The sequence below is a fragment of the Lactuca serriola genome, chromosome 1 (assembly GCF_051521515.1).
Source record: "Lactuca serriola cultivar US96UC23 chromosome 1, Lser_US96UC23_V15, whole genome shotgun sequence".
In the NCBI taxonomy this organism is placed as follows: Eukaryota; Viridiplantae; Streptophyta; class Magnoliopsida; order Asterales; family Asteraceae; genus Lactuca; species Lactuca serriola.
Genome location: NC_136408.1, coordinates 53,097,191 through 53,169,279, shown reverse-complemented (window position 1 = coordinate 53,169,279; position 72,089 = coordinate 53,097,191). Strand labels below are relative to the sequence as shown.

The 72,089-nt window shown below is 35.7% G+C and overlaps 2 protein-coding genes across 8 annotated transcripts in view; both read right to left on the bottom strand.

The window, feature by feature from the left end:
• The window catches only part of LOC145088590 (F-box protein At2g02240-like), a 4,008-nt gene extending 1,412 nt beyond the window's left edge, over positions 1-2,596 (bottom strand). For 2 of the 7 annotated variants that reach the window (XR_013701185.1, XR_013701181.1), the window contains exons 1-2: positions 1,407-2,596; positions 1-1,307 (exon numbers count right to left, since the gene is read on the bottom strand). The exon at positions 1-1,307 is cut by the window's left edge and continues 122 nt beyond it. Coding sequence is in view for 3 of the 7 variants with exons in the window: in XM_079026993.1 (XP_078883119.1) it covers positions 1-331 (331 nt within the window). In the remaining 4 variants the exon portion in view is untranslated. The other 5 variants (XR_013701182.1, XR_013701183.1, XM_079026986.1 and 2 more) reach the window with 5 other exon arrangements.
• Positions 2,597-23,356: 20,760 nt separating this feature from the next.
• LOC145088580 (uncharacterized) lies at positions 23,357-57,354 on the bottom strand. Its single transcript, XM_079026953.1, has 11 exons — positions 56,361-57,354; positions 56,226-56,273; positions 31,128-32,132; positions 28,389-29,387; positions 27,306-28,199; positions 26,822-26,971; positions 26,036-26,142; positions 24,984-25,356; positions 24,608-24,859; positions 24,408-24,517; positions 23,357-23,939 (listed from the first exon to the last, which is right to left on the bottom strand). The coding sequence occupies exons 1-11, from the start codon at positions 57,189-57,191 to the stop codon at positions 23,531-23,533; spliced, it is 5,178 nt and encodes a 1,725-aa protein (XP_078883079.1). The 5' UTR covers positions 57,192-57,354; the 3' UTR covers positions 23,357-23,530.
• Positions 57,355-72,089: the final 14,735 nt, after the last annotated feature.

Sequence of the window (72,089 nt, the reverse complement as noted above, 5' to 3'; positions counted from 1 at the left end):
ACAACTCAGTCATCATCCATCCATCTTCTCTCCATGTTGCAAAATATGCATGTAAGCTTTCGCTCCCCTTTTTGTACTTGAGGTTCACATACATCCGTTTATCTACAGATTTTCTTGGACCATAAAATCTAAACACAAGACGAACTCCATAATTGACACCCAGAGACAAAAACTGAGCTTTTATCTTTATTTGGATATTTAGATTCGAAATATCTAACAACTCCGCCACTTTATGAAACCTGCATATATTATAAGATATTGAAATATTGATTAGTGGTCTTAATGGGTTCATGCAAGAGTTAAGACCACTTTCATGAAAGTAGAATATCATTTTTTGAGTTTGGACTTGTTTGGGGCATGCAAAGTCACCAAGTCAGTGCCTTTATGGATTAAGATGTTGAAAAGGACTTGGATCTGTGATTGTAGCTTCTATATCTGAGTATTAAACACTTAATGGGAAAATGAATTAACAGGGGAGTACGTTGAGCGTAGGGATGAGAAATTGGGCCGAAAACCCGAACCGAACCGAGAACCGAACCGAATTAGACCCGAATAAGCAATTCGATTCGGTTTTCGGGTATCTATATAAGGCTTATTCGGTTTTCGGGTATCTATATAAGGCTTATTCGGTTTTCGGGTTATTCGGTCCGGGTTACCCGAATAAGGGGTTATTCAGTCCAAAAAACCGAACCGAATATGAAGAGTCTTTTTTTTCCCTTGCGGCCTTGCGTGAGTCGATTTAGTGTTTAACAAAACTCGGAAGGAAAATTAGGAGTGATGAAAGAAAACTCTCGTTCCTGAGTTTAGAAAAATAAAAGAAGAGAAAAGAAAGTATGAGAAAAAAGAAGAGAAAGAGAAAGTAAAGAAAAATAAATTTGTCTTTCGTGTTTTTTAGTCAGAGAGAAGTGAAAGAAAAGTTAAACATTTTGTTCTTTTTCTCCAAATTCATCCAAATCGAAAGGAAAATTAGGAGAGAAAGTGATCATTCCACTTCCTTCCACTTCATTTCTTTAACAAAACTCGGAACACTAATTTCTTTTATTTTCCTTTCACTTCCATCAATATCCATTTCTTACGGGATTATCATAATTCCTTTGAAGATCCAACGCTTTCTTAAGTCGTATCAAAAGTTGATGTATATCTGGACGTTGTGATCGTTGCTCCTTAATTCAAGCAGTAATATGCTGTTTCTGAAAAGACTTTGAATGATTGTGGGCCCATTTGTTTCCATAGGTCTGGATCGATCATGTCATCTAGTTTTCCTTGTTCATAACCGCATATGGCCAACGGAGCTAATAACTCTAGGTCTGCAATATGCAAGTGCCTAGGTCAGAATCTGATGGCTAACGGAGCTAAAGTAAACATGAACTTTTCTTCTGTATCGATGTTAGTAATGTATTCCATACCGGATCCTGGTGCCTCTCCATCTCCTGGTTCTGAAAACATGTAGGTGTTAGAATGGACTTGATCTCTGAAGTCGCTTATTGATGGTGCTTCCATTAGTTCTGGTAAGTTGCTGACTAATGACCACTGAAGTGGAGAGACGGAAAGTTCATATGTCGATCTCTCTGTGGAAACTTGATTGGCCAGTTGAGGTAAAAACCACTCATCCAAATTTTCCACCACATCCAGCAATCCCATTGTGGGATTAGCCGGGGTTGGTGAACTCCCGTCATCCATTTTTTTGACGAGATCAAATAATCCCTGATGCAATGTTTTTCCCACCATATCCATTGATTCCTCTTCTAAACCATGTTTGGCCAATTGAGCTGAAAACCCCTTAGGATTAATGAATGCCGTCCTCCCACACATGACTTCAAATAATACAACCCCTAACGAGTAAACATCCGATTTGTGCGTTACGCCTCCCGTCTTTTCATATATTGGGTCTATATACCCTCTAGTGCCACAAAGACCACCAAGGAGTAGTCGGTGTCTTCGAGTTGCTGTAGTTTTCATAGAAAGCTCAAAACCAGATAACTTGGGTTTCCAGTTATCATCTAGTAAAATCTTTGAGCTCTTGATATTACGATGCACAACGCTAAAATTGCGTCGCTTATCGTAATGGATGTAACTCAATGCACGTGCCATGCCAACGCATATCTCTAATCTTCTCGTCCATGTGAGCGTTGCCGGATCTCTTAGATATTGGTCGAGACTTCCGTTGGCGTCATGCTTGTTTATAACGATTTTCTCTTCATTCTCGTCACAAAACCCAATGATGGAGACAAGATTTTCATGCTTGAGTGTTGAAAGCATCAAAACCTCCATCCAGAACTCTTTGTTTCCATGCCCACACTGACGATCTAATCTTCGTGCAACAAGATTGATCAATTGCCCAGACAACAAGAGCTGACCTTTGTACTCCTCTCCAAATCCACCTCGTCTGATGAGGTTTACAGAAGAAAAGTCGTTGGTGGCATCTGCTATCTGTTTAAGTGGGATTCGAAAGCGCTCTAGCTGGTTGTTAGAAGATGAAGAAGACATGATGTTTGTTTAATTTATCAAGTCAAAACGAGAGCAAAAAAGGGAAGGCAGCAAATTAACTATGTGAAGGTGAAGAGAATGTTGAATGACACACACACATTAGATGGATAAGTAATGATACGTGTATAAATGCCAGCCAACCTCCACTTCCATCTCTACCTAACTTTTTTAATCCAAATAGTAGATCGATCCATAAGGTCCACTAGATAAAATAATCTTGCATGTTGACCAAAACAACTTTTATATTTTATTATATTCACTAATATAACACACAATTCGATAAATTTTTATTTTAATATTCTTAAAAATATGACTCGTCATTTTGTTATATTACAAATTGATTCTCCCTTAATAAGAGATGGATTAATGCAGTGGCTTGGGTGTAGAAATGTAAGAAATTGACATATCCACAGAAGATATTATCCTTAATCATTAATGGAGAGGGAGTCGGGTCATACCTGCAGCTTGAGGAGTAGAATGTCACGTTAGTAACTAGGTGTGAGACCCATGTATTACATGGGTTTATTTAAAAAAAATTAAATATAAAATTTTAACAATTTGAAAACTTTAAATTTATAAGAAAAATAAGAAATTTATTGAATTATTAAAATTAATGAGACTTTAATGCATTAGATACATTACATATATAAACCATTTTCTAATAAATACCTTACATATATATTACCTTATATATTAAATGTGGATTTTAATTTAATAAAATAAAAAATACAATAAAATGACAAGTGGAAAATAGAAAAATTTAAAATTTCTAGAAAATGATATGTGTCCAAATAAATGAGAAGAGGACATGTGGCAAAGTCATTTTTATTTATTAGGGTAGATTATTGCCCAAGCTAAAACTAAAGAAAAAATGGTTGCCAAAAATCAAAATCTACAATTTTGTCAGGTAGAAAAGAAACGAAAACAGATATGGGTTTATTCTCATTCACAGTGGGCTACCAAAAATAATCGAAGGGGGCCTAGCCCATGATTGAGCCTTGACCTTTGGTTTCCGGCTTCTAGTTCTTCTTAATGACCAATGAGCAGTACGAGTGCCCATTGCCCAACAATCTAAACTGCCATTTTCACACCTTGATTTAAGTTTAATACGTCAAGAATTTTCAAAAGTTTGCGTAACAGCCCCTGAACTTCCATAATTGTCAGTTTCTGCTGATTTTGAATTGTTAGGGTGATGTTTTGTACGCTGGGAGGAACAAAAAGCATTAATCATTCTGGTAAAAAATGTTATGTGTTTCTGTTTTACTAATTCGAAAGGAAGGAGATATTAGTGATGCCATTCTTTCAAAACATGTGTTTTTTTTTTTTTTTTTTTTTTTTTTTTTTTTTTTTTTATATTTTTCGAAGTACCCTGTTTTTCTTACATTCCTTTCTCCAAAGAATAGAATTACCCATTTTATACTATATCGATTACATAAACCTGCTTGAATCAATCCAAATTGCAACTAAATGATCTATTTAAAATAGATTGATAATCATATTAGTATATGTGGATAGATTTCAATTATAGATGTGCATAACAGATCTGAACAGGATACCAACCATCAGGTAAGTATTGCTTTCTTTCCCACATTCGTTGTCTATATGCTTCCAACACTCTATTTAAGTTGCTTTCTTATTTTTCTTGGACAATCTATATTTTCTAATGCATATTAAGTGTTTGATGAAATGACCGAGTGAAATATATTCGTGAATGGTATGCCACATTTTTTTTGTACGGTGTACTTTGATTCTACTTTTTATTTGTGGTGTAGTAATTGCCTAAAGTATCCTCAACTTTACTTTGATCCTACTGTTATTGGGTGTATATAGAACATGTATAGTATTATACTCAACTAATAAGGCCATTTAGTGCATGCAACATAACTGAGCCTTACAGTGACAATGATGAACATATGTTTTGAAGGATTATGAGAAAGTAGAGTTATCTAAGGAAAAATCTTTGCCCATGAAACAATTTAATTGACATCAACGGATATGTGATCTTGATTTGAGATTTGTTGTGCATAATTGGCGATTGTTGTTAATGGTTCTCTTTGGACACACCATTCTTAACTCTGCCATGAAAGCCATGATATGACTAATCGCTAGCTAGTGGCAACATTTCTAACATAGAGATTTTAGGATGCCAGATACTACTACTTCCATGGCTTTGATATATAGACAATAATAATGGCTACAATCTCGGCCATTCTTGTGATTTTTTATGAAGGATGAGATGGCTAGTTAATGTGGTGGTATTACATAATGTCATACTCCTAAAACAAGTATAGAATCATTTTAAGGCTAAAACAATTGTATAATGTTCACTATGTTTTCCTATATCTGCTCACAAGTCAAAATCATTATCTCATATATCTGCTTACATCGGCCGAAACTCTAGGCTGCTTACAATAAGGCCAGACATAGTTCCTTCATAACTTATCAGTTTCAAATTTATAGAAACCCAATCATCTCGAATTTTATTGCTTGAGTTGAATTGCCACACCTTGACCTCCATCCATTCATCTTCTCTCTCTTCTGGAACCCAATCAGTATCATTGACATTACATGGGTTCGGGAATCTAAAATCAATAATTCCCTTCTCTTTGTTTTTTGGCTATTGGAGGAAATCACATACTATCACCGGAAAATGCAACCCATGACATTTTTCTGAAAGCTTGAACACAAGGTAACATGCGTATTCTATATTGTATCTGGTGACAACCTTTGACTTTCAATCTTGCACTTTATACGAAACACTTGTTCACGTAGGAGCTCAAGCACTTCTTGGAATCTGGATATATGACATGTGGTTACAAACTTCTTGAAGACGAAATAAATATATATTCTGGGGGCCTATAAAACTATATCAATATCAAACAATAGTACAATACACAAGAATATGATTTAAAATCATGAAATCTGGTTTGTAAATGAGTTGGTTCCAACTATTTAAGTATGAAAAGGTTGAGGATAGAGTAAACTTGTTTCACAGCTGGGTTAGATATATAGTCTACACAAGGAAAAAGAAAAAGTAAACCTGGATTGGGTTGAGGGTACCACATTGAAAAGCTTCACATCAGTAGATTCATAAAGAGCCTCCTTTGCTGAAAGCATATAATGTTTCTTTTTGTTCACTACTTTTAGTGAGAACAAACGTCATGAAGGTTGATATGATTTATTACCAAAATACCATGAGATATTTATAAATCTACTACAAATGTATAAAATATGATAGATTTAGAAAGGACCTTTTCATCCTCGTCATGATTTTCATATCTCTCAACTTCTTTTTCAAAATTAGTTGAAAATTGTTGCACACGTTCCATGTTCAAGTCGGATTTGATCAAGAGTTGTTGGACCTCGTTTAATTTCTTGGTTTCTAATTCATGTTAGACCTGCATAAAAATGTAAGGCAATGTGTTATTGAAGTGTAATATAGAATACGAAGATGTGGTCAATATGCACATCCTTCTTTAGTCATACATATAATAAAAAATTAGAATAGGAACTAAATAATTATTCTCAAACTTGCATCATCAATGGCTCGCAACTCGATGCCTTCAATATAGATGTCCTGGCATTCACATTAGCATCGTGAAAAGCTCTCAAGTAGAAACTCAAAGTCATTATCTTCCTCATGATTTAAGAATCAATGTAATTTAATCATCACCCACCCATCTTCTCTCTATATTGCGAAATATGTATGTACGGTTTCCTTCCCCAGTGTGTACTTGAGGTTCACATATGATAAAAATAGTGACAATATTAGCCTTGGTCCAGTAAGAGCCTAACACAATCCAGTACGAAAACATGCCCAGTTTGGAGAGTATACATGAGGAGCAATCAAAAGAATATCACGTGATTGGCTAAGAGGGAACAAGGCAGTTATGACTGAAGAGAGAGAATGTTGCAATAATAATATTTAGTAGAGGAGATCTTCAATTATCTTTTCCAATGTTCATTTTTTACATTTTGTTAGCTTGGACAGGAAGCATTCCATCTTGGGAATTGTTTCTATGAAATCATTTGAGTTATTACAATCATTTGAGTAAATTTCTTATGTTCAATATTCATTTGGTAACCATTGTTTGTTATTTGACTTCATAGTTCATACCTATCAAATTGGTTCCATTGTCACGCTTGCACATTGATGACATGTAGCTTCCTAAGGTGGTTGTTGGTGCTCTAATGATCTCCTCTAATAGGGCCAATATACGAAGTTACACTACAAAATAGATAGAAACTAGATCAAACACTAGGTTAGGAAACACACTACAGGGATAAGAGCTCGATATTGTTCTCCGATGCCTATGTTAAATATTAGACGTGAGTGTTGCTTACTTATTACTATATGTAAAGAGACTGTATCCCCCTCCCCCTACCAATATGTATCAAAGTATTAATACATGGATGGTAGATGTTGGGTTATCCTTATTATCCGGGTGATGATGTTGCCTTGGGGTTACAAGGGTAGTACCCTTTAATATAATAGTGAAGCTTTTTCCATATTTCTCGGGATATTGGATGTTGTATCGGGTGCGTAGTTGGCCCTGACTTTTGGAGATAACTGGCTTGGTTAATATTTTCTTATTGTGCCGGTTAAGCCTTTAAGATATTACCGCACAACCCCTTATATATGTGCTTACCTCATACACCATTAACCCCCCCCCAATTGTTAAAGGTTGGTTGTTATCGGGCTTTAATAAATGGACTTTAGATGGTATTTAGTTTTTTGCGAAGCGAACAGTTCATTATACGTTATACACATATGTACTTGCATGACCGGTCGAACGATTATTAGTATGTTAGGAATATACATTCCCACCCTTGTGACCCTATTAATATCCGTCACATCGGTTATTGCCTATTTTGTCTCACATTTGCTTCATTTTTCTGTTGTTGCTCTACTTTTTAGAAAGATTTGTTGATATTCTATGCCCGTTTTTCATTATTCTATTTCCCGTGATTGGTTAGCCAAAGTCTCTGAGAAGTATCATCTTATTGAAGAAGATTGTGCTCAAATTCCTGGTTCATGTGCCACTATCGATTTTCCTCCTCCGGGTAAGATAGGGTTCTATATCTATTAATTTGAAGCAGGTTTGTGGTTGCCCCTTTCACCTTAGATTTGTTTATTGAGACTTACAAGATTCATATGTGCCAACTGAAACCAAACTTTATCTCCAAACTGATATGCTTTCGGTTATTATGTCATGCCACCCTTGGTGTCCGCCAATAGATTTGTTTTGATATCTCTTTTATATTTGTAGTAGCGGTTCTTGGTTTTACTTTCACTCTCGAGGAAAGAGTTTTATAGAAGGTCTTCCAAAATCTATAAAAAAAAAGCGGGAAGAATGAATTCATTTGGCTTAACGCTTTGTGATTTGCTTTTCCCAACGTCTTTTATACATCAGTTACCATTGAGGACCAGATACCTAATAGGACGGCCAATCTCGGTTAGGATATTTCCAAAATTTCCTTGCTAAGTGTGTCAACGAAAAAATTTCCTAAGGTAGTTTTAGGGCAAGTCGACATGAATCCTCATTGGTATGTATGTGAATTGTGTTAGAAACAAAGGGATCAGAATAATAATTAAATTAGACTTGGATAGATTCAAGGATCGTGTTTATCAAACACTTTCTGAAATCTATAATTCGTCCCTTTTGTCTGGGGTACACGAATTCGGAAGTGGGATAATCCAAGAATGAACCAATCTGAATTATAGACCTAATTCAGATTGAGAAACACAGAGTACCTCTTATTTGTGTTCTTGAGAGATACATAATTATGATACAATTTCGAGTATATCAATGTCCAACCCTTTTTTTGAAAGTAGAGAAGAGTTCTTATACTTGCGGGAAAAGTGATTAAACCAAAAATGACGCCAAAACATTGTAGTTGGAACTAGGGGTGCAAATGAGCCGAGCCGAGCCCGAGCTTGACCAAGCTCGAGCTCGGTTTGCTTAAAATTTGTATGGCTCGATCTCGAGCTCGGCTCGTTTTGAGCCCTAAATACAGAGCTTGAGATCGGCTCATGAAGTAATACATAAGGTCGAGCTCGACTTGTTTTGTCTAACTGATCCTAAATGAACTTAATCTTAGCTCGAGCTCGTTTACAAATGAATTCCAGAAAAAAAAAGCATGAATTTACTTGATTTTTAGCAAGGTGCAACCTACTTAAATTCCAACCCAAATGCAAAAATAAAATCTTCAAATTACATAAGTTTTAAACTCTAAAATACAAACCTAAAATGTAATTTAATCATCCAAAAGAAAGTCTTCCTATCATGGAAGTTCAAATTACAAAAGTACTATAAAAATGATTAAAGACAATCTTCCTCGAAGCAGTTTCAATCTAGCAAAATCTGCAAATTAAAACATTTTATGAGATGTACAATATAATATAAGTAAACCAACAAGATTACAAATAGATTAAAATGGCTTAACCTTTAACTATTACTTGTCCATGTAGGTAGTAAAACTTCAATGGGCATTTCCTCCTTTTGTAAAAAGAACCAAACACAATCAAATATTAATAAATTTAAATAATCAATTGTTAGTTCATGTGTTTTAAGTTTATCAAATGTACCATCAATTTTTTTCTTGATTCCATAACGATGTCTAATCCAATCTACTCAACAAATCAACTTTTGAACACTGTCCGGTGCCAATGAAGATTGGTATGGATCAATTACTCTACCCCCAACACTAAATGTTGCCTAAGATGCAACATTAAAAATCAGGATCACAAACACATCCATAGCCATCTTCGATAAAACACAATACTTCAGTTTGTGAAGATTCCACCACTTCAAAGCCTCATGAATTCGATCCTTTTTGTCCCTGGTCCCTCTAAACACCTTCTCCAAATACATATCTAATTCTGACTTTTCTGGTCTCTCCAAATCTATATTTTTTATAAACTCCCCAAAAGCCTCCCATCCTGACCCGAGTGATGTTGTTTTTGAAATAGCATGTCCTCCATATCCATTTGCAGGCGTTGTAGCTTCTCAGACTGATGCATCATGGATTTCCAAATACTCGTCGTACATTTCATAAAGTGCTTTCTTCACTTCTTCAATGTTCTTTCCAGCATTAGAGTATATGGCTGGGAAACTAAATTCTACTAACATCATTTTGAATCTTGGATCTAACACTGAAGTCATAGCCATAACAAGATGACACCCCCCCCCCCCCCCCCAATATTTGTCAAACTTCTCCTTCATCTTAGTCACCATAGTCCTAATGAAATCATTTTTTGATAGAGCACCTTTATCCAAAGTTTCTTTTACTCTAAACACCTCAATTAAATACAGATTGCATGTTAGATAATCACTTCCAAAAATGACATTTGTGCATGCCTGAAAATAAGCTGTTTTAGTATTGGGCATGATATAATATTTAAAAGAACACTTAAATAAAGGTAATATGCACCTTGAAAACCTTCAAGATTTCACATACATTCTGAACTCACATCGCCATCCATAATATTTGCAACATGGTTTATGAAAGAAAATTTGTCAAAATATGTACATTTAATAAGCATACTCAATTGTGTAACACCTCATTCCTGGTACGTTGCTTCCGTGGCATTTATTTAGAGGTTTTTGAGAGGGACTCGATGAGTCTATGGCCCGACTCGTCGAGTAGGGACGAGATTTCGAGCACGTGTTAGTCGGCGACTCGGCGAGTCCATATTCGGGACTCGGCGAGTCTGCCTGCCAGGTAGAAACCCTAAATCCCCGGGTTTGCACCCTATTTAAACCACCTTATGAGCCCCCAAACTCGTCCCCTTCACCCTCAGAGCATCATTTAGCAAACCCTAATCGTTTTCTTGATTATTTGTGCATTTCTTGTGTGAATCTTGAAGTTTTGAAGAGAAGAAGGAGGCTAGATCCAAAGGAGAAGAAGAAGATCCAAGGTCTTGCTCCCATTCCAGAGTTCATTGAGGTATTAGCCGAATTCCTGCTGTTTCTATGAATGATTTCTCTTTAACAAGCATATTTAGCCTCTTTTAGCCATTTCTTAGCTTGTTCTTAGTAGAGAGATCACATTAGATTGATTAGCCTTCGGATCTAGCCATGTTTCAGTTCCAAAATCGTAGATCTATCACCTTTATGGAGCCATTTTGCATGATAACCCTAGATCTACTCTTCTAAGTGCCTTTTTAGCCTTTATCTCCTTTTTCATGTGTTGTACACGTAAAGTTGGAAACTTTACGTGGTAAATCAGCCTTAGAAACTCAGATCTATAAATTGTATGCGGTGGTTTTGATCAGAATCAAGTTTTTAGGATCTGCATGCATGTGACTCGGCGAGTCGTTCTTCGAACTCGGCGAGTCCGGTCGCGAGTCCCCGATCTTTACCCTTTGAGTGATTCTGAGTGGAGGCTAGTGAGCAGTAGGATAGACTCAGTGAGTCGAAGGGTAGACTCAGTAATGGTGGGACTCGACAAGTTGTTCATACAACTCGGCGAGTCCAAGACAATCTTCTTAGATCGAAGAACAACTCGTCGAGTTGTTCATATGACTCGGCGAGTCGGATGCAGATTGTCTGAGTTTTTGAATCGAGAGGGTACTCGTCGAGTCGATGCCATGCTCGACGAGTAGCCATGAGTAGGGTTGAGATGTGAGACTAGGGACTCGGCGAGTTGGCGGCCCAACTCGGCGAGTCAGGTCAACTGTAGGTTGACTTTGACCGGGAGAGTTGACTTTGACCGGGAGAGTTGACTTTGACCAGGGGTAAAAGAGTCATTTTACCCAATGCAATGATTAGCATCTGATTGAGTGTGTTATGGAATTGTAGCCGGGGAGATACCGGAGCAACAACAGTTAGTTTCCAGAGCCATACACACATCAGCCAGTTCACGAGGTGAGTTTCCTTCCAGTAGGAACGGGTCTAAGGCCTCAATGCCGACCCGTTCAGTTAGCCGTAGTTTCTGGACTTTGGTCCAATGCAGTAGTTAGTATGTTTGATGCCTCCGTGGCTCAGACAGGATTTGTGTTTATGCTAATTGATATGTTATGCTATGCTGTGTTCAGTCAGTCAGCTTCGGACTTCGGTCCGATGTAGGGGACAAGGTCCCAGTCAGTCAGCTTCGAACTTCGGTTCGATGGAGGGGGCAAGGCCCCAGTTAACCCGGACTTCGGTCCGATGCAGTGGGCAGGGCCCGTTATGTGCTTTATATGTTATTGCATGGTATGTGGTAGTTTGGGGGAGCTCACTAAGCTTCGTGCTTACAGATTGTCTGAGTTTTTGAATCGAGAGGGTACTCGTCGAGTCGATGCCATGCTCGACGAGTAGTTCATACAACTCGACGAGTTGTTTATACAACTCGGCGAGTCCAAGACAATCTTCTTAGATCGAAGAACAGCTCGTCGAGTTGTTCATATGGCTCGGCGAGTCGGATGCAGATTGTCTGAGTTTTTGAATCGAGAGGGTACTCGTCGAGTCGATGCCATGCTCGACGAGTAGCCACGAGTAGGGTTGAGAAGTGAGACTAGGGACTCGGCAAGTTGGCGGCCCAACTCGGCGAGTCAGGTCAAATGTAGGTTGACTTTGACCGGGAGAGTTGACTTTGACCAGGGGTAAAAGAGTCATTTTACCCAATGCAGTGATTAGCATCTGATTGAGTGTGTTATGGAATTGTAGCCGGGGAGATACCGGAGCAGCAGCAGTTAGTTTCCAGAGCCATACACACAACAGCCAGTTCACGAGGTGAGTTTCCTTCCAGTAGGAACGGGTCTAAGGCCACAATACCGGCCCGTTCAGTTAGCCGTAGTTTCTGGACTTCGGTCCAATGCAGTAGTTAGTATGTTTGACGCCTCCGTGGCTCAGACAGGATTTATGTGTTTATGCTAATTGATATGTTATGTTATTCTGTGTTCATTCAGTCAGCTTCGGACTTCGGTCCGATGTAGGGGACAAGGTCCCAGTCAGTCAGCTTCGGACTTCGGTCCGATGTAGGGGACAAGGTCCCAGTCAGTGAGCTTCGGACTTCGGTTCGATGGAGGGGGCAAGGCCCTAGTTAGCCCGGACTTCGGTCCGATGCAGTGGGCAGGGCCCAATATGTGCTTTATATGTTCTTGCATGGTATGTGGTAGTTTGGGGGAGCTCACTAAGCTTCGTGCTTACTGTTTCAGTTTTGGTTTCAGGTACTTCCGCAAGCAAAGGGAAGAGCTCGGGATGATGGCATTGCACACACCACAGCTTTAGTTTTGTCCTGGGAGTTGATTCAGTTTATTGATATGTTTGGATACAGTTGTGATACATTTTTCTCATAGTATTTTATTATGGATTTTGAAACATGCAGCATATGGTTTGTATTATGTGATACTCAGTTTCGTGGTTTTGTTATAATAAAAGTCGAAAATTTTGGTAGTATTTTTGGGTCGTTTCAAGTTGGTATCAGAGCCTTGGTTTGAGGGATTCGGATATACCTTCGGGTGTATCTGAACTCAAACTAAGGAAAAGATAAAAAGATTTTCAGAAAGGAAAAACGTTTTCAAATGGAATTTTGAAAAGCACTTAGAAAGAAAAGAATTTTTAAAACAAGATAAGGGTCTGGTGCATGCGATCAGCCGAGCTCAAGTAAGTACTCCCAAATTACCCATACAAGTTTTATTATTATGATTAATTGTTCCAGTTTCAGTAGAACAGCATGCTAGTATAGGACTAAGGATCTAGGAGGATGCCTTATGTGCCTGCTATATGTGTTTCAGCTTTATGAGAATTGCATGCTAGTATCGAGTAGACAACAGTAAGATAGCCTGTTTAGGTTATGCCTGGTAGCGCAAGCTTAGCATTGTATGCTAGTTCAGTTTCTCGTTATGAGAGTAGATTTGCTTGAGTAGTTTCCGGTGTTCGAATGCTGCTTGCTTCGTGCTTTGTAGAACTCTTGGTGATGAGAGTTAGCCGTTAGATGAATACGCCACGTCACATGTGATCAGGGTTGAATAATCTCAGAGTATTGGATTTGGCCCTATTGCGCAGCTCTTGTTTGATTCTAACCGTTGTAGGGACGAGCCTTTTACTCAAAGGATTATCCGAGCCTCATCACATGTGATGGCTAATTAGCATTACAAGGAGGTCTTCAGCAGCTGAGGACTGGTTTGAGTGGAGTCAGAGATTTCCCTAGGGCAAGCCTAAGATGAGAGTAGCAGAGATCAGTAGTAGTAGAAGTGACTTGGTGGAGTCAAGGCAGTTCTTGAGGAAAGTACGGATAGATGTGGAAGGTAGTATGGGCCCGTACTACTGAAAGCAGAGGATCCGTACTCGAATCAAGGAAGGCCGAGACAAGACCAGGAAGCTAGTAGTAGTATCAATGATCCCTTGAGATATTTCAGTTTTCTGATGTTGCTATGATGTGTTTCAGAATGGTGGTTTTGCGTTCGAGGCTAGCAGCCGGCAGTGGAGGTGCCGGGGAGGGATCAGGATCAGGCTCGGGGAACGAGCGCATGGATGAGCAGACCAGAGAGTTTCTTTCTTCAGAGATTACTCGTATCATTTTAGAGCAGACTCCTGTGATCTTCGGTTCGATCAAGGAGGGTATCCTAGAGCTGATGGATGAGAGGTTGGGCACCTTTCGTGCCGAGGTGGCGGCCATGATGGGGTCGCGCACACTTACGTTCAGGGAGTTCAGGGCATGTGGAGCTCCAGACTATCATGGGGCGCGGGACCCCATAGCGAGTACTAGATGGTTGGTAGATGTGGCCAACGCGTTCCGCACGAGCAAGTGTCCCGAGGGGGACAAGGTTAGATTGGCGTCCTGTCTCCTGAAGGACAGGGCACGGGATTGGTGGGAGGAGGTCGGACATACCATTGGAGATGATGCGGCGTTGGATGCCATGACCTGGACTGATTTCTCTACCAGGTTCAGGGCGGAGTTTGCACTAGTTATTGAGGTGCAGCAGTTAGCTAGAGAGTTTCAGGACCTCACCCAGACTACAGAGACCGTGGCGGAGATCACCGCCAAGTTCAGGGAGAGGGCTCTTCTTGTTCCTCAGTATGCAGCCGATGAGGAGATGAAGAAGGCCCGTTATCATGAGATGTTGCGGAGCGATATCCGCCAGTTTGTGAGCCGGTCCAGCTGTAAAATGCTGGATGACATGATTGCTAGAGCTCGAGAGAGGGAGATTGATCTAGAGATGGAGAAGAAGAGGAAACCGGAGGCGGTTTCGGGTTCAGGAGGTTCGGGCAAAAAGCCCAAGGTTTCAGATCACAGATCCAGGATTCAGCCGAGCCACGGTCGATGTGGCAGGTGTGGGAAGATGCACGATGGGGTGTGCAAGGCAGGGAGTTCCAGCTGCTTCAAGTGCGGTCGGACTAGGCATTTGAGCAGGGATTGTACGGCTCCTGCTACTGCCGTTGCAACATCAGATCTGATTTGCTTTCAGTGCAATCAGAGGGGACATAAAAAGTCCCAGTGTCCGAGTTTAGCTGCAGTAGGGAAGGTGGCTGCACCTGCCCCTGCTACTTTGAGGATTACAGATGGCCGGCAGGGCCGAGCCGAGGCGCCAGTGGCGAAGAGTAGGGTGTTTCAGATGACAGCAGAGGAGGCGCGAGCGACTCCTGGCGTGGTGACGGGTATGTATCTTCCCTTCATCTCCGTATTATTATTATTATTGTTTGATTATTGCTTATGATTACATGTTTTATATAGGGTCGCTCTCTGTGAACGACATTCCTGCTATGGTATTATTCGATTCGGGGGCTACCCGATCATTTGTATCGCTTGCGCTTAGCAAGAGATTTAGTAGAGCTCCAGGGGAGCTGGATTGTCCTCTAGAGGTTGAGATAGCGGATGACAGGACCGTGAGGGTCGGCAGAGTGCATAGAGGGTGTTCTCTTCAGTTGTTCGACGAGTAGTTTTCGGTGGACCTGGTTCCTATTCCCCTGCGAGGGAATAAGGTTATAGTAGGCATGGATTGGCTGAGCCCCAATGGGGGCGGTGATTGATTGTGAGCAGCAGTTAGTGAGGGTTCGCACTCCCAGTGGGGGAGAGTTAGTGATTCAGGGCGAGAGGCCATAGCGCGGACCAACCTTTTGTTCCTCCGCGAGAGCGAGACGTTATTTCCAGCAGGGTTGCGCGGGTTATGTAGCATATGTCTTGGATGCCCGGGAGAAGGGCAAAACAACAGTTGATGATGTTCCGATAGTGCGAGACTTCCCGGATGTATTTCCGAAGATTTACCGGGAATACCTCCTGAGAGGCAGGTTGAGTTTAGGATTGACCTGATTCCTGGTGCGGCTCAGATAGCCAAGGCACCGTATCATCTAGCTCCCCCTGAGATGCAGGAGTTGTCTACGCAGCTGCAGGAGCTGCTAGACAATGGTTTTATTCGGCCGAGCAGTTCGCCTTGGGGAGCGCCGATCCTGTTTGTGAGGAAGAAGGATGGGTCGCATCGTATGTGTATAGATTATCGGGAGTTGAATAAGGTAACGGTGAAGAACCGTTACCCACTTACGAGGATAGATGATTTGTTTGATCAGCTTTAGGGAGCGTCTAGGTTCTCCAAGATCGATCTACGCTCCGGTTATCATCAGATGCGGGTTAGAGATGAGGATGTGCAGAAGACTGCTTTCAGGACCAGGTGTGGTCATTATGAGTTTGTGGTGATGCCATTTGGGCTCACCAATGCTCCAGCCGCATTCATGGATCTCATGAATCGTGTGTGCAGGCCGATGCTGGATCGGTCAGTGATAGTATTCGTAGATGATATCTTGGTGTATTCCAAGACGCAGGAGCAGTACGAGGAGCACCTGAGGGAGGTGCTGGAAGTTTTGAGGAGGGATAGACTTTTCGCAAAGTTCTCCAAGTGTGAGTTCTGGTTGCGCGAGGTGCAGTTCCTTGGTCACCTCGTCAACCAGAAGGGTATTTTGGTGGATCCGGCCAAGATAGAGGCCGTGATGCAGTGGGAGGTCCCGAAGTCTCCATCCGAGATTCGGAGCTTCCTAGGGTTGGCAGGGTATTATCGGAGGTTCATTCAGGATTTCTCCAAGATAGCAGTGCCGCTCACCCAACTGACCAAGAAGTCGGTGGTATTTCATTGGGGGCCTGAGCAGCAGGCAGCGTTCGAGACCCTCAGACAGAGATTGTGCGAGGCTCCGATCCTTACCTTGCCAGAGGGAGTAGAGGACTTCGTAGTTTACTGTGATGCCTCAATCACAGGTATGGGAGCAGTGTTGATGCAGCGAGGCCATGTGATAGCTTACGCCTCGAGGCAGTTGAAGCCTCTCGAGGCTAACTATCCTACCCATGATTTAGAGCTGGGGGCGGTTGTGTTTGCCCTCAAGATTTGGAGACATTATCTTTATGGGGTTCGTTGTACTATCTACACGGATCACAAGAGTTTGAGGTACCTTATGGATCAGCCGAGTCTGAATATGAGGCAGAGGAGATGGTTGGATGTGCTGAAGGATTATAACTGTGAGATCCGTTACCATCCAGGGAAGGCCAACATGGTGGCCGATGCCCTAAGCCGCAAAGTGTCGGCAGCCCCTATCAGGGATTTGTGTTTGAGGATGACAGTGATTACTCCATTGTTGGAGTGGATCAAGGAGGCTCAGGTTGAGGGCCTCAAGGAGGAGAGGCAAAAGTGTGAGAGGATAGTGGGCCGAGTAGCTTCGTTTGATTATGACAGTCGGGGATTGCTGACGCTTCATGGGAGGGTGTGGGTACCGTACTGGGGTGGAGTACGGCAGGTGTTGATGGACGAGGCTCATAAGTCTCGATTTTCTATCCACCCAGGGGCGACGAAGATGTATAGAGATCTTCGACCCGATTATTGGTGGCCCTGCATAAAGCGGGATGTCGCTTGGTATGTTGAGAGATGCCTGACCTGCAGGAAGGTCAAGGCGGAGCACCAGAGGCCTCACGGCAAGATGCAACCGTTAGACATTCCCGTGTGGCAATGGGAGGACATCACCATGGATTTTATCGCCAAGCTTCCCAGGACCGCACGAGGAGTAGATTCGATATGGGTAGTAGTGGATCGGTTGACGAAGAGTGCTCATTTTATCCCGATCCAGGAGAGTATATCGGCAGAAAAGTTAGCCGATATTTATGTGCGTGAGATCGTGGCACGTCATGGAGTGCCGGTATCGGTGGTGTCAGACCGAGATGTCCGTTTTACATCCAGATTCTGGAAGTGGTTTCACGACGAGATGGGTACTCGTCTTCATTTCAACACCGCTTTCCACCCTCAGACGGACGGGTAGAGTGAGAGGATGCTTCAGACTCTCGAGGACATGCTCTGGGCATGTGTTTTAGACTTCGGTGGCAGTTGGGATACGTATCTTCCGTTAGCGGAATTTTCGTATAACAACAGTTATCATGCGAGCATTGATCGACCTCCCTTTGAGATGCTTTATGGAAGGAAGTGTAGGACCCCGATTTGTTGGGGCGAGGTCGGTTAGCGAGTCGTTGGGAGCACGGAGGTGGTGCTCAAGACTGCAGACTGCGCAGAGTCGGCAGAAGAGCTACGCCGACAGGAGGCGTTCAGACTTAGAGTTCTGTGTGGGCGATATGGTCCTTCTGAAGGTCTCACCTTGGAAGGGTGTCATCAGGTTTCGGAAGAGGGGAAAGCTGGGCCCTAGGTTCATTGGTCCTTTCAGGGTTTTGCCCCAGGTGGGTCGGGTTGCTTATCGGTTGGATCTTCCGGTAGAGCTTAGCCAGATCCACAACACTTTCCATGTGTCTCAGTTGAGGAAGTGTTTGGTGGATGAGTCAGCAGTTGTTCCCCTAGAGGATATTCAGGTTGATAGCAGCCTGAATTATATTGAGAGGCCGGTCGCGATTCTGGACTGGAAGACAAAGACCTTAAGGAACAAGGCAATTCAGTTAGTGAAGGTGTAGTGGCAGCACCGGAAGGGGTCTGAGTGGACGTGGGAGGCTGAGGAGGAAATGAGAGAGCACTACCCGGAGTTATTTGCAGATTCAGCCGTAGCAGACTTCGAGGACGAAGTCTGAGACAAGTGGGGGAGAATTGTAACACCCCATTCCTGGTACGTTGCTTCCGTGGCATTTATTTAGAGGTTTTTGAGAGGGACTCGACGAGTCTATGGCCCGACTCGTCGAGTAGGGACGAGATTTCGAGCACATGTTAGTCGGCGACTCGGCGAGTCCATATTCGGGACTCGGCGAGTCTGCCTGCCAGGTAGAAACCCTAAATCCCCGGGTTTGCACCCTATTTAAACCACCTTATGAGCCCCCAAACTCGTCCCCTTCACCCTCAGAGCATCATTTAGCAAACCCTAATCGTTTCCTTGATTATTTGTGCATTTCTTGTGTGAATCTTGAAGTTTTGAAGAGAAGAAGGAGGCTAGATCCAAAGGAGAAGAAGAAGATCCAAGGTCTTGCTCCTATTCCAGAGTTCGTTGAGGTATTAGCCGAATTCCTGTTGTTTCTATGAATGATTTCTCTTTAATAAGCATATTTAGCCCCTTTTAGCCATTTCTTAGCTTGTTCTTAGTAGAGAGATCACATTAGATTGATTAGCCTTCGGATCTAGCCATGTTTCAGTTCCAAAATCGTAGATCTATCACCTTTATGGAGCCATTTTGCATGATAACCCTAGATCTACTCTTCTAAGTTCCTTTTTAGCCTTTATGTCCTTTTTCATGTGTTGTACACGTAAAGTTGGAAACTTTACGTGGTAAATCAGCCTTAGAAACTCAGATCTATAAATTGTATGCGGTGGTTTTGATCAGAAACGAGTTTTTAGGATCTGCATGCATGTGAATCGGCGAGTCGTTCTTCGGACTCGGCGAGTCCGGTCGTGAGTCCCCGATCTTTACCCTTTGAGTGATTCCGAGTGGAGGCCAGTGAGCAGTAGGATAGACTCAGTGAGTCGAAGGGTAGACTCAGTAATGGTGGGACTCGACGAGTTGTTCATACAACTCGGCGAGTCCAAGACAATCTTCTTAGATCGAAGAACAACTCGTCGAGTTGTTCATATGGCTCAGCGAGTCGGATGCAGATTGTTTGAATTTTTGAATCGAGAGGGTACTCGTCGAGTCGATGCCATGCTCGACGAGTAGCCACGAGTAGGGTTGAGAAGTGAGACTAGGGACTCGGCGAGTTGGCGGCCCAACTCGGCGAGTCAGGTCAACTGTAGGTTGACTTTGACCGGGAGAGTTGACTTTGATCAGGGGTAAAAGAGTCATTTTACCCAATGCAGTGATTAGCATCTGATTGAGTGTGTTATGGAATTGTAGCCGGGGAGATACCGGAGCAGCAGCAGTTAGTTTCCAGAGCCATACACACATCAGCCAGTTCACGAGGTGAGTTTCCTTCCAGTAGGAACGGGTCTAAGGCCACAATGCCGGCCCGTTCAGTTAGCCGTAGTTTCTGGACTTCGGTCCAATGCAGTAGTTAGTATGTTTGACGCCTCCGTGGCTCAGACAGGATTTATGTGTTTATGCTAATTGATATGTTATGCTATGTTGTGTTCATTCAGTCAGCTTCGGACTTCGGTCCGATGTAGGGGACAAGGTCCCAGTCAGTCAGCTTCGGACTTCGGTCCAATGTAGGGGACAGGGTCCCAGTCAGTCAGCTTCGGACTTCGGTTCGATGGAGGGGGCAAGGCCCTAGTTAGCCCGGACTTCGGTCCGATGCAGTGGGCAGGGCCCAATATGTGCTTTATATGTTCTTGCATGGTATGTGGTAGTTTGGGGGAGCTCACTAAGCTTCGTGCTTACTGTTTCAGTTTTGGTTTCAGGTACTTCCGCAAGCAAAGGGAAGAGCTCGGGATGATGGCATTGCACACACCACAACTTTAGTTTTGTCCTGGGAGTTGATTCAGTTTATTGATATGTTTGGATACAGTTGTGATACATTTTTCTCACACTATTTTATTATGGATTTTGAAACACGCAGCATATGGTTTTTATTATGTGATACTCAGTTTCGTGGTTTTGTTATAATAAAAGTCGAAATTTTTGGTAGTATTTTTGGTTCGTTTCAAATTGATCAACATTCAACAATAATTTTTCCTGATAAGGATCTTTAATTAATAAACAGTAAATAATATGAGTTATCTTCAGCAAAACAATAAATATGCAAACTTAAAACTAGAATTCATAATTCCAACAAGTAGAAAGATATGAACCCACAATAGAATCTCCTAAGAATCTAGACTTAACAATTACAAGTAGTATTTCAGTTAAACCGGTCAATATATCCCAGGAGACAAACAATGAAAAAAATAGAAAAATAGAGATTAACAACAATCCCACATCAAAAACGATAGAGGTAAATATGTGAAACAGATGAGTGATAAACGATGGAAGCTATCTTCCACTCAGCAGAAAAAACAAACACGAACAAATGTGATAACGAAAAACGAAATAGATGTGAGCTAGCAAAATGAAAGTGATCGGCAAATAAGACTCAACAGAAAAAAAATAGATGAGTGAACAATGGAAGTAACTTACATCCGAAGATGATGGAGGTGATTGGAGCCAAGGATGACAGTGAAGATGAGTCGTCGGTGGTCGGACTGATGGACCGATGGTGCTCAATGTAGGATGACAGGGCTCGAATGGAGGGCAGACGTCGATGGGATATTGTCGTGTGATGGTCTTCGTGGTGCGTAGTCGCCGGCTCGCCGCCAATAGGAATCGCCGAATAGAATTGAATCACAACATAATCGAGGAGGGACGTGAGGAATGGCGGCTCATTTTCTTTTGATTTGAAACTATGAATGAAACTCCCTCATACAGTCATACCCAAAACCTAATTCAATAATTTATTAATTTTCCAAATATCTATTTGAATATATAAAATATAAAAATAAAATTTATACTATATTTATATATAGGCTCGTTTAGGCTCGCGAGCATAATCGATCTTTGTTACACAGGCTCGAGCTTGAGCTCGTTTAATAAACGAGCTTAAAATTAGGCTCGGGCTCGATAAAAATTGATCTCGAGTAAAGCTTTTACCGAGTCGATCATGAATAGCTCGTGAGTAGCTTAGCTCATTTGCACCCTAGTTGGAACCGATACTTACACCACCATAAGGTCATTAGTGAGTTTTTGGCGGGAATTTGTATGGTCTGAGTCATCAGTGGAACCACCGCCATGGGCTATGCCCCTTAGACACCGCTAGGGGCGCTGCCCCTAGACCCTGCCAAGGGGCTGCAACCCCTTGGAACCCTGCATCCAGGAGCGCTACCCCTGGACTCCCTTATACCCGAGTTCACATTTATCACACCGAGTATGCACCCCGCACCTTCAAACTCGATAAGTAATGGTACACAACTTATCTCATTCTTAATAATAATTACGCCAAAATATGTTGATAACACTAAAATCACCAACAAATTGTTCATGCTTTATTTTTTGAGAAAAAGGTTTCTGTGGTATATCTTCTCATTCTCTCTGCTTGGCATGGCTACATGTTTTTTTTAGAGAGGTTGTTTTTAAGAATTTCTTGACCTCTAATTACTTTGTACAAATGATGCTCGATCTCCGTTTTGCCTGAGTTTTGTTGAGGGAAAGATATCCGCCAGGGATATTAGTTATGATAATTTCGAGTTACAAATTATGGATATCAGTAATGATAATGGTGAAGGAGAAGAGGGATATAACGACGATGGAAACGGTGGCAGTGACGACAATGACGAGTCTCAATCTTACATTCATGTGCATCACTCCTATGATTCTGATGTAGACGACAAGGGTGGTTTTTCAACTGGTGGTGTATTGTGAACGGACATTGAAATTGATAAGCAACATGACATCGTTAACTACCCGAAAAAGGAGAGGGGCAAGAACTTATGTTGCTTTTGATGCGACGATGTCTGGTGGTGAAGGAACTAGTTCTGGTCGTGTCCTGAAAAGGTCCCATTCCTTAGATCCTTCTAGATTTCAATCATTCACTAGCAGAGGTAGGTAGGCCTCTTTCCTATGCGGATCGCTTGAACAATTATAGTTTAAACTTAGATTTGTTAGAAGGGTATAATAGTTAACTGATAAAAATAATGATTTAAAATGATTATAGATGTTAAAAATAAGGATTTGGGAAAATATGGTATTGTGAAAAATTATTAAGGGTAAATATGATATTTAAAAATTAGATTGGAAAAATATGATATTTTGATGTATAAAAATGACATATATAAAATTTCCATTTTTTTATTGCATTTAGGAGCATTGACGGCCTAGGGCGGAGCCCGAATTTTACAATAAAGGGGGCTTGCATCATAATAAGGTTAACCAATATTTTATTACCAGATAACGTAATATAGTCTATAATTTAAAGGAAAATTTGAGATAAAAATTAATACATACTTTGAATAACTAAAAAAATTAATATATGCATACCGACCGTGTCCAAATCAAAAATTTTAATGATAAAAAGCAATAGAAAAATTAAAAGTAAACCTAAAAGAATTAATTAACTATTTTATTAATAATAAAAATTAAAATTAACAAAAAAGTTATAAAAAAATGATCATCCTAACAAAGTCAATAAAATAAATAAATCACAACTTATCATCCGATAAATATTACTTACATAACAAGAAAACACATATATATATATATATATATATATATATATATATATATATATATATATATATATTAAATAAATGGTTTATAAAATATGATTTTATAAGACTTAATATCATCACCTTCTTATTATTTGTTATCAATGTGTTAACAAAACAGTAAAAATGATATAGGAAATGTTAGCTGTCAAAAAGCAATTATTTCAATGGTAAATCTTTTATTTTTAGATAAATCTAGTCTATATTGATAAAGAATATGCAACATTCAACCCTTGTTATTATGAAAATCAAAATAATATTATGAATTTAGTCAAGGGAGTAATGTATATAAATTGAAAAAGTTGAAGGGAGTAATGTATATAAATTAGAAATGTTAAGGGGCGAAAAGCACCTGCTTGCCCTGTACTCCCCCGCCATTGTTGACGGCATGAAATAGATCCATGAACTTATGGCTATAGGATTTCAAACACACAAGTAATTCATGAAAATTAATATTAGTTACGAACATAGTATATGACCGAAATTTTTTTATGATATCGGCCGGAACTCAAGGCCACCTATAATAAGACCGGAAACAGTTCCTTCATAACTAATTAACTTCAAATCTACACTTAAATAATAGTTTTTGAGTACTTCATTTAAGTTGAATTTCCAGATCCTAACTTCCATCCATCCATCTGCCCTTGGTATTGGAGCTTGATTACTATCATGTAAATTCCTTGGGCTTGGTGATCTAAAATAAATAATTTCATCATCTTTGTTTTCGAAATGGGGTAGATCTCTTACTTTCACTGGACAATGCAGCCCACGACATGTGTCCGAAAGCTTGAACACAAGGCAGCATACATAGTTCGTATCTCGTGATAACATGCGACTTATAATCGTGCATTTGATACCAAATACTTGTTGTGGTAGAAGCTCAATCACCTCTGGAAATCTGCATATACATATATTATATCATGTGATTGCATGCTTCCCTTGACATGGAAAACCACTTAAAAAAACAAAACTGTTGTCGATCTTCTAGTGATACATCATTGGTATCTTATTCAAATACACAATAATAGCATTTGAAACCATCAAAAGTTGGTGTATCATGAGATATTGAACAGATATTTGGGTATCCATAGCTAAACACATTAATTTCTATTAGAGCATCTCCAACTATACTTTATTTTTACGCTCTTATTTTAGAGTGTAAAATAGAGTTGAGTTTGAGCTTTTTTTAGAGTGTAAAATAGAGTTGAGTTTGACCTTAACTCTGTTTTACATTCTATAAATAGAGTGTAATGACAAAAATAGTGTGATATTGGTGTAGGCATATATGAATTGGAAATGTAAAAAGGAAAAGTTTCTAGGCCAGAATGAGAAGACTTAATTAAGTTAGCCAGATCAAAAAGCAAACCTGTATTGATCTGTTTGTTGTGTTTTAAAACATTCCACTTCCGAATAGTTGTGTAGAGCCGCCTTTGCTGAAACCAGATGATGTTTCCTTCCATTCACATTGATCGATATCTGTAGGTCAAAGGTTTTCACAAAATTTATCACAAAAGCAAAAGGAAAATTTTCATCTTACAGATAACTTTTGTTAATAAAAAAAAGGACCTGTTCACCAGCATCATCGTTTCTGGAAAAAAAATTTGTAATCGAAGTTGCCTGGCTAGTTCCCAGGCTACGTACACTTGATAGACTAGTTCGCAGGCCATAAATACTTGGCAGGCGAGTTGGCAGGCTATAGATACTTTGCAAGCGAGTTGGCAGGCCAAATGGTAGGAGAGTTCGGATCCAATCCACATATGAGTTTGATGTTAAGACTTCTTGAACATCCATTAGTCCCTCCAAATTTTCATGTTCCGCCTGCATAAAAATTGCAAGGCAATTAATTATAACATGTAAACTAGAATCTCCATACGTCTTTGTCTGCTCCAAAAACATAAATAAAGAATCTAGATTAGGAACCAGAGAGTATTTTCAAACTTGCATTGTCAATGGCTCGAAATTCAATGCCTTGAACATATATGTTACTATCTCCACAGTAATATCGTGAGAAGCTCTCCAGTAAAAACTTAAAAATGATGTGTCCCCTGTTATTCAAGAATCGGCACAACTCAATCATCATCCACTCATTGTCTCTCCATGTTGCAAAATATGCATGTGAGGTTTCGACGGTTTCGCCCCCATTTTTGTACTTTAGGTTCACATAAACAGGTTTAGTTGAAACTGTTCTTGGATCACAAAATTTGAAGACTAAATACACCCCATAAACCACATCGGGAGATAAACGATTGGGAGCTTTTGTCTTGATTTTGACATTTAGATTCATAATATCCAACATCTCTGCTACCACTCTAAACCTGCACATGTTGTAAAATATTAGCCATGACCCCATTCCCCTGTGTACCAGTTCTACTTTAAATTTAATATCTTCTTGCAAAAATTGTTCAAATATATGGTGTTTATGTAACGATATCTATGATTTGTTGAACTACGTGGAATCTAATGAATTCACACATCATCATCATATTCTTAGACAACTATACTATTTTTTTTTTCATACAATGCACTTAAATTTATAAAAGTTTGATTGAATATATTATTTTTTTAAATTAAAAAAAGTATATATTTTCAATTGAAAATTTTAATGATCATTAACGCCAAAATGGCATCCCACTATGATGGAGTCTAACCCATTAAATGTTAATTAATCATTTCATCATATTCAACCACTCCATTAAACTATACTGTGCCGATGATGTATTATATATGGGAAGTGATTCGTAGGCAACAGTTTTTTGTCATACACAACAATTCATGCATTATATAGTTGTATAATACAGCATTTTAAAGCACCAATTGTTGTGTATGGAGAAAAATTATTGTGTACGGATTAGCTCCCATTATATATTTCTTCTATTTCTTTAATGATGGAAGTTACAAATAGACTACGTCTAGACTATAGGTGAGGGTTCATTTAAGATGCTCCATGTTTATATGCTTGTATAAACAAACATGCATAGAGAAAGAGGGTAGAACCTTGATTCTGGAACTGATCGCCATCTATATCGACAATGGTTAATGTATGAAAATGTTTTTGCTGATATCATTTCATTTCTGTCTCCATTGCGGTCTTGTGCAAACAACTGTTATACAAAAGAAAACAAATAAGCCCAAATTCTGTTACATGTAAATGTATGTATGATTTGCACTATCTCTCACAATAATTGATTATATCCAAGATACTTTGTAAGAAAAGATTCGTTATTTAGTTACGCAAGCAGCACTGAACAATCAGGAGCAAGGGTAGTTGAGTTCTAAAGTTAGAGGACATTTTGGTAATTCCAGATATGTTCAAGTGAAAAGGCTGAGTGAAATTAAACAAACCAACAAATTGAGAACACTACCGTTTTTATAAATTACAAATTTAGAGACTCCCCCGCCCCCTAAAATACCCCCTTTTTTTTTTCTTCCTCCCACCAGTGTAATCCTAGTTAAATTACCTTGTTTGTCCCGAAATCCTTCTTTTAAATCCCCATTAATCATTACATATGACACTAATAATCCCAAGTTTAGGGATACTCCATATTTTGTATTTCTATTTTACAAATTAAAAATAATTAAATTTAAAGCATTTATTTTGAGGTCCAAGGAGTATTTGGGATGGCTGCCTGAAGGGTGGAAATCATATCCAAAAGACAAAATGAACCACCACTAAAACTCATAGACTAAATTTATAATTTATCCTAAATTTAAAATAGAAAAACCTGCAAAGGAATTAATGTAGATAACATATAGAAGTACTTAAATATGAGAGCAAGTTACCACTTTGTCTTCTTCAAGAAGGACTCCGTTGCACAGCATGTTATAGAGGTCCTTTTCTCTCTGATTAGAGATATCTAGAGAGTTTGACATCTGCAGGAATATTTTTTTATAGTTCTTGGGCAATCTGGGCTTCCATATTTCATAATCCTCCTGTATGTATATCAGTTAAACAATAAAAAACTATGTACCACACGCTTATTTGCACTTTCTGAACGCAACAATTTGATTTAGATAGATTCTGTTTATTCCTTACTAATTTCAAAAGAAAATTTAAACTATCCAAAAAAAATGGTTTTAAAAATATTATCATCCTTATTTATTAAAAAGATTATCTCTTTGTTTACTATTCAGGAGAAGCAGTACGTAGTTTAATACTTGACCAAGATTGTGCAATTAAACTTTTCATTAATTTAGTTTTACCTTTCATAATATCGGGTATTTTAGATGAACATTATTATTCTAGGAAATTACATTGAAATCTTACTTGGAATTCCAATGCTTTCTTAAGTTGTTGTAGCACCTCATATGTTGTGGGTCGTTCCTCTCTCTTGCGATGTAAGCATTTAAGGGCTATGCTTTGAAATGCAGTCAATGACTTTGGAGCAATTTGGTCCTTTATGCCTTCAAACACTAACTCATCAAGTTTTCCCTCATTATGGTTGTGCTCAACCAATTGAGATAGACAGGAGTCCTTCTGAGCATCATACCCCAATCTCCCACACAATATCTCAAATAAAACAATGCCAAGTGAATATACATCAGATTCTTTAGTTAAGCAAAGTGATACCTCGTATAGTGGGTCAACATAGCCGTGCGTGCCATAAGCCTTATCAATGACAGAGTCTATATCCTCATTTATTGGGATAATTAAGGAAATCCTAAAATCACTGATCTTTGCTTTCCAATCATCAGTTAGCAGAACGTTGGAGCTATTGATATCTCTATGAATCACTAACTTATGTGTTGCCTCGCCCCCATGAAGAAAATCCAACCCACTTGAGATATCAATGCATATCTCCAGCCTTTTCATCCACGTAAGACCACTGTCACCCAGGTGCTTGTCAAGACTTTGTCTGGACGCATACTCATAAACAAGGATTTTTTCATTCATTTTCTTGCAATAGCCTACAAGACCAATGATGTTCTCGTGTTTATTGTTCATAAGAACTTTAAGCTCATTAGAAAATTGTGGTTCTCCATGACCATGCTTCATATCCAACCGCTTTGCAGCAATAGCATTACGTCCATTAGCATGTGTAACTTCTCCTTTATAGAGGTTCCCAAATTTTCCTCTTCCAATGAGGTTGCTGTCACTGAAGTTATGTGTGGCCAATTCTATGTCCTTAAGTAGGAATTTTTTGTAGTCTGAGGGGTTTTCCTGTAAATCATCAAATATTCGGTCAAATGAAAGGTCATGGGTTCAAGTCTCACTAGGAGACATAGGTGGTGTTTAGGATTAGATTAGGAGTAGGATAGTTTGCCGTTTCAAAATAATAATAATAATAATAATAATAATAATAATAATAATAAACATTGATTATATATAGTTTTAATATATACTACTTACTTGCAAAGATAATGCTTCCTCAAGTTTCTTGACAATTTCTTCTGCTGATGGACGTCGGGCTTGAGTTTCTGCCACACATTTATATGCAATTTCTGAAAATACATCCAAGGAATCTAGATAGGGTCTTTTATTTAGAGTGGAAATGTTTTCATCAGTTTCTTCCATTAACCTAGGATCTACCATTTCCTCTATTGTTTCGTTATGGAATCGTTGTTGTGCAACTGTTGCAATCCCTTTTGTATTTTTCTTGGTGTAAATTGAATCATAGGCAAGCCTCCCGGAAAGGATTTCAAATAAAATGACCCCAAAAGAATAAATATCTGATTGTTTATTCGAAGGGTGATATTCTGGATCCATGTACACCTGTGTGTGTACAATATTACCTTTCTTATCCATAGTGCTTGGTTTTTGATTCTTGTGGCAGAACTTGGAGAGCCCCAAATCAGCAATTTTCGCCTGCCAATTCTCAGTAAAAAAAATGCTACCGCTTGTTATGTGACCGTGTATTATACTTGGTTTGTCCTCCACTGGTCTATGAAGGTATATCAACCCACGAGCAATATCAATGCAGATCTTCAAACGTTGCACCCAAGTAAGATTACCCAAGTAACCAATGTTTCCCAAATAATCACGGAGGCTTCCTTTAGAAGCATGCTCATAGATAAGTATTATACTAGTACCTTCCTCACAAAAGCCAAGAAGAGAGACAACGTTGGGATGCTTATAAGTAGTAAGCATTCGAATGTCTGCAAGGAACCCTTGTTGTTTGTCCTTTCTAACCAATATGCGTCTTATAACTACAGTGCTACAACTTTTCATGTGGAGTTCATCTCTTGTCTTTTCTTGTATTGTAAAAAAACAATTGCTATCGAAATGGTCAAGTGCTGCTGTGTACACCTTACCATATGCATCTGACCCAGTGAGGTATGTTTTAGAAAAATCCTGGGTGGCCGACTGTATATCAATGAATGAGATCGGCAAGCGTTTCAAATTTGTCTCCTGCAACAATAACGCACTTATATTAATAAGAGAGTTACAACATATATATGTTAGTAAGGATGAGAATAAAGGTAAACAAGTTCAAGTTATCAAGTCATTCGTAATTTTTGTGTTCATGTAAAAGATAAATATCCAAAATATACAAGACATAAAAGAATCATCATTAATTTTTTTTTTTTCGATTGAGTTAACCGTCTTAATATGGGACTTCCAAATTAGAAACTGAAAGTAAGGGCTTTGGTAAATAACGGTGAACTAATTAATTAAATGGTTCCTACCTCTTACTCTTAAAGGTTAAAACTTAAAAGAAGGTAAGATTGTTTAAGCATCAGTTCCAAGGCCATGATTAATTCAGAAGTTGTACCAAACGCATAGGATGTTTACTGATTTAGATGTAACAACGGAATACTTTCATTCAAATGTTACCAAAGAGTTGAAAATGTATTCCAAAAACAAATTAGGGACATTAGAACATTAATTGTAGCAAATACCTTATTAAAGTTGAAAGTGAATGTATAAACACACTTTAATTTTAAGTAATTTTTATCACTTGAACATTATATTTTTCTCAAAATAATCCATGTCGACCTAATTCATGATTTTAGGTTCTACCGGCCAACAAATTCAACCGCTTAACTAGCAACCAGTCACTTAGCTCTTAAAAACCGGTTGTACACATAGCCAATGAAAACTAAGTGAAAACTAACCGGTTAAACTTCATAATTGGGCGAGATGATGATAGCAGGCCAGTTGGTTGATGGTTTGAAACATAGAGTCCTTGAGTAATACTCGAATATGGCTTACCTCACGTTTTGGCTTTTATAAACTAAACAAACTTGGATAGTTTCTTACAAGAAGCAATATTGTGGGAGCGGAGGGACTAATATTTCATTTTTTTACTCATTTAAAAAACAGATCGCATATCTTTCGATCCCTTTCACCCACTTATCAAATATGAGATTTCTTAATTAATGACTACACCTTTGCTTTTCTTAAACCCAGTTATTAATAAGAAAACACCATAGCAACTTTGCTTTTCGTAAACCCAATCACAATTAAAAGCTATATAACACAATATTGTTGGAACTAGGAAGTTGAAAGTTATAGCTTTTATTTGTATAGAAACGTTTGGAAAAATAGCTGAAAGCTTTTAAAAATATAAAATTACATGATGTCTATGTTTGAAACTTTACGATATATGTAGAAGTACAAAAGTTTCTTAATCTTTTAAGTCCAAGAATAAGTAATTAAAACAAATTAGTGTTTCGAAGTTTCAATAGAGAAAAAAAGTGGAAGGTTCATTTCCCTCCCTAATTTCCTTCCAAATATTTGGAAGTTTTTGAAGGGAAAAAAGCAAAATGTTTGATTTTCTTTTTATTTCTCCCTAACCCGGTAACACAAAATACAAATTTCTTTTTCCTTTCCTTTATCTTCTTTTCATTCTTTCCCATTCTTTTTATTTATTTATTTATTTTTGCTAAAACTCAGGAATTAGGTGTTAAGGTCATGTGATGGATATTATCCAAAATGTCTAAAACTAGTAGATGTATTTTATTATAACTTTTCTATAGTTTGATAAATCAATAAAATTAATATTTAAATATATTAGTAATACAAATCTGTATAAAGTTCAAGTCTATTGGTTGTGTATTTAAATTTCAAATTAACATCATAAATACCACAGTTACCTTAAAATGAAAACGAAGCAACATCAAGTTATTTTTGTGGATATTTACTTACTTGCAAACATAATACGTCTTGAAGTTTCTTGATGATGTGTTTCGCTGTTGGACGTTTAGCTTGTGTATCTTCCAGGCACCGATATGCAACTTTAAAAAATGCATGTAAGGAACATTGATTGGGTCGTGTAGATATAGTGGAACTATTTTCATGGGTAGTTTCCCATAATCTATGATCTACCATATCATTCATTGTTCCTTCTTTTAAGCGTCGACGTGCCACGTGTGCAATCCCTCTTGGATGCTCCTTGGTGTAAACTGGATCGTAGGCAAGTGTGCCAGACAAGATCTCAAATAAAACAACTCCGAAAGAATAAATATCTGTTGCAGTTGTTAGCTTACTCTTTTTCTCATATTCTGGATCCAAATACACTTCTGTACCAGCAATATGGACTGTATGGAGACTTTTCTCTTTCGTATTCTCGGTGCCATATTTGGAGAGCCCAAAATCAGCAATCTTTGCCTCCCAATTCTCAGTTAACAAAATGTTACCGCTTTTTATGTCACGGTGTATTATCCTTGCTTTTCTCCCTGCCTTGGTGTGAAGATATTTCAGTCCGTGTGCAATATCAATGCACATCTTTACACGTTGCAACCAATTAAGATTAAGAAAGTTATCGGTGCTTCCCAAATACCTATCAAGGCTTCCTCTGGAAACGTACTCATACACGAGTATAATATGAGGGTCTTTACAAAAGCCAAGAAGAGAGACTATGTTCTGATGATCACAACAAGTAAGCATTTTAATCTCTGCATCGAACCCTTCTTCTCCTTGCTTATCTTTTCTAATTTTTATACGTTTTATAGCTACAGTGCTGCGTTTCTTTGGAGGTACTCCACCTTTCTTCTTCTTCTCTAATGAGAAGAATACTTTTCTATCAAAATGATCAAGTTCTGCTCTGTATACATCACCATATGTGCCTTCGCCAATGACTGTCTGAGTGAACTTCTTAGTAGCCAATTTAATATCTTTAAATGGGATCTCTAGGTGTTTCAATTCGTTTCCCTGCAAAATTGTGCTCAAGTTAAAAGAGTTTTGTAGCCAATGTATTCTAGTAGGATATATAAGAAATAACTACAATGGAAAAAATTTACTCGAAAACAGTAGGTAGGGTTTTTTTTTTTATTAGAATTTGTTTTTTTTATTAGAATTAAGTATCATTAATGGGACTTCCATATTAGGGTATCAAGAGTACTCCATGCCACCATATAAAAGTGATTTCACCACTTCACATCATCAAAAAAATAAAAAATAAGTTTTAGTTATCAAATAAATTAAACAATAAATGAAGCATTTAAAAAGTACTAAATTTAATAAAAAAAATAGGTTACATTAACTTTTATAAAAGAAAAACTACATAAAATTAACATAACTCTGGAGAAAACAATCACATCTCCTTACATTTTTTGTCGATTCGTCTTTTCCGTGGTGGAGTATTTGGATTTTGTTCCATTGGGGGAGAGTATAGAAAACACTATTAGAAGGTAATTTAGTGTGTGTAATAAAGAAAGAAATTAATGATGTGTATAACTATAGGTGCACTTATATGTATTTATAGGTAAATTTTATAATGATTTGATTTTTTTTTTGTTCTTAGCTGTTGAACAGTCGAAAAGCCAAACAACCCCTCTTTAACATGCGTTGCTAGCTCGTTGTTTCAATTTGCATGGGACCACACAACGTCCTACCATACAACCACCAAGATGGTGTATACGTCTTGTGGGTCCGATTAGAAACTCTATTTCCCTATCATATATAGTCTCTAGGATTTGTGATCAATGTTTTAAAATCTAGGTCAACCCGGCCGGTTCAACCGGTTGGACCGTGACCCAGGGTAGAAGGTGGATCAATTGAGAGCAGTTTTTTTTTGTAAAAATACGGATCAGATTGAACCGGCCGTGTTTCCCCTAAACCGCGGTTCGACCGCTTATGTCGAACCGATTAAAACCGGATTGACACGTTTTAATAGAGTTTGGATAGTTGGATACAAGTAGCGAACGCCAAAACAACGAGCCGTTCAGTGGCGGAGCCAAGATCAAGGTAAAGGGGTATCCCAATTTTTTTTAGGGTAACCTAATTTTTTTCCCGGGGTACTTGGGTTTCCCCGGTTCGGTTTCGGTTTTAAACCCAAATCTTAATCGAATCCTTAGCTAACCTCAAGTCTTGTTATATAAACATGAAGTTGAAGTATATTTTGATATTTGAATTGATGTCGGACTCAAAGTAGATATTAAATAAAACTTGAGCGTAACAGGTTTATATAATAGAAAAAAATGGTTGAGTTTAGATGTGTTTAGCGATGTGGGATAGAATAGTTGGGAAAATAAAACAAAAGTAAACAAAGAATATGTAAGAAACAACAATTGATCTAAGACCTTTGCTTGAATAAGCCAACGCCTTAACCAACAGACTAACTATTTGTCTGTGTTTATAAGTGGAGGGATGCGTATATATACACTATACCGAATTTTTTTTAGGGATACGTAAACAAAAATTACACTACCGAAAAAAAATTTGAGGGGTATCCCGGGCTACCCCGGGATCCCCTTGGATCCGCCCCTGGAGCCGTTTGCAGTTTCTTCAATGTTTTTCAATGTTTAAACTTTGTGGACAATAAATTATTGGTTTTATATGTTTATACAGTATGCAGGAAAGTAAAAATATATAAAAATAAAAAAAGACCATAAACCAGGTTGACCCGTGAATCGGTCATCATACCGGGTCAACTAAAAACCCAGGTTTTAAAACATTGTTTGTGATTCAATTTTTTTTATCACCATTATTGTCGGCCACTCAGTTTCCTCTATCACTTGAGAAACATGTATTTTTCTTCACCTTACTCTAGCTATCCCAATACACCATCACCTCTTCCATCTCTCTGTACCCAAGAATGGAGCGACCATATCCAATATTCTTTCTCGTATTAATTTTTACTAACGCTTCAAAATACCCTCACTATCGGTCTATGTTAACAGCACGACCTCCTTCCACAAAAAAAAAATCTTACAATTATTCCTAAATTGTTGTCCTCATTCGTCTCCGATATCACTTAGTATCATCGCCTTCATCCATCATGCCTTTATACAACCTTATACAACCACGACTTACCATTTTCATGTCTCCCATTTTCTTGGTTTTTATCTCTAATAGATAACTGAAAAGATGAAAACCTAGTATGAAATTCAACCTAGGGAGCTTTGATGTAAGTTTTACAATAACAATTCATATTTTGTTTTTGAAGCTATTTGTTAGAGTATCTTCTCTTTCTCTTTATCTTTTTACATGATTGCTTCCATCTTTACAATAGTGAAGCGAAAAACCCCAATTTTAAGCGAACGACCTCTCCCCTTGTTACTCCCACCATCCATTTTTTTCTTCTTCTTCAAAGGTCACCGTGTTTCCTCTCTCCTTTACTTTCACTGAATAATCCTTCAAATTAAACAAAAGAGCTCTTATAGATTATAAGGGTGGATAATCTCCTTCCTTGCTACCTCAAAAAGACACCTTCTATCGTCTTAAATGTGACTTGAGTACTGATGACCCAGATAGATGTCAGCATGCCTGAGCAATGTTAAAAAATCCAAAACCCAATACCTAAGTGTTTGGGGTAGGTATAGTTATGTGTTGATTAGTGTACGTAGTTGAATCCGATCCTGCTTTAGTTAGGGTTACCTTTTGTCTTTTGCCTAAGTTATAAGAACGATAGCTAGGGTTTTAGTTATACAATCATAAAAACTAGGGGCCCAATTTTCATCTCATTTCCTGGTAAAAAAAATTATTTATAAAATGTTTAAAAGTATTAATTAAAAAACATCAATTTTTTTCAGGAGTAGAGCTGACCTTAATTAGGAAAACTATCTAGGTTCGAATCTCATTAATTACATTTCAATAAGTTTTTTATTTTACTATAAATTTTTTATATAAAACATGTTACAAACAAGAGTTCATGTGAGTTGCTTTGTATGCTCTCAAATATACTTTTGGAGTTCTCTATATAAATTTATATTCAAGGGGGGGCTTTTTTATTCTTAATCATGCCTAGATTAACTCTAGACAACCACTTTGTAGACAAAGTAGGTCGACATATGCCACATTAACTGAAACGGGGTTAATTTCAATTGTCTTTACGTGTGGTATTTATTCTTGCTTATTCCCAAGATGTTGGTTTCTATTACTAAATCGCAAGCTTTCTTATTTAAAACCCCTCCATCCAGTGATGTTAGTATTGTTGTTGTAAGATACTTTTAAATAGAGAATGATCGAACAAATCATGAAGAAGAACATCGTGAGGAGTGCACGATTAAAGAAGCCAAAATGTATTCCTTTGCTATTACAATATCATCTTGTCTCCATGGGGAAAAATGTCCTCTTAATGTTTTTTTCTTTTTTCCAAGGCTACACTCTCCTTCTACCTATATATATATATATATATATATATATATATATATATATATATATATATATATATATATATATATATATATATATATATATATATATAGACCTGGCAATTCCAGACACGAATACACGCGAATACACGAATCTATGAGAGACACGACATGACACAAATACATCTTGAAAATTGAGATAAAGCTTATTTCTCATTGTGTAATCATATCGTGTAAAATTTGTGGCTTACACGTTTTCATGACACGGATACACGAATTGCCAGGTCAATATATATATATATATATATATATATATATATATATATATATATATAGTGGATGGTTCAATTGAGAAAAAAAGGTTGAGAACGAGAAAATAAATCAGGCCACTCATTTTGAATCTGCCACTTTATCGCTCCAGCGTACCGAGCCGACGAAACAGATCATATTCGTATATGAATACATATATTCATATATGAATATGTATAATGGAAGTGATTCTTCATGTATGAATATGTCGCTGGCGGGTGGTGGCAGAATTACCGGTTGTTGTTGGTGGGTGGTTATGGAGGTGGTGATGGTGGCAGCGGTGGTTGGTAGCGATGGTAGTGGTGGTTGGTAGCGAAGGATGGTGGTGTATTCATATATGAATACACTTATATTTAGATTCATATATGAATATTACTCATCCTTCATCGGCCCGGTACGTTAGAGCGTTTTGCAGCAAAGATAAATAATTGGCTGAGACTGATTCCCCATCTCAGTCTTTTTTATTTTCTCAATTGAGCTTACCCCCCCCTCTCTCTCTCTCAATATATATATATATATATATATATATATATATATATATATATATATATACATATATGGGTTTATTTAGGGTTAGATTAATGTGTTTGTTACATTTATTGTATGCTAAAATGCACCAGTAGGATTTTGTTAAAATTAAATAATTATTTAATTAAATAAATTTAGATATTAATTGATTTCCATAATTGTATATATATTAAATGTTATCCATAATTATAATTGTTTTTTTTTATGGAAACTAACTAAATTCGTCATTAATATCAGTAATAACAATCTTTCAGAATGATTTTTTATTAAAGTTTTAATGTATGGATTCGTGTTTTATTGCAGGACACATTCACTTAAAATAAAATAAAGTTGCATTGAATATGAAGAATGAAAGTATTCTAGTAGAATACACTCCCGTTATGTTAGAATACAATCTCTATTTTTTTTTTATACAAATTCATTCTAAAAGAATATTATTGCTGACATCAATGATGAATTTAATTAGTTTCATAAAAAAAAAGAGTTATTATCATAAATATCATTTAATATACATATAATTATAGAAATCATTTAATATTTATCTTTATTTGATTAAATAATAATCTAATTTTTATTAAATTCTTATTGGTATAGTCTAGCACACAATAGATGTGAGAACCATTTGAACCTACTTTATATATATATATATATATATATATATATATATATATATATATATATATATATATGTCCGAATCCAGTAGTAACCTAAAAATTTGTAGGAACCGCGATAACTATTCTCCACCAATCATTTTGTCAAGGCACAAATGCCAAACTCATTTACTTGGTCGTGACGCGTTCGCACGCGGGGCACATACATGGAACATAAGACAGACTCGAGGGAATAATCATGTGCGACAGACGTCCGTGCAATGTCATTTAAACGGGTTTTTCTTTTCTTTTATAATTGTTTTGGTTTCTTTTCTTTTTATTTATTGTTTTTTTGTTTTTCGTAAAAAAAATCAATGTGTTTTTTAAATAGATATACGCTCGTTTTAAATATTTTATTTATTTTTTAATTTTTTTCATTTTTTTTCAATATATTTTTTTCTTTTCTTTTTGTTTTTTTTTTATTATCTTTACTACATACTTGAAGATAGTAGGGATTTTTTTTGTTATTTTTTGCTTCTTTTTTGCTTTTTCTTGATCCTTTAAACTAAATATCGGTTTAAGTTTTTAATGTTTAACAATTATAAAATTTTAAATAAGCAGAATACTGAGGATCATAATATTTTTACGTTCATACTTTTTTTTTAATCATATTATTTGTGGATTATAAAATTTTGAATGATAATATTTTAAATCATAACGATATTATGCATCATATATTTTTGGATTATATTAATTTGGATCATTTTAATTTAGATCATAATATATTGAATTAAATAAAGTTTTTGTTGAATACAACATTTAGATCATTATATTTTTTGAATCATTTGATTTTAAATCATAAAAATATAACAATTAAGGATCAGTAAATATTTTAATCAAAATATTTTTAGATCATAACATGTTAATGATCATAAATATATTGAATCACAATATTTTTTTAATCATAAATATATTGAAATATCTCTATTTGGATCATATTCTATTCAACATTTTAAAAAAAAAACTTTAATCTTTTAAAATCAAGTTTGGTATCTAAAAAACCTTATTTTTGAAAAATTCTTTTTACAAAGTTATTAAAATAGTTAGTAGAAGTATTCCTTAATTTTGAATAAGTTTTCGATAAATTTTTTTCTGGGTTTTTTATAAATATAAAAAATAAAAAAATCACATTTTCATGATTATGCTCATTTTGAAGAGAATTAAATTTTATGAACTTTGGTTTTTTCATAATTGTTTTTCAAAGAAAAAAAGGTTATGGCCAAAAAACAAAATGGGTGGAAAAATAATAAGCACAACCACTCAGAAAGTGACATGTGTCGCTGATCGGTGGAGCGTGTGTGGTGGAGCATAGCAGCGAGTTTGAAAGCACGTCTATTGTGACGCTCATTTCCGGATTTTCCATTTTGACACATTTAACCATTTTTCAGAAAATTTTCAAATATTTCAATTTAATTACAAAATCTGCCATTACGAGTTTAAAAGAAAAATGAAAATAATAGATTAATCATAGCCATTCAATTTTGAAGATTAAAGGACAAGATGGGTCCTCGCGGTTCATTTTAAATTTTAGGTTCTTACTTGATCCTATATATATATATATATATATATATATATATATATATATATATATATATATATATATATATATATATATATATATATATATATATATATATATAGGGTGAGGTTCAATAGAAAACTATAATTAACCAAAGAACCAATCTTTTTTTCAACTTTTAGAACTTATTTTTTTATAAAAAAAAAACTAAAAATACAAGAATTCATGACTTTTTATCCTTTTTCCAATGATATAAAATTTGATTTTTTTTTTACGTCGAATTCACAATATGAATCTTCGAAAATTCACAACGTGAATTCAGATTCACACGGTGAATCCGAAAAATATTTTTCACATTCACAATGTTAATATATGAATGTAGATATTTAAATTTTTTTTTTTTCGATAAAAAATAAGCTCTAGAAATTGAAAAAAATATTTGGTTCCTTGAAGAACCCATAATTATGGTTATTTATTGAACTTTTCCATATATATATATATATATATATATATATATATATATATATATATATATATATATATATATACACACTAGATTATAGTCCGCGTTAAACGCGGAAAACGCATAAAAAAACATATAATCGTTTATAGATATTGTATAATGATTATAAAAAAAATATATATGGTTATTGGTGTTATTGAAATGTGTAGAAAATACATTGAAAACGATAAATATATATAATCATTGAAAGATCTCTTTGTAGACATCATTTTCTGCTTTATTAGTTGAACGACTTTTCTCGTCTCATATAGTTATGATATTTATATATTTATAAACATTTTAATTAGACGTTCGTTGCATAATAATGTTACCTAATTTAAAGATATATTGACAACCAATATACCGCTTTTTCTATGACATTAAATATTGACAACTATTTCATTTATTCAAATAAAGTTATGTAATATAATTTATAAAATGTTAAATGTTATAGAGATTTAATTTTAGTATATATCATCAATGGAGATTCTTTTCTAAATCACGATTGGTTTATTTTAAATTGATTATAAATATAAATGTTAGATTTTATGTTTGTTCTTATTTATTTGGTGTTCGCAAGAACTTTGCATTAGTTTTGACGCAACTTTGAATAATTTTAGTATATCATCAATGTAATTTGATATATCTTTCAATTATATGAAATATCAAATAATGACATTTCATTACTATTGTGATAATTTAGTTTATATATTGTATTTTCACTAATCTTAACAGTCTTATTTTTTCTAATAACCGTAACGCTTTTTACTAAATGTACTTTTTACAAATCTCCTAATATCTTATAATTTTTATCTTACTTTATAATTTTTCATAACTATGTTATTTTTAAGATTGACTGCTTTAATAGTGTTTTTTTTTCAGTCTATTCAATTTTATATTTCATTGTACAACATTATCGTTTGTATGTATTTTGAAATTTCACTTTAAAAATGCTTAATGTTTACACCTTGATATTAATTTTTTTAATAAACTCATGTAACAATTATGGAATATATATCTCATTTTAATGAACATTCACTTCCTTTATTATATCAAATTTCTCATTAAACGGATATACTTTTGGAAAATAATAATTATAATAGGGCAGCATTATCTAAGACGTAAATGTTTGATATACTTTTGGAGAAAAAAAATCAGGATCATTAAAAAAAAATTATATAAAGAAAATACAAATTTAAATTTGTTGAAATTATGGATGAAATTACCGGCGAAAATTTATTTTGGAGGGACTTGTATTTTGTAAGGTATAATAATATTACAAAATTTGAAATATCTATATTTGTTGTGTAAATTAATAATTTTTATTGTTACTATACAAAGATAAAAAAGTAGATTGATATGATATACAAAAACATAATAATTTCAATGATATTTTAAAATCATACCAAAATTAACCGGATTCTTATGACATAGAAATTAAAAAAAAAATCATAATCATCTCTAATATATAAAAGTAACATTTTCGTAATTAATGTCAGTTCCCAAGATAGTTAATTTTTGTTTTGTTAAAGGTACCTAATATCTTTTCATGTTTATTTGAAAAGTTTCAGAAAAGTAATTAACTAATTTCATGTAATTTGTGACAAAGAAAATCGAAATATATGAATACATACATTTGATATAGGAACAAAAAATAATCAAAAAAAATATAAAAAGCGAAAGAAGATACTGACCTTCTAGCGCACAAGAGCGAATGTTTATGACAGAGAATGATGATGGAAGTTATAAGCAATATTAACGATGTTGTAGGAGAAGGTTTGAAGAAAAGAAACGATTGAAAATAAATGCGAGTCGCGAATTCAATGATGAATCATATATGTATGTGATAATTTGAATATGATTTATCGGTATTAATGATTTCCTAATAAAAAAAGATTTTATATTAATGGTTTACTAATATAAACGGATTTATATTAATGGTTGATATTAATGCCTTGATTGAAATGATTTGTTAGTAATATGTTTTTAAAATTGACCATATTAAAATCTTTATAACTAAAAATTCAAGATGTAAAATATGGAAATTTTTTATTGGAAGTAAATACATTCCATTGCAACGAATGTAAGTTATTGATTTATGATTGGAAAACGTTTATTGGAATTAAATATATTCAATATGGGGAAGATGATGTAATCAATTTGATCTAATGGTGGAAAAAATAAGATTGAAATACAATCAATGGTCCAGATTATTTAAGATGATGTCATAAGGTTTCTCTTTTAGTAATATTTAAGATGACTGGAAAATGCTATGCCCGAGTTTGTGCCAATTTATAAGGGTATTAATCTTAAATTTGCATCCTATCGTTTTGCTTATGTTCAACAGCAAATCATATTCTTGGGATTCTTTAGGAGGTTAAATTACATGTTTTAAGAGAAGGGGCTCCATCGTTAATTTTCCATCATCAGCGCTCTATTAGGCCGGTGGGTGTGGACTCGGTTAAAAATCGGCGAACACTGGTCTGAGGCCCGCAAAGCTCGCTCGGATCGGCAACTCGGCGAGGGTAAACTGATGAGAGAGATTTCCTTTTTTTCTTTTAACCCATTTATATTTAAACATGTTTTTTAAAAATTACATTCTTTCCAAAAAATATCCAATTTCAAAAATATAACCGTTTTCTTTTTCAAAATTTCAAATTTTAAACCCTCAATCTTCAACTATAAATACCTTCATTCTTATTCACTCTTCACCCCATTCAAATATCCTTCATTTTATTCTCTTAACTTGTTTATTTTTCCATTCTTTCTACACCTCATCACAAAAAGTGACTATTGTTTGGTCGACTGAAGAAGAGATCTTACTCGCTCGTTCATGGATTGATGTATCAGAAGATTCACACCACAGTGACCACCCTACGACTACTTTTTCAAGTAGAGTTGTCGACATATACAACCGCCTAACCCTTCAACCACGAAGAAAAGATCTACTCTACGCCAAATGGAGAAACGCACACGCACTTGCAACTCGGTTTACCATTGTGTTTCGTAGGATGATGCGTGATGCTAGAAATGGTGATAACGATAATGCTTTGCTACAGAATGTTCTTAAGGCTTATCCTGTTGAAACTGACAAAGATTTCATGCTTGTTGAGTTTTGGCAAATTGCGAGGCAGAGCCCCAAATGATGTCAAATTTGAAGTCTGTGTATTCTAATTTTTAGTGGGTTGTGTGTGTGAATTTCTAGTGTGATGTTTCCGAATTTGTAGTTTTCTTGTGATATTTTTAATTTCTATGTTTTTTTAAATTCTAGTGTGATATATTTTTTTAGTCTCTATGTTTTTTGATAGAATTTAGGTTTTTAAAAAAATAATATGTTTGTAATATTTATTTTTTAAATTAATTAAAGAAAATATATATTTAGCATGAAAAGTATGGCAACCTGTGTCTAGCAAATAGCAAGTTTTAACGTAAGTGTGACAAAAGTGACGTAGCATCTATGTGGACTGTGGCAAGTGTGACACCACCCACCAGCCTTAGATCCTCCTTAAAATAACATTTTCATTTTACCTCTCTTAATTATATTTTATATTTTATATTTATATTTATTGGGTTTTTAATTCTCTGTTCAAATATACCAAATATATAAAGATCAATATTTCTATATAATATCTATATACTTGATAAAAACAATACAAATAAAAGACTGTGTTTAACAACACAGTATTATAGGCCAATTTTTTTTTCATTCAGTCGGTGTAATTTAAAACATTTTAAGTAGGAGATAATGGTTAGATATTAAGGAGGAAGGAGTCATTCCCTTCCAACTCACCGAGTCTACTGCCACATCAGCGTCACATCAGTTTTTCTCTCTTATTTCTTTTCCAACCCTCCCAGCCCACAACATATGGAAACCCTAAAAAAAGGAATCAGGTAATGTTTACAAAATGGGAAATGATTCGTACACAATAGTTTTTTTGTCATACACAACAAGTCATGTATAACCCAAAAAAAAAGGATTCACTGCGTTGACTAATCACATGCAAGCATTTAGTTTGAATTGTAAACAAAAGAGGTCACGGGTTGGTAAAGCCGCTACATTCGAAATTATTCTCCAACCCGCCCATCCCAATGTTCATGGAATCACAACCCTTTGATATCGCCGGTACCTACCCTCAAAAAACATACAATACCGTCCTCCCTTAGAGAAGGATTTTAAAATAGCTTGTGCAGTTGAAGGCAATTTCAAAGATAATTTTTTTTGTTGATTTATCAAATTAATAAGCTTTGAAATTAAAGCAAAAGTTAAATGGAGTATTTAAGGGAATGAAAATAGTAAATATTTTCGTTATGTTGTTAATTGACGTAGGGACAGGTGGCTATTTGTAGTGTGATGGTTAATGGTATTTGGAAGACTAAACCGATTGAAGTTAAACTTGAGTTTCAAAATCATTTCTCTTCTTGTTCTTCAAATGAGGGGTGGGTGGTTCTCGGTCTACTCTTTCCTCGAATATTTTTAGTAGGCTTGCAGAGGAGCAGATTACTTTTTTATGCTTCTTTCTCTTGTGATGAGATAAAACAGGCGACGTGGGACTATGAGAATGAAAAGGGTCTCGGACCCATTGGTTTTAGTTTCAGGTTTCTGAAGCAGTATTTGGAGCTTATTAAACAACATGTGTTTAATCTGGTTTGGTATTTTCAAGACGTGTCCCATATTCTTCAGGGGTGTAATCCTTCGTTCTTTTCCTTGATTCCAAAAGTGAATGATTCGAAATTCACTTCTAATTTTCACCCAATTAGCCTCATCGCGTCAATATAAGATTATCGGCTAACTTCTTGCTAATTGTCTTGCTATTGTCATTAATTCCATTGTTAGTTCTGAGCAACTTACCTTCATAAAGGAGTAACAAGGTCTTGATAGTCCGGCTATAAGGAAGAAAATAATGGTGTTTAAGGTGGACTTCGGAAAAATGTATGACTCCTTGATATGGGAGTATCTCTATGAGGCCATGGATAAAATGTACTTCAATTTGAGACAGCGCAAGTGGATTATGTGAACTCTCTCTTTAGTTAAAGCCTCTGTTCTTCTTAAATGGGGCTCCAACTAAGGAGTTCCTAAATGACCAGGGGCTTAGACAAGGTGATTCTTTATCGACTTTTTTGTTTTTATTTTATTTATTTATTTATTATTATTATTATTATTTGCTATGGAAAGATATCAAATTGGGTTGTTGGAGGCTAGTAGAGCTGACATTTTTAGAGGAGTGACTGTGAGGGTTGGTTCGGGGGATTTAGAGCTTTCCCATCTTCTTTATGTGGATGATGCTATTATGTTCTGTGCCTAGAACTTGGAAAATGATCGTTACATTGTTTATATGCTTAAGGTGTTTCAATTGGCTTTAGGATTGAAAATTAACTTGTTTAAAAGTAAGTTAATATGGATGGGTGTCAATTTTGATATGGTTAGTCACTATGCTACAATTATCCGATATAATTCCATTCATATTTCTTTTGTTTATTTTGGAGTATCTATTGGTAGCAATATGAACTTAACTGGCTCCTAAAATCCGGTAGTTGATAATTTTTTTTTCAAAATCATTAACTTGGAATTCGAAAATATATATTATCGACTGGAGAAATATTGACTTTGCTCAAGGTGGTGATGGGAAGTCTTGCTAACTATTATATGCCCATTTTTAAGACTCCAGATGTTGGAACATGAAAAAAGTGATCCTTATGCAATCCAAGATGAAGACTTCCAAAATGAAGATTAAGTTTGAAGTGAAGATGTTCCAAAGATGAAAACCTGTTCGAGATCTATGTTTGCTTAGAAGCAATTTGTGTCTGTAATGCATTAATTGTTGCAAATACTATTTTGTATTGTTCTTATTTTTTTTTCTAGTATGGTACAAGAGACAAGATCAACAACAACGGTTGTGTCAACCTGTTCTCAGTCCATGCGCACCTTTTCTAGTATGGTACAAGAGACAAGATCAACAACAAGTATTCTCTCTTACATTCTTCTTGTTCTTGAATGACTTTACATTGTTCATACTTATTATTATTCCATATTGAGCACTTTGTTGATTATATCTATTTCGAGACAAGATTGGTTTACCATACTTGACTGGATCTTCATTACAAGCAATCATTGATCTTAAGTTAATTCAATGTTTGAGTTCTCAAACTTTGTCCATGAAAATCCTTGTATTCTTAATTGGTATTAGAACGTAAGTGGTTGTCCTTTGAATCCATAAGAACATATTATAGTTGATTGAAGATTACCTTGGTATCTCAATCATTTCCTTATTCAGGATAAAAGTTCTTCTATGTACCACTTCAACTCTAATATCTTAACTTCAATGGTTGTTTCTAATCAATCTCAATAAACGCATTCAATGCAAATAACAAATAGCGTAGGTTGCCTATCGCGTTCCCCGTTGCTAATTGTTGAAGAGTACGATCACTGGGCAGTTAGAATGGATAGATTTTTGCTTGGCAAAGAAAAAGGTGAAGAAATTTGGAGGTTAGTGAATGAAGGTCCTCATGTTCTTGTAAGACAAGTGGTTAGAGATGTTGTTTCCACTCTCATGGTTCAAGAAGAAACTCGACCATCACCACTAAACGACATTGAGAAACTTCATGCAGATCAAGTCGCTTTCTCTGAAATGGTTTTTGGTGTACGTCCATCTCTGTTTGAGCACATTAAGTTGTGCAAATCTGCAAAAGAGATTTGGGATACACTACAAGATCTATTTGAAGGATCAGAGAACATGAATGATAAGCGTTTGACGTCTATGGTAAATGAATTTGCCACCTTCACTACCATTCCTAGTGATTATGTAGCCTCTGCATCAAAAAAATATAGGACCGTGGTGAATAACATGACTGCACATGGAGTAATCCGAACTCCTCTCGAGTACAATCTCAAGTTCATCAACAATTTAGGAAAAAGATGGGGTAATGTTAAATCTTGTCTTTAGAGTGATGGATCTCTGAAGAAACTGAAGCTCTATTAGTTGTTTGCGAACCATAAGGTCATGAATCCAACGTTGCTCAAACGTTAAGAGAACTCTTAGGAGGTCCTCGCACTTTAGTTAACTCGATCAATCCACTACATCCAAACCCATTTATTTTGGATCCTTTTGGAACCATCCCACATATTCCACATGCTTAACCTACATGACCCACTCAACCTGTTGCACATGTTCCTCTAGTTCCGAACTATACGTGTGAAGATAATTTTGATTCTAAAGTCGCTGATTTTGAACATTATTTCTAGCATCAGTTTTCACTTCTGTCCATGAAATACATAAGACCTTGGAATCCTAATCAAAAACCTCCTCAAAACAGATTTCAAGCCCCTCACCAAAGCAATCCTCAACCTTATCCCAAAACTACTGAAAATCCACCAGCTTATCAACCCAACATTACTGGTCGCTCCTTGGAAACTCAGGAAGTTCCAAACTTAGCCAAAACCAAGATTGTCTGTCATGAATGTGGTCTCGACAACCATTATGCAAAGGACTATTTGGTTGATGTTCCTCAAAAACCAAAGGTGAAATACTCTGCCTACTATGCTTGTCGAGCACAAGAACTTGCTAAAAGTGAAAAGACTTTTGTCACTACAGTTTCAAGAAATGTTGATATATATTGGTTATCTAGTGATGATGGTGAAGGAAAATATGGAAGAAACCTGTGTCTTATGGCTAAAAAGTCAATTAAGTGTAATGAAGGTTAGTGGTTTTCTTGTTCGGAAGCTGATGATGAGCCAAACTATTGCTATGTGGCAACTAACGACCCACTTGGCCGTAGCATCATCCAGTAGGAAAAATTCATGATTACTCATAATAATTTTAATTTGTCTTATTGTGAACCTCATCTAACTTAAATTCAATCAGATATGACAGATATTCATAAAGCATATGAGTCTGCCATAGAAGTTAGTGAGAAGTTGGATAGCGAGTTGACCCGTCTTAGATTATGAGTGGAAGACCGCAAGCTTAAGATTAAATCATTGGAGAGAGAACTTGTAATGGCCAAATATGACTTTATTATTCTGAATGACAAATGTGAAATTTCAATTACTGAAAGAAATTTTTTGGTTGATGATAACAAGCTTCTTAATGCTAAAATTGATAGTTTGCATAACTTAATTGATGTTCTTGAAGCTAATGAAAGAATGAATCATAATTTCCATCATCCCCGGTCCAAAGGTCTTGGAAGCGAGTTTCCGAAACCTATTGCTCGTCCCTGAAGGAACTCCAAAACTTAACGTTCATGGGAGATATTCTCAATCATTAATTCTAGAGTTCAAACCAAATACTATTACATGTCCTGATTCCACGCAATTTCCGCCTCTAATATCCATGGACCTGAATCTGTCTTCGGAATCTTCACATTGAACAGGTGGTACTGGATATTGTTTTCCTAACTCTAGTCATCTGAACAATTGTGTTATTGAGGAAATCATTCCTTAGACAAACACACATGACTTGGACAAACTTAATGACACGTATAAATTCATTTTGGGCGTCTTTTGATAGTGATGTAGATGAAGAAATTATGTATGATGATGACACCTCGTCTGATTCTTGTGTTTCTAACTCAAAAGTGGTTTCTAAGTCAAATCTAGTTTCATTTAAGCCTCGTTTCAACAATACATCTGTTTGACAAAAAATTTCAAGTCATCATGTGAATCTCGAAAGAAGCCCTAGTTGAATAAGAAGGATATTGTTCATCCAAAGGTCGAAGCTAGCAAAGCTCTAGAAAAAGAAACTAGGTTTAGGCAATACTCTAGTTTCCTTGAAAGATTCAAGAAGAAAGTACCTCAAATAGTCATTCTAGCTACTAGGAATCACAATACTTTCATGCCTGTTAAGATTCTTAAGAGACCATGTATTCATGTTAGCTCGAATATTCATAATACATCTATCAAAAGTTGTGTGAAAATTGTTACCGTTGAGACCTCATCTAAGAAAATTGACTCTCCTCGGAATGTATATACTTTTGTGTTTATTGCTACCTTGGATGGCACAATTTTCAAACCAAAACAGTTTCCAAAATCAAGCGTTCCTACGAATGCATTGAACAAAGGAAAAGATATTCAGAACACTGTTGTTCAGAAACCTTCTAAAGGATCAAATCAAAAATTTGAATGGAAAGTAAAAAGGACTGAAAACTCAATCAAAACACCTCATAACACATTCCTCTGAGGAAAGCAGTGTCTAAACAACCAATAGTTGAGTATGATTTTTGAATCAATAAAAAGAGTCTGACGTTCTGTATATTCCCCAAAGAATCTCAGAAAAAGCCTTCCGAAACACTAGCTACTCAAAAATCACAAGCTAATTACAAATCCCATACTAAAGTACCTAAGTCTAACTTGGAGCTTAAAAACTCTAAAACTCATTGATTTTTCAAGCTTTTTGTGCTTCGGAACAAGATACAATATGCTATATTGATAGAGTTTGTCCCATGCACATGAACGGCAAAAGGATTTTGTGCGTGATCTGAAGCTTGCTCCAAATGCTAGTACTTATGGCAATAATTCAAACTCCCAAATTCGAGGTTATGGCATCCTAACCAACGACAATTTCTCTATCTCAAATGTGGCTTATGTGGCTGATATCAAGCATAATCTGATCAGTGTGTCACAACTCACTGATGCAAACTGGAGAGTTGAATTCTATAAGAAGCATAGTTATTTTATGAAGATCGAAAAGAATGCCTCATCAAATTAGGTTGGATAAAAAATATGTATCCTCTAGATATCAATATGATCATTGGGAAGCCTCAATTGTGTCTTCTATCAAAATTTGTTCCTGACATAAGTTAGTTGTGGCATCGGAAGCTTGCTCATCTCAATTTTTGATACATTAGTGATCTGGTTTCTGGTGAAATAGTCTGAGGTTTGCCACTCCTCAAATTTGAAAATGATCTTCTTTGTGCTTCATGTGAATGTGAGAAGCAATGAAAGAAAGGTCATCTTATTCTAATCGAAAAGTCCATTTTGGAACCACTAGAACTTCTTCATATTGATCTATGCGGACCATCTATCTTCGAAAGTTTCGATCACAAAAAGTACATTCTTGTGATTGTTAATGTCTAATATCAAACTCTTGCTTTTGTTTAATTATGTTCTTTAAATCTTAGTTTCACTCTAGTTGTCTTTAAAAATATCAACATACTAAAAGCCCCCATTGTACTTTTATTGTTATTTTATAAGTATTTTAAAAAGAGATTTACATTGAGTAACAAATTACCAATCTCCGTGGATTTGATCCCTTTACCACTATACACTATTGTCATGTACAAGCTTTAGGGTTATTTATTTTTGTTGGCCTCGACAACCACCATAAAAGTTATAGCATAGAGGTTGTTAGTTTTTGGTCCTTCTAGACGGTCGTGAGACACATGTTTTACATGTACTTTTGTGTTCGTAGGTTGGAGTGATGTTGGTCCCTCGTTTGTGGCCAAATCAAGCATCATGTGGGAGTCAGGACGTGTTGTAGTATAATTAACACCGCTTTTACTGATTCTTGAATGAAACCACAAAGTACTTGTACTTTTCAAAGTCGAAATAGCAAAAGTGGAGTCTCGAATTTGGTGTTCTGGATGGAAGTCATGAGGCACTTAGAGCATTCGATTAATCGTGTACATAAGTATTGAACGAGGTGTTTCTCTTGGGTGAGGTAGCACTAAGGGACACTTGTCTATCATACGGTTGGATATATATAATAAAAGGTTGGCTAATATAAGGTTGAATATATCACAAAAGGTTGGTTATATAATAAAAGATTGGATTTATAGCAAAATGTTGGTTATTTTATAAAAAGGTAAATAAAATGAAATGATCGTTATATATAAATTGTGATTGTTTATATGTTATGCGGATGTTTATATGCTATACGGTCGATCATATATGTTATGTGCTAGAATTATGGTTAAACATATATGTATGTATGTGATTCAACATGTGATTAAATAATTATGATGTGCGGTTGTTTGCTAAGTGGTATTGGTTTATCACTTTTAAGCTTTATCATAAAATGAATGATTAACCCATTTGGGGTTTGTATGTTTTATGTGTAACCTCAATAAACTCGCTCAGTAGGGATGGCACTTGTTTCTTTTACCTTTTGTGCTTATGATGAGTGCATGCAACTTAGGAGTTTATACTTGGTGAGAGGAGTTACTATATGGGGTAGTTATGTTGGTTTTGATGATACCACTTTGGACACAGTTAACGTTTCATCATTTCAAACATTTACTTTTTTTATGTGTAAAATGGTTTGGAATTATGATTTTAATTTTGAAGTAATGTTGTGATTTGAAAATATTTTAAAACAAATAACTAAGTCTCCCACTAACATATTATAATAAAAAGTGTTTTAAAAAGGAACAAAATTATAGTAAAAATCACGACGTTACATGAGACCATCTCCCCTTGGTCTTACATGACTTCTCCCTCTCCTTTGGCTCAAACCGATAATCTTCTATGCTACACATCTCATCCGTTTCCTATTAACCTTGCCTATACTCATTCAATGACTACTCATGCTTGTAGCGGGATAGTTAAACCTACTTAGCATCTAAATCTTAACATTTCATATATGTCCCCTATTCCATGATCTTAATTACAGGTCATTGATGACCCTAACTGGCGTCAAGTTATGCACTATGAGTATAATGCTCCTACTGCTAATGAGACTTGGAATTTGGTACCTTGACTCTTTGGGTCAATATTATGTGATCTTTGTGGCTATTTCACCACAAATTTCATGAACATGTCTCTCTTTCTCTATCTCTCTATAAGGCACACCTCATATCTAATGGTCATAATCAATAATACAGTATAGATTGTGATGGAATGTTTAGTTTGGTTGTCAAACCGGCCACCATATGCACTATTCTAAGCCTTGTAGCGTCTCGGCTCTGGCCTATACATCATCTTGACATGAATAACACTTTTATTCACAAACATCTTCAATAGACTATTTACATTCATCAACCTTCGGGCTTTCGTGATCCACAATTTCCAAATCACGTTTTCCATCTTTAGATATCTCTCTATGGTCTTAAACATACACCAAGAACTTGGTTTCACAAATTTTCTTAGTATGATGCCTCTTTTGGATTTCAACATAATTGTAAGATTTTTGGGTATAGAAAGGCTTGGAAATTCTAAGAATCGTGTTAAACACTTTCAGATTAAAGTATTTAGATGATACTCCCAATCTTTAATCGGATAAGACTCAAAAAATTGAGAAAATAGAAGAGAGAATGCTCAAGATGTTATGAAGAAGAAGTGTACCAACCACAGATTTCGAATATGATCATATAACCAGACAAACTTCTTGTCTTAAAACTGCCACATGACAGTTTAATGTCCTAAAACTGTCCAAAACATCATAAACTAACTTAAATCCGAGTCTAGAATATAGATCACAAAATCGGGTACATTTACCAAACATCCGGATTTCTGATGCATTTTTAATATATTAAAATAACATATATAAAAAATGTATGTGCTGAAATGGCAGCTCGACCCCAGCCAGGGGCTCTGGCCCTTGGACCCCGCCAGAGGCTGCTCCAAGGGGTGCTACCCCCGGACCCCCATCGGTTCAGGGGATTCACCCCTAAATAGCAGTATACTTTCAACAAAGACAAAATTAAACAAATGTGCACTCCGCACCATACCAATTTGTTCAATAATTGTCAAAGTGACATTTATCAACAAATTAACCCCATTACACTTAAATAACATTAGTGATATAAAATCACCAACAATAATTATACCTATAGATCATTGTTTTTACTTCAGACTCCTGATGTTACAACTTACTTGTTACTTTTTTTAACGACATTATTCTTATAGCTTCATCCACAACTATGCTTCAGCAAATTATTTCACAGCTTAGCCGTGAGTTTGCAATGATAGATCTTGGACATCTAAATTTCTTTATGGGTATTTATATAGCTCTATCTTCCTCTGATATATTTCTTTCTCAATAAAAATATGCTGCTAACAATCTTGAGAGAGCTTATATGATGGACTGCAACCCATGTCGCACCCCAATAGAACCAATTTACAAATTGGATTCTTCTGGATCTCTTCTTATAGATACGACTCTTTTTCGAAAACTGTTTGATACTCTTCGGTGCCTGAACTTTATTAGAACATATATTTTCTTTCTTGTTCAATAGATGTGTTTATACCTGCATGACTCGCACTAGCAACATCTTCATGCTCTTAAGCATATCAAGTGTTATATTTATGGCATTGTTGATTACAGGTTACAGACTCACATATCATTTGCTTCCTTTATCATAGCTTACTCAAACACAGATTGAGGCAGATGCCTAGCCACTTCTCGCTTCACATTTGATTGTATTTTTTGTGACAATCTGATCATTCCATGGTCATTTAAGCGTGAGGGTACCATCTCCAGATCCAGATCAGAGTTCGAATATCCTTGTCGCACTAATGTCACATTTGAGACATCTTGGCTATACAACCTTCTTCATGAGTTGCGACATCCCACCGAGAAAACAACTAACATGTATTGTAACAATGTTAGTGCGGTATACATGTCTTCTAACCTGACCCAACTTCAGTGTATACAATATATTGACATTGGTTGTGTTAGATGAAGTGCCCAAGGACATCACTAAATTGGCCTCTAAATTGATATAACTTTATGGAATAAGAGTAAAGTCCTTTTGGGTTGTCCTCATAACCAAATAGATACAAATGATTATGAGAAAGAGATAAAAATGATTTGTTAATAATATATATGATTAGTTTATTAATTTAAAATAGTTAATAATTAATTATGAAATAATTAGAAATAGTCAAAATTAATTAATTATTAATCAGATCTAATCTTGAATTAATTCAGGATTAACTGGAATTAATTAAAGGTGCAAAGGGTGAATTGTAATTTTTCAATAATTGAACAAAAGAAGCAATTCTAGAACATCTCGTAGTGGGGATAATTTTATGGAAAGTTTAGAAGGGTTCTAAGATTATCTTGGTAGCTAATAAGTAAAGCATTTGAACTGGGGATTAAATCTAATATTTAATTATTCAAATCTTGATTTATATGCAAGTTACCTAAACTATAAATATAACCCTTAAAGCACCAAATTTCGTTCATAACCTTCATGGAATGATGAAATCTGAATTTCATCATTGTCTCATCTCTCCTTGTAAATTTCTAGTGTTTAAGAGTTTTGAGTGTGAGCCATTAGAGGTATTCACATTATTGGTTCTTGTTTTCCATGGATTTTTAAGATCAATATAGTTTGACATATCGATTATGTTAAATCTATGTATTCAAATTTAATAATTTCGATTTCATTAGGTTAGAAGTTTTGTTTCATTAAGTATATTACTATAATAGTGAAAATATCATAGATCCTTTTAGGTTGCATATACCCATAAGTGTTCATGTGAAATCCGCAAGTGTATTGTTTTATAATCTAGATAGCCTAATAAACTGTAACATCCGATTTCCAGGCATGAATTTTGATGCTTAAATCATGTGGAGTTTTGGTGGCCATGATGTGGCGGGGAGGATCACCACGACGTGGCAAGGCCTTTTGGGTCGCAATCATTTTAAGTGGCCATGACGTGGCTACGTCCCAAGCTCAAACCCTATTTTTCGAGCTTAACACCTTATTTAAAGGATGTGATGGATAGGGTTTCGTCCACCCTCAACCTCCATACCTTCCGAGTGCTTAGATCCAAACCTAATTCCCCCTCCTCCATTTTTAAGCCTCTTTATGGTGTTCTTGGTCTTGTGAAGGAAGATAGAAGTGTTGTGGAGCAAAAGAATCAGCAAGCTAACTTCATTTTAGCCTCCTTGAGCTCTTTATGGACCTTTGTAATTCTACAAGATCATATCTTTTGCTCTACCTTTCTAGATCTAGGTTTTTATGCATATTTCTTTATGTATGAGATGGTTTGAATGGTTAGGATCAATAAAGTTGGCAACTTTATTAATCCTTGAGGTTCCAAGAGGTTAGATGCTCAAGATCTGATGTGTTATGTAGTTTTGAGTCCATGCATGGGGTTTTGACCCTATTTCTCTCATTTATGACCTAGTTATGTGAAAGACATGCATGTTCACAAAGTAAGGATTTTTATGATGGATATAAGTGTGAAGAAGCGTTCTGGAAAGTTTGAGCAACTGCCGTATCAGATTTATGTTGCTCACCACGATGTAGTGAAGGGGTTCTCACGATTGTTTTGTCGTGTTGCTGCCACGATGTGGTGGCGAAGCTAGACGCGATTGTTTTGTTGGGGAATAGCCACGATGTGGCTAGTAGCCACGGTGTGGTGACCGTTGACTGTTGATTGTTTACTTTTTGACCTGGTTGACTTTTGGTCAACATAGTAGTTTTAGATAATATAGTAAGGTTTGACATTGGGTGTTTTGTAAGGTGGGGCGTAGCACCAGTTTTGCGATTGTACGAACTTTGATGTTTTCGACTTTGAGTATGAGGTGAATCTTGTCAATATACTATGTAGGATGCTAGATTGTCTTTGTGACTCTTGTATGAAAAAAATGTGGTCAGATCACAATATTTGTATGAAAGACCGAGGTTGGTGCATAACACTTGTATGTGGTTGGTGCATGACACTTGTATGAAAGACCATGATTGGTCCATAGCGGGAAAGACTACAGCTAGGTTGTACAAAGAGAAGTGATTGTAAGACTATGGTTGGATCATAACATTCACATGGGTTGAAATATACCCCTAGGGTTGGGCCCACTCTTATGCATGGTATGTGGTCTTTTGTGGAACTCATTAACCTTTGTGTTTACGATTTTATGTTTAAATGTTTCAGCTACTTTTGTTTCCAAAAGGAGGAGTCTGACTTGATCACACTGCATCTCTTGGAGTTTTCCGCACTATCTATTTTATGACTTTACTCTGATGTTTTGAGAATACATTATACTCTTATTATATTTTGAGTGATTGAATGATTGATTTTGGTTTTTAGAAAAATGAAATTTTTACCTTGTATTTTTGGAAAGTTACATTAACATCCACTTTATATGAGACAAGGTAGTTCTTGGTCATATCTAAGTTCTTTATGTCCCTTCGATAGCTTGACATGGTGACATCTTCACCAAGGGCCTTCCAAGTATTTTGTTTCATGGTTTTCATTCCGGTTTAAACATAATGACACACCTCCATATAAAACTGTTGGGGGATATTTGTTTATTTATATGTCGTATATGTATATGTATTATCACTTAAGGCCCTAGGTTAGCCCATTTTAGAGTTGTATATTCTCCTTTGAGGGTAATGAGAATACTTTCCCATTCCATAATAGAAATTAATAGTCTTGTAAATATATTATTATTATTATTATTATTATTGATATTTTGTTAACAACGAAACGTAATTGTTTTTAAGTCTTTTACCTCATTTGTTAATAATATTCAGTTTTTTATATCTCTTTAATAGTTTGTTTTAATAGTTTGATGTTTAAAAATGGTATGTGAATAAATCAAAAAAACCTGATTTAATAATGAGTTGGAAGAGAGAGATTGTTCCCCGACGTTAAATGGAGACATCTAGACTTGAGAATTAAATTAATGGTGGTCTTTGGGTGGCAGCTAATTGTTGGGTTTGGCTTTATGCCTTTTTGTTCTTGCTTATTTTGTTGAGACTTGAGAGAACTAGTTGACTTTTGGGTTTGGCTATATGCCCTTTTTTGGAATTTGTCCAAAAAAGTGTTGAGATCCAAGATCTAAATCTTAATTTATTGTTTAATAAGTGTACCGGGGCCTGGACCTCTTTCCTATTCCAAAACATATAATAGATTTGACATAATAGGCAATAGTTGTGAAATTATATATTTTAATAACACTTGTCAGTATTAGCTATTTCTTGAATATTTTCTACTTATAGATAATTACGATATGTATCAAAAAACTATAAAATAGTTGTTAATATGTCTAATGGAAACTACTTTTAAAGAAATTGCATATAAAAGGTAACTAATTATTAAAGATAATGTATCACAGTTGAAAAACCAATATAGTCTTAAGTTTTATTAACCATTGCAATATTGGTTGAAACCGACTATTTGACTTATTTTCAAATTTTATTAAACCATGGATGGTTTTACTGAAAAATTGTTTTTACCTAGTTTTACTGATCATTATTAGTCCCTTATGTATTTATCAAAATTACCTATAAAACGAAAAGAAATTAATTACCTCCAGGTTCTTGGAAGTTGTGCCTTCAACGGAAACATGTGATATCAACTGCAGTTACAGGAAATAACTTGATAAGCATGAGTTATTTTATGACAGATAACTGAATGGAAGCTGGGAAGAAATGGACTGTCTTACAGCACGTTCATGTCTCCATTGAGATTCCACCGTTTTCTCAAGTTCCATGACAACCACCCCTATGTTTGGGCATTGTGATGGCTTTTCCTTCAAGCAGTAGTATGCTATTTCTGAGAAGATTCGAAACGATTGTGGATCCATTTGTTTCCATAGACCCTGATCAATCATACCATCTAGTCTTGTCTCTTCATATTTGGATATGAACAATGCACCAAATGACGCGTTACCCACATCCATGTTTCCGCATAGTACTTCAATTAATACTTTGCCAAACGAACTCATTAAGCTTTCATTCCTTTGAGCTGCTGTCTGCTTCTGGGAAAGTTCAAAACCAGATAGTTTTGGTTCCCAGTTGTCATCTAACAAAATCTTTGAACTCCTGATATCACAACGTATGACGCCAAAATCGCGTGGATTATCACAATAAATGTAACTCAAGGCGTACGCAACACCAACACAGATCTGCAATCTTTTCATCCATGTTAGCTCCGGGTTTCGTAGAAATGTGTCGAGACTTCCCTTTGCCTCATGGTATATGATGATCATGCCAACTTCATCACAAAACCCAAACATAGAGACAAGATTTTTATGCTTGAGTTTTAAAATCTCCTTCAGGAACTCAGTAACTCTGTCCCTATGCTCATGATCAAACCTCTGTGCTACAATATCAATTTGTTGGTTGGACCGCATGAGCTTTCCTTTGTAAGCCTTTCCCATTAATGCACTTTCTTCAATAAGATTTGCATCAGAAAAGTTGTTGGTGGCGGATACTATCTCTTTAAATGGGATTTTTAAGTGAGCAAAGTCTTCGTAGGAAGATGAAGAAGACATGATGTTTGTTTTTATCAAGTAAATCTGAGACCAAAAAAGAGGGAGGGGAGAACAAACGAACTGAAGGGCAGAAAAGGTTGAATGAGGGTTGAAGGTTGAGACGCAAAATCTGAAGTATTGATGATTCTCTAGTTCTCTATATTACTATATAGACCTAGTCAACCTCTATCTCTAATTTCCTTTTTTTTTTTTTTTTTTTTAATCCTAATATGGTACATCGATAAGCTACGGTTATTATGGTCGCTTTCAGTCACCAAAATGGGAGGATAAATTTAGAGAACCGACCATAATTTTCACTTGTATATCAAAATATCACCTCATGAAATGGTCAAATGCAAAACAAATGGATGTACCACAATGTTTTCGCAACCGGACCGGTCATCATACTGTTCATTTTGTAGATTCGATGCTTCAAACTAAGAACTGAAAACCAGAAAACGAATACTACTATTCGGTTCCAACCGGTTCCATTTCCGATTCGGTTCGACTTTATTAAAAAATTTGCTATCTAATAAGGTGTTCGGAACAGAAAAAAAAAACAAAACAAAAAACAAAAACCGAATAAGCCTTAAACTAAGAACCGCAAACCGAACCGAAATGACTTAATGGGTCCTTATTTGGTTCTGGATCTGATTCGAGTTTGTTTTTTCGGTCCAAACCCTTATTCCAAATTGGGTTAATCATTATTGTAAATTCAGTTGAAACATAATATTCATTTTTTAGGCTAAGGGGAATGGTAACACTTCTAACATCTTGCCACGTCAGCCTTTTAAGTGACAAGTGTTATGTTATTTTTTTCTCTTAGCACCTAATTTTTAGCATTTGGTAAAGAATGGTAACTTTTCTAGCACTCCTATCACTCTACTTTTTAATTGGTTAAAAAAAAGTTTTTTTTTTAATTAAATAAAATGAAATTTGTTTGGATCCATTGAATGAAAATGTAGCAAATCACAATCTAGCAAAATTCCTTCTCTCCTCTTGCCAAGCAATTAGTGACTTTTATTTGACAACCCCCAGTGAATGTCACCTAAGGAGTGTCAGGGGCGGTGTTTCAAGCTCGCTAGCAAGACCTGTGGCGATCTCAACTATGCTTATTCTTATTATAGACTAGGTGTAAGATTCATGTATTACATGGGTTTAATTAAAATAAATAAATATAAAATTTTAACAATTTAAAAAGTTTGAATTTATAAGAAAAATAAGAAAAATTTGAATTATTAAAATTAATGAGACTTTAATGTATTGAATACATTACATATATAATCTTTTTTTAATAAATACTTTACATATATATTGTCTTACACATTAAATGTAGAATTTTAATTTAATAAAATGAAAAATACAATAAAATTACAAGTGGAAAATAGAAAAATTAAAAATTCTAAAAAATGGCATGTGTTCAAATGAAGAAGAAGAGGACATATGGCAAAGTCATTTTCATTTATTAGGGAAGATATCCGCATGAAAAAATAATTTTTAAAAGATAAAATACTCAAAAGGCATCAAAAGATATCCATATGAAAAAATATTTTTTATAAGATAAAATACTCAAAAGGCATCGAAAGATATCGTAGAGATCATTGACAGTAAGGATCACATTGATTGATTCATACTCCGAGTCAACATTTGTGATTACACCATATCCGTCTCATAAATCATTTAAAAACAATATTCCAGTTTATTTTAATAGTTTTAGATTGCAAACTCCTTAATTTCATACAACGTCATAAAAATAGAAAAAAAGTGATATATATATATATATATATATATATATATATATATATATATATATATATATATATATATATATATATATATATATATATATACACACAACTATAGCCGTTTATCCGTGCCAAGCGACCGGTGTGAATAGCTTTTTCAAAAACTAATTTCTATAAGCGATTAGTTTTTTTGCGCAACAAAGATATTTCTTTTCCTTTTTTTGACCTCCTGCATATAAATACGGTACTATATGATTTACATATTTTTTAGTATTTCTATTTAAAAGCATGAACATTATTATATGATTTACATATTTATAGTATTTTTATTTAAGAGCATGAACCTTAACAGATATACAGAGAATCCTCCTTAATAAATCAAAATCTTTTTGGCACATGTCATTTTTCTCCTTAATTTGGATACATGACATTTTCTTGAATTTTTTATTTTTCACTTGTCAATTTATTGTATTTTTCATTTTATTAAATTAAAATTTCATATTTAATATGTAAGGTAATATATATGTAAGATATTTATTAGAAAGTGTTTATATATGTAATGTATTCAATAATGTATTAAAGCCTCATTAATTTTAATAATTCAATTTTTTTTTTTAATTTTCTTTCAAATTCAAACTTCTCAAATTGTTAAATTTTCATATTTAATTTTTTCTAAATAAACTCATGTAATACATGGGTCTCACACCTAGTATCTAATATATTATACCAGATTATTTATCATCAATTGCTTCCATGTAATCATCCTTTTTTAATTAAACTTACATGATTTTTTTATTAATTAAAATTTTTGGGCATAAAACAAATTTAACGATTTAAGAAAAACTTAGACCAAACTAACCTCATACCATTCTTTTGTAAAGTGAGTGAATCACCCACTCATCTGATGTTTCGTCATGGCTTGTTAATTTAGCTGGGATTTATGCAGGTCCATCATACCTTCCTATCTAAGATTTAGAATGATGGTTTTTGGTTAGTTTAAACCTACCTGAACCACCTTTATTTGGTATTTTTACTTGAACTAACATATGACCTTAATGCTTGTATATCAATTTTCAGACCATAATAAATTGTCAATATTTGAAATGATCAACTTAAAATTAACTTCACTTGTAAATTAAAAAGTTGTTTTCTAGGATAAATTGCATAAAATAGCATCGTACATCTCTTGTTTCACTAAAATAGGCAACATACTTTAAGTCTTTAGCTTTTAACCATGATAACATCATACTAACATATATTTACCTATAGTAGCAACATTTAATTGATAAAGACCATAATTGGCATGCAACAAAAATAGGATGCTATAATTGTGCATACTTTCATTATTTTAGCCAATAATAGAAACATAGTTAAATTTCTTTATCTAAAAACCGAGCTTCAAGAACATTAAGGGTAAGCATCTGACTCTTCTCATCTCCCATTAGCTCTCTTTTTGGGTTTTCCACCACTACAACCATTTTTGAAAATCCACAAACAAAATATAATAAAGAGTAATTTAATTCAAATGTCAATACGATGTATACATAAAGTACACCTCAATTTATGTGTATGATAATTTATAATTAGAGAAAATAGGAAAGAAATTTACTTGGAATAAGTTTCACATGAATGCATGAATACTTTGTTATCAAAGAAAAACCATCTCTTCTTGGCCTTTTTCAATCACCTAAACACCAAAAAACCGATTTAGTAACCAATTAATAGTCATTATTATTTTTAGAGGATAATTTTCATATGAAAATATCATTTAAGTTTTAGCATCTATGCCTTACATTGAATGCCCATGATTTAACAAAACTTAGAAGTAACTCATGAATTTCCTCCATTAACTCGTTAAAATGTGATTAGATATAATAATTACACTTTAACTACAAAATTTAAACTTTAATTAAACGTGATTAAAGAAAATTAGTACTACAAAATTAAAATATGACAGTCAACTTTAAATGCTTCAAAGAGCTCGTGGATGTTATGTGTTAATATGTTATATGCTTTATAAGAAAATCTATAACCAAAATCATATTTTTTTTCGTTAAATCAAATCAATGTACGAAATGCCTATATATGCATTTTTTGTTGTGAAAGCAAAGCATGCACATTGACAGCAAAAACTCTATTTGTAGAAACCGTATTGTCGACCCAGAGTAGCCTACATAACAAACAAATTAACAAACATTAATGGAAAACACATAATACACATGTAGAAAGTGGAAATTTCTGGTACCATCATCAAAATTACAAACGATTGGTTGCACTAATTAATAGTGAAAAGTACCAATATCACATTACTATTAATCAATTTAATGAAATTGTTTAAACCATAAATAGGATACAACTCTACAAGTTTGGCATCTTCCAAGCAGTACACTCATAATAAAGGCAGAGAGCAAAGAAGTCGGCACACTTAAGCACTAAAAAACCAAGTTGTAAAGAAGAGCAACATATGGGAAAACCAACATCCTACAAAATGACACAAATGACGCATTAGGAAAGTTTTTCTTCAAAAAATCATTTGTCAAAAAGTCAAAATGAAGAGATCGGAATCTCATTTCTAGATGACTCAAAAAATAATAAAAACCAAAGGTTAAGAAGATACAATAGCAGTAAGTATCAGGGAGTTCAAATTTTTACCTTTTCTGTCAAGTTAATCTAACAATGATGTGATATGGCCTTGTATCTTCTTAATGGTTCTCTATTTACACCCTGAGAACCCAAAATATGTTAAAAACAATGACAAAATGGAGTAATAAAAACCATAATAAAAGCTAACCAGTTATAAAAAAAAAAAAAAAATTAAGTTATATTACTCACATCTACAAATCCTAATAGAATTTTAGAAACATATGGAGAAGCCACCTATCTCCTCCTTCTCAGGGTTGCGGAGATAACATGATCCCACATCCAGCTTCAATGATCTCTCTGATAACGTCTTTATATAATCATTCACTTAAAATATTTTCATATTCTTAAACAATGTCATAATTGAGAAAGAGAAAAAAAACACTAATTATCACACTCAGAACAATCTGTAAGTCGATCATAACAAAAAGATTTGTTTTAGAACTCGTAAACATCTTACTGGTATTCATCAAGCTCTACTAAAAAATAAGAACAAATAAAAATCTCTGAGAAGATATAGGGAAAATGGGGAGAAAGAAAGAGATCATTGAGGTAAAGAGGGATAAAAACAAACACCTAAAGATCTTCAATCACTTTTTAAGGGTGATCACAACATCTACAGCTCAAAAACTATCCGAAAGCTTGAATTTATTTTTCTGGAAGCAGGTCTCAAGATGACCTCCAGATCTCATGGCATATACAAAAAAATCACTTGGGCTGCAAAACGCCATGGTGAAATATTACCCTTATGCCAAATTGAAGCAGACAAATGAAAAACAATAATTTCTAGGGTTAAAATATTATCAGATTTGTTTCTGTATGTGTTCACCGATCTGGTGACAATGGTATTGGAGCATTAGGCGGTGCAAAATGGTATCAGATAAGTCATCTAGTAGAATGAGAGGTTATTTTAGAAATGAGAGTGTATTATAATAGAATGAAAGTGTATTCTAGTAGAATACACTCTCATTCTTCATATTCTATGCAACTTTATTGTATTTTAAGTGAGTGGGTCCATAAACAAAACACGAACCCATACATGAAAACCTATATGTGAATTCATTCTGAAAGAATGTTATTGCTGATATTAATGACGAAAATAATTAGTTTCCATAAAAAAGATAATTATAATTATAGATATCATTTAATATAGATACAATTTTGAAAATCATTTAACATTTATCTTTATTTAATTAAATAATTATTTAATTCTACTAAATTCCTATTGGTGCATTTAGCACACAATATATGTCAAAACACATAAACTTAGCTCTCTCTCTCTCTCTCTCTCTCTCTCTCTCTCTCTCTTTTTTTTTCTTTCTTTCTTTCTTTCTCTCTCTCTCTCTCTCTATATATATATATATATATATATATATATATATATATGTGTGTGTGTGTGTGTATGTGTGTGTGTGTGAGACAACCCGAAATTTCTATCTTGTACAATCATTCAATTCAATCAAAGTCAGACTTGTTTTTGCTATCTTTCAACATTGTTAAGGTTCTGTTTGAGTGTTCTAAGCCTAGTACCTTCAAGAAGGAATGTTAGGAAGTATATTCTAGAGTTCAGTGTGCAGCATACAAGCCGGAAAACTCCAAGGATTGGAGTTTACGACCGTAAACCCTTTGCCGGCCGTGAACTCACCCGATAAATATGATACTTCTTCATTTTGCACCAATTTTTCCACTTCCAAGTCAAGAAAAGTCAACTCTCTCTCAACTATTATCAAGCTTTCACCTTGATCTTCCAAAATATCTTCAAGTATTCAACATTCTCACCAAGAACACGTACTTGTTCATGGACTGTGAACCCCTTCCCAAGCCTCAAAAATGATCCGCTTGTGCCAGAGACCTCACTTGACACTTAGCATCTTAAATCGATCTTACATTCATATCACTCACTACAGGTGAGTTCATACCCCTTAACTTATCTTTTAAATGATTTTAAATGCTTTTATGGGGGAGGGGGGATACAAGTTGAAAACATTATAGTTATTATATCAATCACATGTGATTAATGACTATCAAACAAGTGGATTTTCCTATACTTCAAACTGTTCTTCAAACAAGTTCTTCAAGACATTTCATAAACTGACATCAAGTCATCTTTTACCATTCAAATGGTTAAAATTCCTTTTTATGTTAAACTCTTTTTTATGCTAAGCTCGTTATCAAACTCTTTTAAACTTATATATTGTCAAAATCATGTCTATATAGCTATAGTTATATAAGTAAAGTTGAAAGGGCTTAGGACTGATAACTCACTTTATTTCCTATTCCTTGTTTGGTTGTGGACTTAGGGTATCCACTTATCTGTCCGAGTGTCATTTGAATCTAAGTTATATATTATGTATATATGTATATATATAAAAGTTCTTACATCAGTTCAACACCTTTGAGTAGCAAAGGTGTGCAAACATACTTAGTCATTCAAACAACATTTCTAGTAAACTATAATAGGTATAGTTTAGGGAATTACTACTCACTATTTCTAGTACAATGAAACATGCAAGAGTCAGTTCATTCATGAGTCAATACAAAGCTACTATCATGAGAAACAGAAAGAACACACTATGATAAGAAACTAAGAGAACATACTATACACTAGAACAGAGAGAACATACTATACACTAGAACAGAGAGAACATACTATACACTAGAACAGAAAGAACATACAATACACTAGAACATACTATACAAACACTAGAATACTATAACATTAATGTGAGCCACTACTTCATGGCATGGCAATCTACTGTTGTGTCATGTTTTGTAACTAGAGTCTCCTAGAGGGAGAGCATGAATTTGTGTAGAGATGTATACGGGACTGACTGTCCTACACCTTGTTGCCAGCTACAGTGGGACCTGCAGGTCTACGGGTGACGAATGTCATACCATTTCGACGTATTTTATCATCGTGTTTTACTAGTCAATCAAGTATGGTTACAACCTCATCACATTTTACCTTAATTAACAAATGGTTTAAGGTAGTTAGTACATTGGTAGTTACTTATATACAAGACTATAATACATCTTTATTCTCCCATTGCATTCACATTATGATCTTCTCACATAAACGGTAATGTAAACTATATTTTGGTAATGATAGTCATACTTGGGAATATTGCACACTTTTACAAACAAACAACATTCAGAACATTCGGGTCTTGGTAGAAGACAACAGTTTTAGTAGAGAATATAGGATTTTCTAGGGGATACAAGCATTTACTACAAACACTTTACAAACATTTACAATAAACATTTACAAACACTTTCATACAAACATTGACACTAAAATACTTATGAAATCACCAACTTTAATGCTGATCTACCCTTTCAAAATAACTTATAATCTCAGGTCACCAGTAGACAGGTACCGATGACCTGGTTTTTAGAAGACAGAGCTTTCAAGACTTGTCTTTATTTTGATTATCCATTTTTGGTGTCTTATAAACTATACACAGAACACACTTGTATTAAAATTATATTATTAATGCAATGGATGATGTTGTTGCTTGTTTACTAATATGCATTGTTGTGATACTCTACATGACGTCCTCCGCCCTAGAACATTTCTGCTGTTCCTTTTTTGGGGTGTGACAGATTGGTATCAGAGCTTTGTTTATAGTGAATTGAGCATATCAACCCATAAAAGATATACAAACTATAAACACATCGAGATTAAAATACTCTGACCAAGAGTTTATACTTTTAAATAATAAAATATTTAACCGAAGTATACATACCTGCATTCATACTAAAATCAGTGTCACTAGGACAGAACAAAAGTATTGTAGTTGTTGGACAACACAAGTAAGCTTGGGGACATATAATCAGATATGGGAGTGATATAGCCTGATCAACTATATCTTTCCGAGAAGTGATTAACATATGCCTAGGAGTGGTTGTGGTGTAGTAGCAAGTCTAAAATTTACCAACACTACTACAATGAAAACATTAGAACAGAACATAAACTTAAAATACTATAGGAGTATTTTGTGTTACTATAATTACTTATTTGAGAACTAAAGGTCTTTATTAGTAAATCAAACTCTTGCTAGGTGGATACGCTAAGGTTATATGTGACTATGGTGTCATGGACTTAGAATACGTGATCTTTGCTTTATTTCATGTTCCTTGTTTGGTTGTGGATTTGGAGTTAGGGTCACTTATTCGAAGGTCTATCCTGTTTTGATTACATGTAACTGGTATGCACTAAGCAAGTATTGAAGTAACTAATAAAGACCATCCTATAATTATCTTAATTACTATATCTATTAACTATCTTTTTCATCCCTTTTCTCGCATAGATATCATGGCTGGATTCAATCTCCCTGGCGACCCGTACTTCCCCAACCAAGGTAACGGTGGATGGCTCGATGATGAGCCCGAAGAAAATCATCCAATCTCTTTGGATGATGACTTCGCAGAGAACTTTCCGAAGGATTCTGACTCCGAGCCAGAAGTCAATGATTTGCCTTTGGTAGCTCCAATCCCGAATCCTAACCCTCGTCCGGCTTTTCAAGGCCTGACGCCTCTGTGGGCGGAGCACTTGGGTGCATGGAGTCAGGAGCAGGGTCAACCTATGCCATACAACAGAGATAGAAGCTTCTACAACCTGAGCGAGGGAGGCTCAATAGACAGAGTCCTACCTATCATGGTTTGTAGGGTTGCTCTTAATGAAGAGCAGGGTAGGACAATCATCAACCAAATCATGGAGGTTGATGCCAATACGGGAGTTAATATAGCCCGCATCATTCGTCTTGAAGATGCTCGTGAGAGGTCTATAAGAGACAATGAGGCCCTGCAGCAAGAGCTTGCTGCAACTCGGGCTGAAGTCATAGAGCTCCGAGTATGCCAAATGGTATATGAACGACACCTTCTTGACTTGGAGCATCAGCTGGCAAGCTTGAGGGTTTGCCCGAGGGGTAACCGTCGCTGGCAGAAGATGCTCTACTCATCCTTTATTTTGGTTTAAGGAATAGCCTTCGTATCTATGCTCTATGTAGCACTTTTCCCTGTAAATATTCCTAACTTTATAGTATTGTTGCTAGGTCTTTATGCTGTCAAAAATTTCTCATTTTGGTTTGAAGTAAGACCTACTTCTAGGTCATTTTTCCCAAACTTGTTACGTCATTAATGCCAATATTATTGACAGTCATCTAATCTTGTGGTAAATCTGTATCCAAGTACTTTCGTGTTTCTACTGTTTATACCAATCATACTCTCATCTATTTTGTTGGACTATGGAGAGTTAGAGGGTGTTTGTTTTTTTCTCCGCAGATCTGTGTGATCTCTTCTGTCTGCGCAGCGCAGACCACGCGCAGACATAAAGGTTTATAGTGCGTTTGTTTTTCTGAAGTCCCCAGACATAAAAAGGTCTGCGCGAGGTCTTCATCACACAGACATGGGCCAACCACTTCTAAAGTCTGCCAAGTGTTTTAACTTTAAAAAAAAGACGCGTTCATTTTTTTTTCGCCTCCATCTTTCAGACTTCCCACTGTCGACACCTCACTCCATCTTCGATCTAGCACCGCTTGTCTACCATCAATGACCTCCGATTAGCACTAGCCAAGGCCTCCCTCCACTCCGATCGCCGGCCTCTTCTTCGATCGTCGCCTGCTCTTCGATCGCAAGCGTACCGACGACCACTAAACGAACAGGTTTGTAATCATTTTTTTTTCACTTCAAACATAAAATTGAGGATTAATCTTGCTGGAAAAACTCTCTAATGCACTGAAAACAAAAGAAAGGCTTGCACCTCTTGTTTCTGATTTAATGAATAAATAAATAAATAAGTCTTGTGAAATCAAATTTTGTTGGGTAAATATATTATGAAATCAGATTTTTTTTCTGGTTATATGGTTGTTGAAATTGTTTTGATTGTTGTTATGCTGCTTAGTATGATATTTGGTCTCAATTTTGATAAATTATGTATGGTTGAATTGATCTAAATGGAGCAAAAATTAGTTGATAATCACAGCACGCCAACTGTTTGATTAAAGTCTTCAAAGATGCTAAACTTTTTATTTCTAGTTATTTCAAAGTTATTTATTTCTAGTCATTTCAAGCACCTGTTGCAAGTTGCATTGGTTATACGATCAAGAACATCTAACTTGGTGTTATCTTTTTTCTAGGACTCAATGATCTCTCCCACGGAATGCTAAGTTGTAGTCATTTCAAGCACCTGTTGCAAGTTGCAAGCTGCATTGGTTATACCAAAGATTCTTTTCTATTCATCTTTTGTGTTTAGTTTACATGTAAAACAGTCCCAATTTTTGGTGTTTTGAAAGTTGTAATGAATGTAATTGTAACAAAAGTGTGATTTTACTTCAATTTTAATCACCTTTTGATTGTTGATCAAACTTTATAAACATTATCTTTAACATCATTAGCTTACAAATTTTATATGAGGTTTAACATGATAGTTTGATGTTGTAAAAAATTATAAAAAAATGTTGTTTTGGTTGTAAGAATTATATTTCAATATTAAAAAATTATTTAAATTTTAAAGTTTAAAAACTCTTTTAAGTTCAAAAAAATTGGTTTATTTAAACATTATTTGATTTTAACAGCCTGCAGTCGTATAAAAACAAACAATCTTCTTATTGCAGACTGCAGACGTTTGGTCCACCTCTTCTGCTGCAGAGGCTTGCAGATGTGGTCCGCAGACTACAGACATTTTGGCTTCAAAAAAACAAACAGCACCTTAGTTCATGGACCACTCTCATTATACTTGCAATTGATTCTTATTATCATCTTCATCTTCTTAAACTTTTAGTTGAACGATGCCTCCTCAAAGAGTGACAAGGCGTAATCTACCTATAACTCCAACGCAACCGCCTCCACCTCCTCCACAATACAATCCAACAGTTATCCAAGCTGCGGTGAATGTGGTTGTCACGACAGCCCTAGCTCAGTTCAGTGCTAGTGGAACTAGCACAAGTGAAACGACTGTGCATTCCACTCAAGGTGATGCTTCAATGCACTCTAGGGAGTGCTCGTATAAGGACTTCACCAACTCCAAGCCCAGGTCCTTCAACGGGACTAGCATAATCATTGCCCTCTCGTAATGGTTCGAGAAAACATAATCGATCTTTGAGATCTGTTCCTGTCCGGAAGGAAGCAAAGTTAAATTTGTTGCCTGCACCTTCGCGGATAGAGCCCTGACGTGGTGGAATAGCCATGTCAAGTCACTAACTCTAATAGTGGCTAATGTTATGGGTTGGGAAGCTCTGAAGGAGCTCATGATAGAAGAGTACTGCCCGAGGGGCGAAGTTCAGAAACTTGAACAGGGACCCTGGAGCATGACCATAAAGGGCTCTTACATAGTAGCCTATACTGCCTGATTCAGCGATCTGGTGGCACTATGTCCGGGAATGATCCCTACTGAGGGAAAGAAGATAAAGAGCTATATCTGGGGGCTAGTACCTCCATTTCAGGGGAATGTCTTAGCTTCAAACCCCACTACCTTCGATAGTGCCAAGCGATTGGCACAGCAGATGTGACAATCCGAAACTTCCACCCGGTACATCCGGTCAGTTAATCTAAGTTAAACTCGTTTCTTTTAACTCCTAACATTGCTTAAGGGTTCATTTAAGCGTTCTAAACTTGAGTACAACCAAAGTCGAGATTAGGAACGAATCAGCAAGTCAAATAGTGACGAGATCGAGCCATACATCCCTTTTAGAGGAGTGTACGGCTGCACACATGGGTGTACGGCTGTACACACCCCTCATGGCCACACACCCACCCCTATATAAAGGGTAGACCCCTTTCCCTTCATTCCTTTCATTCCTTGGAAGCACACTACTCCTTTTCTCTCAAGATTCTTCAACCACAAAACCCCATCAAGCCTCAAAAACATGAGTTTTCCATCACCTAGCTTATCATACATGAAGGACCTATTGATCTAAGCCTTGAATCATCATGTTATTCATTCTTTAAAGGAGTACGGCCACACACCTTCATAAGGAGGGTCGTACACTCCTAAAAGTCCCTCCATAGTGAGAGTTGGACTTCCATATTCGAGTTGGACATGAACCTAGCTTTGTTGCACCTTGGAATTGACATTTTGGGCATCTTCATGTGGGGTGTACGACCGCACATAGTCTTGTGCAGAAGCACACTCTCGTGTGCGACTACACACGCCCTAGGACCACAAACCCACTTTTAGGACCCTTAACTTGCATTACAATCGAGTATAGACCTAGAACACTTCATGGATATAAGTATGGACCTTGAAAACACCACAAAGGCACCTTCCATCATGAGTGTACGACCACATTTCCCTTGGACCGCACACACCTTTAAGGTGGTCAAACACCTCCCTCATGCAATCCTTTAAGGTTCTAAAACTTAGTGCAAGTAGCCCCAAGTTCTTAGAGTGGTTCTCCAACATATTTAGTATAGAAATACCTTCATTTGACTCCTTTATGTGTCATTTAGGATCAAATCGTGTTCAAGGCTTCACTTGAACATCTGACATTTAGTATCGATCTTCCATTCAAATCGCCGAGATAAGTTCATACCCCTATGCTTTTCCGAGTTTTTCATGTTTTCAAGGGGGAATACAAGCAAAAGTACAAGGATACTTGTGCTTAAAGTATATTATTCTCTTCAAAGATAATTGTATTTTCATAATGCTTTTAACACGGAAAACAGTTTTACCAAACGATTAACTTGTAGAAACAGTTTTCAAAACTGGAGCAATGAACTTATGAATCATGTAGCAAAACGTATTGTTTTAAAGGGTTCTTGTTAATCACTAAAGGATTTTCTATATTATTACTTATAAATTTGTTAGTCTCAGTTGGAGACACGTCCTTGGTAACACACACCACGTGAAATAGAGTGTAGGACTAGTACTTGTGACCAGAGTCTCTTGTAGGGAGAGTGTGACTGTTGTGTATAGATCTATACGGGACTGACAATCCCGCACCTTGCTGCTAGCTACATTCGGACTGGCAGGCCTACGGGTGACAAATTCATAAAGGATACCGGCCGTTGCGAGCCATATCTAGTCAGTTATGGTCATGACACTCGCAACCTAGATAGCAAAGATTTACTTTTGTAATAATGAATCAAGTAAACTAACCTCAAAGTAATAACCAATTTGATTAATATAGGGTATTAATAGTACCTTCAGGTTTTAGTTCAACACGTTTTCTTTTATTAGTTTTATTTGTAAAACTGGGCTAATATACCTCACTGGGAGTATCTAGGGTTTTTAAAAGAAAACTACGATTACCGATATAAGTATGGTAGATACTTGTACACCTCAGTTTAGAATGGATAACCAACCATCAACTTTTAGGGAAAATATAGGATTTTCTCGGGATAACTTGGCTATTCATAAAAGGATTGTTTTTACATGTAACTAACAGATATTCATGTTCATTCTACGACTCCTTGGGTTGTACATACCTTGTATGAATCTAGAAGTCATGGAAAGAATGGTTTTTCAAAAACGCTTTTCATAAGAAAATATAGGATTTTCTTGAGGAACACTTTTCAAAAGGATTCAAGGAAACATTTTCCATCAAAACTAAATGCTTATGAACTTACCAGCTTTATGCTGATATTCTTTCAAAACTGCTTGTATTCTCAGGGATTTAGTAGACATGTACTTCCAGGACTTTTGGAGAATTCAGCGCGTTAGAGTCACGTCTTTTGATTTTACTTTTGTCACAAACAAAACTATGTACGAAGACAATGTAAACCTTATTCACATATGTATTCAATGTTTGGTTATGCTTACTATGCTTGCTATGATACAACTGTTGTGATACTATGCGTGATGTCAACCACCCCCGAACGTTTCCGCCGTTCCGGTTTGGGGGTGTGACAGATTGGTATCAGAGCTCTTGTTTATAGTGAACTAAGTATACCAAACGTTACATGGTATACAATTATAAATATTAAGGGGCCTAAGTGCTCTAAACTAAAAGCATACTTTCCAAAAATTTCATTATTTTTATAACAAAGTATTTAAGTATACTCGAGTACCAAAATCCGTGTCATAAGTAGAAAAAACAATGTATTTGGCTGTTGGATATCGCGGTTAAACCTCGGCAGTTATGTAATCATGTCTAGGGTCGATATAGCCTGATCAACTCTATTCATTCGAGACATGACCAACATGTGCTTGGGAGTGACTGTGGTGTTGCAGCAAACCTAAAACTTACCTAGATACCAGAAGAGTTCTAGAATCAAGCAGAAGTGTTAAAATACTATAGGAGTATTTTAGGATGCTATAACAACCAAACCGGTAACTTACCTGAGGATCTATTCTTCAAGATTCAAGCATGTAACTATAATACATTTGAAGTATTAATAGATTTGATGCCTATTAACTATCCCTTTACCACCATCTCACGTAGATAGCATGACCGGATTCCATCTCCCTGGCGACCCGTACTTTCCCAACCAAGGAGATGATGGATGGCTCGAACCAGCGCTAGAAGAGAACCATGAGATTCCTTTGGATGATGACTTCGCCGAACCATTTCCTGAAGAGACTGATTCAGAACCC

Excerpts from the sequence above, each read along its gene's own strand:
- LOC145088580 (XM_079026953.1), bottom strand. The coding sequence starts at position 57,191 with ATGTCTTCTTCATCTTCCTACGAAGACTTTGCTCACTTAAAAATCCCA. Across the intron at positions 28,200-28,388 it reads AGGAAGCATTATCTTTGCAA|GAAAACCCCTCAGACTACAA; the intron begins GTAAGTAGTATA and ends GATGATTTACAG. Across the intron at positions 23,940-24,407 it reads CAACAAACAGATCAATACAG|ATTTCCAGAGGTGATTGAGC; the intron begins GTTTGCTTTTTG and ends ATGTATATGCAG.